This window comes from Triticum aestivum, chromosome 2A (assembly GCF_018294505.1).
Source record: "Triticum aestivum cultivar Chinese Spring chromosome 2A, IWGSC CS RefSeq v2.1, whole genome shotgun sequence".
Taxonomy (NCBI): domain Eukaryota; kingdom Viridiplantae; phylum Streptophyta; class Magnoliopsida; order Poales; family Poaceae; genus Triticum; species Triticum aestivum.
Window position 1 is genome coordinate 461,830,531 of NC_057797.1, and position 72,089 is coordinate 461,902,619.

At 46.2% G+C, this 72,089-nt stretch overlaps 2 protein-coding genes across 2 annotated transcripts; one reads left to right on the top strand and one right to left on the bottom strand.

Moving 5' to 3' along the window:
* The first annotated feature begins 10,133 nt into the window (after positions 1 to 10,133).
* Positions 10,134 to 45,160, top strand: LOC123188997 (phospholipid-transporting ATPase 2). The gene is made up of 25 exons (XM_044601309.1): positions 10,134 to 10,453; positions 10,929 to 11,103; positions 11,325 to 11,538; positions 12,490 to 12,606; positions 21,706 to 21,798; positions 21,874 to 22,048; positions 22,166 to 22,332; positions 24,009 to 24,113; positions 24,896 to 24,993; positions 25,086 to 25,228; positions 26,286 to 26,382; positions 26,475 to 26,587; positions 26,692 to 26,856; positions 27,715 to 27,869; positions 27,965 to 28,045; positions 28,144 to 28,264; positions 29,048 to 29,151; positions 42,079 to 42,210; positions 42,606 to 42,759; positions 43,240 to 43,357; positions 43,454 to 43,627; positions 43,744 to 43,795; positions 44,166 to 44,293; positions 44,371 to 44,521; positions 44,610 to 45,160. Exons 2-25 carry the CDS (start codon positions 10,982 to 10,984, stop codon positions 44,844 to 44,846), a joined length of 3,216 nt encoding a protein of 1,071 aa, XP_044457244.1. The 5' UTR covers positions 10,134 to 10,453; positions 10,929 to 10,981; the 3' UTR covers positions 44,847 to 45,160.
* Positions 45,161 to 51,544: 6,384 nt separating this feature from the next.
* Positions 51,545 to 54,491, bottom strand: LOC123188998 (pentatricopeptide repeat-containing protein At5g50280, chloroplastic). The gene is made up of 2 exons (XM_044601310.1): positions 53,527 to 54,491; positions 51,545 to 53,016 (listed from the first exon to the last, which is right to left on the bottom strand). The coding sequence occupies exons 1-2, from the start codon at positions 54,381 to 54,383 to the stop codon at positions 51,699 to 51,701; spliced, it is 2,175 nt and encodes a 724-aa protein (XP_044457245.1). The 5' UTR covers positions 54,384 to 54,491; the 3' UTR covers positions 51,545 to 51,698.
* Positions 54,492 to 72,089: the final 17,598 nt, after the last annotated feature.

Here is a 72,089-nt window from a genome sequence, read left to right on the forward strand (position 1 = left end):
ATCATGAGGCTCATTGAGAGGGCCTGGGCACAGACTTATCCCAGAGTGTTGCTAGAGACTGGAGACTTGGTGTCTCATGAGATCAAGCGTCTGAGGAAGAAGGACAACTGGACAGCGCCTCACACAGGAGGTCCATCTGCTACTGCTGCCACAGGGGGTCCGTCTGCTGATGCTGCTGCTGCTGCCATGGGGACCGAGGGTGAGGCTGCTACTGATGATCATGAGGAGAACTTTGGCCCCTCTAGTGCAGAACCGTCGTGGGCACAGAAGCTTAAGCGCAATATGAAGAAGCTTTTCTGCATGGAGTCTCATGGTCAGTACATGACTCATGTGGCGGAGAAGCATGCCAGGACGCGCCACAAGGAGCTCATGCGTCAGATGGGAGCAACAGTTGCCAGTGGGTCTGAGGGTCAGATCACTGAAGAGGAGGACTGGATTCATCAGAATTGCCACTGGACCGACTCCGGTGCCGAGCAGTTTTCGACCCACGATGAAGATGCAGAGATGTGATGTTCGAGCTCTTCCACCTCCCATCACCTGGAGTCGTAGTGTCACTCTATGCCCTTTTTGGTGTCTCGCTGCCAAAGGGGGAGAGAGTGTAGGGATTTGCTTCTTGTGTCGTGTTTTGAGTCGTCTTGTGGTTTCTTGTGTGTTCTCTTGGTGTCCTTCTTTGGTTTGGTTTGGTGTGAGACCTAAGCTCTAGACATATGGTGTGAGACATATGCTCCCTATCGCTACCTTATTACTTATGTCATGTCTGAGTACTGTAGTTTATTGTGAGATGCATGCTTGTCCTGTTTATTCAATTCTCTCATATATCTTGTGCTTAGTATTGTTGGACTATAAAATATAGGGGGAGTGTTGATCCGAATGTGTGGGTCGTGCCATCTCTTGGTGCACACATTCTGGGGGAGCCCGTCTATATTTTGTAGTTCTTAGCTTTCTTCGTTTTATTTCTTTTCCTTGCGCAAATCCCTAGTTGTCATCAATCCACCAAAAAGGGGGAGATTGTTACGGCATATCTCTCTCAAGGTAGTTTTGGTGATTGATGACAACATGTTTGCGGACTAATCTTGTGCTTTGAATAATTCACAGATTCTCCCCTGGCACGAGACGCCTTCTTCCCCTCGGAGTGTATTTCAAGACGGTGTAGCTCTTTCGTTTCTTTCTCGGTGGACTAGTTGCGTAGAGGGCACCGTACTATCAAGAGGGGGTCCGCTGGGGTTTTGCATGGGTGGAATCATCACGTACACATCAGCTTCTCACCCTCCGAGCATTTCCTTTCCATTGAAGAGATCTCTCCTCTCTTCCTTGTCCTGTCTGGGTCTAAGCGGTAGTACCGCGCACCCAGCGGTAGTACCGCTGAGGAGCCAAGCGGCAGTACCGCTCCGCAGCGGTAGTACCGCCCTTGGCTCCATAGCAGTAGTACCGCTGGGGGCCTGGCACCTCCGCCTGTCCTCAGCATATTTGAGAGACCCTTTCTCTCTCTCACGCGCCCCAGCGGTAGTACCGCACTGCCTGCGGTACTACGGCCGAAGGGTCACAAGCGGCAGTACCGCTCCACAGCGGTACTACCGCCCTTGACCCCACTGCCGTAGTACCGCTGGGTAGTCTGGCTCCTACCGCCTCGATTCGAGAGGTCTTTTTCTCGTGTCGGGTTTTGCGGCACTAGTCACGGTTGTAGTGGCGGTAGTACCGTTCCAGGAGCGGTAGTACCGCCCTACCACCGCGGTAGTACCGCATTTGGGTCCGTTCCCTACTAAGTCTCCTCAGCGCGGCAGTACCGCTGGTGGCGCGGCAGTACCTGTCGCCTGGCGGTAGTACCGCCCCCTCTCAGCGGTAGTACCGCCCTGTGCGGGGCTGGTTGGTGGGGGGCAACGGGATTGTTGCCCCCACTATAAAAGGGAGTCCCCTTCCTCCTTCTCACCTACCTCTTCCTCCCCCAAGCTCCATTTATTGCTCAAGCTCCATTAAATACTCCAAGCTTCATTTCGCCCGATCTATCTCTCTAGCCAATCAAACTTGTTGATTTGCTCGGGAGTGGTTGAGAAGGCTCCGATCTACACTTCCACCAAGGGATTTTCGATTCCCCCACTCATCCCTAGCGGATCTTGTTACTCTTGGGTGTTTGAGCACCCTAGACGGTTGAGGTCACCTCGGAGCCATATTCCATTGTGGTGAAGCTTCGTGGTCTTGTTGGGAGCCTCCGATTAAGTTGTGGAGATTGCCCCAACCTTGTTTGTAAAGGTTCGGTCGCCGCCTTCAAGGGCACCAATAGTGGAATCACGGCATCTCGCATTGTGTGAGGGCGTGAGGAGAATACGGTGGCCCTAGTGGCTTCTTGGGGAGCATTGTGCCTCCACACCGCTCCAACGGAGACGTACTTCCCCTCAAAAGGAAGGAACTTCGGTAACACATCCTCGTCTTCACCGGATCCACTCTTGGTTATCTCTTACCTTTACTTGTGCAAGCTCTTTAGTGTTTCTACCCTTTCTTGCTTGTATGCGTGTTGTTATTGCATTATATAGGTTGCTCACCTAGTTGCACATCTAGACAACCTACTTTGATGCAAAGTTTAATTTGGTAAAGAAAAGCTAAAAATTGATAGTTGCCTATTCACCCCCCCTCTAGTCAACCATATCGATCCTTTCAGCCGCATTAACAGGGACAATACCGAGGATACTACAGTCAATGCCGGATTCAAAGGCTCTAAACCCGGTCAGCGGAAAAAGCCATTCAAAAGAAGCACTCCGGGCCCGTCCAGTTTGGACCGTATACTCGATCGCTCGTGTCAAATACATGGCACCCCCGACAAGTCATCCAACCACATCAACATGGATTGTTGGGTGTTCAAGCAGGCCGGCAAGTTAAATGCCGAAAACAAAGATAAGGGATTGCATAACGACGACGAGGAGGAGCCCCGACAGTCGAACACCGGAGGACAGAAGAGATTCCCCTCACAAGTGCGGACGATGAACATGATATACGCAACCCACATTCCCAAGAGGGACGGAAGCGTGCACTAAGGGACGCATATGCGTTGGAGCCAGTCGCCCCAAAGTTCAACCCATGGTCCTCTTGTCCGATCACCTTCGATCGCAGGGACCACCCCACTAGTATCCGTCATGGCGGATTCGCTGCACTGGTCCTAGACCCAATCATTGACGGATTTCACCTCACTCGAGTCCTTATGGATGGCGGCAGTAGTCTGAACCTGCTTTATCGGGACACAGACCCCTCAAGGATCAAACCCACAAAAACGATCTTCAAAGGCGTCATACCAGGTGTAGAGGCCCATTGCATAGGCTCAGTCATACTGGAAGTGGTCTTCAGATCCCCGGATAACTTCCAAAGCGAGGAGTTAATCTTCGATATAGTCCCGTTCCGCAGCGGCTATCATGCACTGCTCGGGCAAACCGCATTTGCGAGATTCAATGCGGTACCGCATTATGCATATCTCAAGCTCAAGATGCTAGGACCTCGGGGGGTCATCACATTCAATGGAAACACATAGCGCTCTCTCCGTACGGAGGAGCACACTGCGGCCCTCGCAGCAGAAGCGCAAAGCAGCCTCTTAAGGCAATCCACTAGTTCGGCGATTCAAGACCCGTACACCTTCAAGCGCGCCCGGAGTAATCGGCAACAAGACCGCCTGGCACAATCCGAGCTCGCATAGCAATGCGGCCCCCACCCCAGTACCAGCCAAACAGCAAAATCCGTGCCACGTGTACATAATTACGCATTAAAAATACCATGGGCACAGGTGGGGAGGAGGTACGACTACGGCACGCCCCAAGACGCGGCTCAACCACACTAGGGGCTTCCCGCTTTGTTTTTTTTCTCTCTTTCAGGACTTTAATCCTTGGAAACCCCGTCCGGCAGCATGGTTGCTGGACACATGATGCAATAACCAAGGAGGCAGAAAGCTACGTCGCACCACTGAACTCCCATGTGGTCTCTGACAACGAGTGAAATATCTGCTTTAAATGCCATTCCTCAGCTTGCCCTTGGAGGGGACATGTTAAATAGTCCTACTTTTTGCTTATCGCACTACTTGTATCATTCTGCTTTAATGCACCTTTTTGAATAAACAATGCATATCGCTAGACTATTATCGCTTTCTCTATTCTTCTTCTTATATATATATAGGGAAAATCCATCCTACCACCTGGGGTAGTTACCTCACATGTCTCACATACTACCATGTGGTACTATATATACTATTTTATTATTTTAAATATGTTCATATACTATATCTAAGATATTTCAAAGCAAGTTACATGAGAAAATTGCATATGAGCCCATAGTTTTTGTTATATTTGTGAAATACGTACATATTTGTATGTAAAAAAGAGCATACTTAAAACAAGGTATATACTACCTAAAAATTAGTATATATAGTACCTAATCATTGTTATATACTACATACTACATGTACATACTCTCGGTTTTGTCAGATACTACATACAACATACAAAATGCAAGTGGTGGTAACTACCACTGCTTGTAGAAAACATTTGTCCTATATATATATGTGTGTATATATATGTATGTATGTTCATTCATGACATTCAGCACCCGTACACTCTGGTACGACCAATACGCTAGGGGCTTAAGCATACCCCATAATACGACGTGAGAAGTCCGAACACTTTCGACAGTGCGGCACCCCGAACTTATAGCATTATATGCATCAGCTCCGAATTATGTCTTGGGTCAATAGTTGGGTTTGCCCGGCTCCCATGTTTTGGTACCTTACGTTCCGCTATATCAACTAAGGTAGCACTGGGAGAACTACTGCGATTGTGCCCCGGTTCAGCTGGGCTAAGTACCTCATTAGAGAAAGCTAAAACTGACTGTCATGATAAGGCAAGAGCCGGTCGCTGTTCGAGAGGTTTCGAGTCCCTAAAGACTTATACCGCTTAAAGCGAGGAGTCGACTTTGTCCGGCTTAAGGCGTGTATAGCGCCCCGAATTCGGCCTTCCGAATACTAGGGGCTTCGCCAAAATTTAAAATTGTAGAATTCTATGGCTAAGTGAGAGTGATAAAGCATTATAGTCCGGTTGCCTTGTTTGTTGTGTTGAGCACCTCCCTCGAAGGACCCAACAATGGGAAAAGAGTGCTCAGGTTTATCCCGAACACCCCAGCACTCATGGCATGGGGGCAGAAGCCGACGACTGGCCATCTCTCAGATTTGATAAACAGCCGCATAGAAGGTAATATTTTAAATTCAAACAAGCGTTGCACAACGCATATGAACAAGTTTTCATAAATACAGGATCACACGAGCAAGTTCATTCAAAAATTACATCTTTTGCACACTCGTCCGCCATAAGATGGGCACCCTTCAGGACACCCTCATAATATATTTCAGGGTGGCGATGCTCCTTGCCTTGCGGCGGCCCCTCCTTCACCAGCTTCTCAGCGTCCATCTTGGCCCAGTGCACCTTCGCACGGGCAAAGGCCTGGCGTGCACCCTCGATACACACGGACCGCTTTATGGCCTCCAGCCGTGGGCAGGCATCCATAAGCCGCCTCACCAGCCCAAAGTAGCTGTTGGGAAGGGAGTCGCCAGGCCACATCCGGACTATAAGGCCCCTCATGGCCTGTTCGACCACCTTGTGCAGCTCGACCAGTTGCTTCAGCTGGTCGCTCATAGGCATCAGGTGTTCGGTCCCAGTATACTGAGACCAAAACAGCTTCTCCGTCGAGCTTCCCTCCTCGGCCTGGTAAAACTTCGCGGCATCTGACACGCTGCGGGGCAAATATGCGAATACTCCTGAAGAGCTCCGGACTCGGGTAAGTAACAAATAATTTACTTTCACATGCTTGCTTTGCATATTGAATGCCTTACCCGCCGCTATCTTCCTCATCGCCTCAATCTCCTGGAGGGCCTTTTGGGCTTCAGCCTTGGCATTCTTTGCGCTCTCGAGAGCCGCGGCAAGCTCAGACTCTCGCGTCTTCGAGTCAAGCTCCAACGCCTCGTGCTTCGTCACGAGAGCTTGGAGCTCTTGCTGCACCTCGCCCACCCGTGCCTCTTGCTTTTCCCGCTCGGTGTGCTCCTTGGCCGCTTTGTCTTCGGCCTCGGACAATGCTTGCTTTAGGGTCGCCACTTCGGTCGTGGCCCCTGGCACATTCATGATGATCCTATCATTTCGCAACCACATTTTCTTTTATATATATAGACAAGGTATTACTTACCTTTGTTCTCCTCGAGCTGCCTCTTGGCAAGGCTGAGCTCTTTCTCGGACCCCTCGAGGTCCTGCTTCAGTGCGGCGACCTCCGCAGTCAGTGCGGCAGAGGTCAGCAGCGAAGCCTGCATACGCATACAAACATACTTATATTAGACTCATGCATATATTATTTGATCCTCTATTCAGCTTTTCTTTGTGAACACCAAACAGAGCATCAGGGGCTACTGTCTATGCGGTAATATTTTTCCTATATTTTAAATACTTACCTCAAAGCCTGTTAGAAGGCTGGCACAGGCTCCAGTCAGTCCGCTCTTGGTGGACTGAACCTTCTTGATCACCACACTCATAATAGTGCGGTGCTCTTCGTCGATGGAAGTGTCGCGAAGCGCTCCCAGCAGGTTGTCCGGTGCCTCTGGATGGACAGAGGTCGCCGGCACGGACGTCTTGCCCCTTTTGGAAGGGGGCCGCCTGCCCGAGTCCGGAACCACTGGAGGTTCCGGCGCGGTGTTCGGCTGAGAGCCGAACTTAGAGCCTCTGGGAGCCTTGCTCCCTTTGCTCCTGGAGTCCGGAAGGTCGCCTTGAGGCGCCTCCGGGACAGTGTCCCCCCGGCTCGGTGCCCCCTGAGACAGTACCTCGGCATTGTCCGTAGGGCAAGGAGAGGTGGCGGTTGGAAGTGTATCACTATTCATGTCCGACGAGTCCAAGGAACCGTCCGACGATGATACATCGATACGGGCTTGGGGCGGACTGCATAATCATATTCGACGTTAGGAGAGGCAGTGCGGCAAAGGTATGCTATGAGTTACTCTGGTATCCGAATACTTACGACTTCGCCAGGGGCTTGGCCCTGAGCAGCCACTCGTCTTCGCCGTCGGTGGCGGTGGTGGAACAGTCCGGAAGGAGAGTCCTTCCCTTCTTGGACCCTTCAGCCTCCCCGGTTGGGGCGGCCTTCCTCTTCTTGTCTCCCCCGGCTGGAGGGGGAAAGTCTTCGTCTTCCTTCTCCTTGTTTTCGTGGGAGGAGTGCGTCTCGAAGTTATTGGACGATGAGTCCGATACCACCTGGCGCCGGGAACTCTTTCGGGTTCCCTTGGCCTTTTTCTTGGTCTTATCCGGCACCTCATAAGGAGCCGGAGTCCGCATCTCCGCCAGGAGAGCGTCCGCAGGGTCTTCGGGCAGAGGGGCCGGACAGTTGATCTGCTCCGATGTCTCCACCCAGTCCTGTCAAAGGCATGAGAGCTCAGACCCCGCACATGATTAAGCTATGGGAAATAAACACCCTATCAGATGTACAAAACTTACCGGAATCGCAAAATGCTTCGCGCTTAGCCCGCGGTCCTCGGTAAGAGAAGGAGGGACCTCGGCGCCCTTGAACAGCACCCTCTAGACGTCTTTATGCGTCGTGTCGAAGAGCTCGCTTAGAGTCTTGTGCCGGGCCGAGTCGAACTCCCATAAGTTGAAATCCCGTTGTTGACACGGGAGGATCCGGCGGAAGAGCATGACCTGGACTATGTTGACAAGCTTAAGTTTCTTGCTTATGATGTTTCGGATACACTTCTAGAATCCGTCCAGCTCCACCGATGAACCCCAGGATAGGCCCTTCTCCTTCCAAGAAGTGAGCCGCGTGGGGATTTCAGATCGAAACTCGGGGGCCGCCACCCAGTTGGTGTCGCATGGCTCGGTGATGTAGAACTACCCCGATTGCCACCGCTTTATGGTCTCCACGAAGGAGCCCTCGATCCATATAACATTGGACATTTTGCCCACCATGGCTCCGCCGCATTCCGCTTGTTGGCCGCCCACCACCTTCGGCTTGATATTGAAGGTCTTCAGCCACAGGTTGAAATGGGGCCGGATGCGGAGGAAAGCCTCGCACACGACGATGAACGCCGAGATGTTGAGGATGAAATTCGGGGCCAGATCATGAAAGTCCAGCCCGTAGTAGAACATGAGGCCGCGGACGAGTGGATGGAGGGGAAACCCCAATCCACGGACAAAATGGGGGAGGAAAACCACCCTTTCGTGAGGTTCCGGGTTAGGGACGATCTGCCCCGCGGCTGGCAGCCGGTGCGCGATATCCGCGGCTAAGTATCCGGCTCCACTTAACTTTTTGATGTGCCCCTCCGTGACGGAGGAGGCCATCCACTTGCCTCCCGCTCCGGACATGTTTGGAGAGAGTTGAGGAGGAGGATGCGGACTTGGGCGCTGGAGTTCGAGTGCGCGAGAATGGATGAGCAAGCAGGAAGAAGGCGTAGGTAGAAAAAGGTGAGATCTTATCCCTTTATAAGGGCGGACTAAACTATGCGCCCCACTAGCCTGGTAAAACCCGCTTATCCCCCAAGCGCCGTAATTGATGGCGCGGTTGAGTTACCCACATCCGTATTGATGAGAATCCCGTAATAAGGGGAACACGATCTCTGCTTTGACAAGACGTGTCAAGAAACCACCTCGCGTTATGTGCGGGGCTGATTAAAGAAAAACGGTTCAAATAATTACCGGGCCGTGGCGTGATGTCATGCTGCCAAAACGTGTCAGCAGATTAGATTTGTGGTAATATTATTCTCTCTACGGTGGTATGTGGAACTTATTTTGCAGGGTCGGACACTATCCTTGTATTCAAATTCTTCCGTGGTGTATTCGGAGGAGGAACCCGCCTTGCAATGCCGAAGACAACACTGCGCGCCGGACTCATCATCATTGAAGGTTGGTTCAGGGGCTACTGAGGGAGTCCTAGATTAGGGGGTCCCCGGACAGCCGGACTATATCCTTTGGCCGGACTGTTGGATTATGAAGATACAAGATTGAAGACTTCGTCCCGTGTCCGGATGGGACTCTACTTAGCGTGGAAGGCAAGCTAGGCAATACAGATATGTATATCTCCTCCTTTGTAACCGACCTTGTGTAACCCTATCCCCTTCCGGTGTCTATATAAACCGGAGGGTTTTAGTCCGTAGGATAACATACAATCATACCATAGGCTAGCTTCTAGGGTTTAGCCTCTCCGATCTGGTAGATCAACTCTTGTACTACTCATATTATCAAGAATAAATCAAGCAGAACGTAGGGTTTTACCTCCATCAAGAGGGCCCGAACCTGAGTAAAACATCGTGTCCCCTACCTCCTGTTACCATCCGCCTTAGACGCATAGTTCGGGACCCCCTATCCGAGATCCGCCGGTTTTGACACCGACAGCGACAACCACCGCCCGCCGCCGCGATCTTCTCGGGATCGCGATCCCGCGTTCCCCCCTCGCCCACGATCATGCCCTATATAAAGCCCTGCCCCTCCTCTCTCACACCCCTAAAACCCTAACCCCAAAACCCACCACCGCCCACGCCCTCGCCAAACGCATCTCGCCTCCGCCGCTGCAGTTCATCGCCGCCGGTGAGCCACCCCTCGACCTCCAAGTTGTGCACCCGAACCCTCTCTTCGTTTCGCACCTTTTTGACATCCCCTCGATGCCCAGGAACCCCAAAGCCGTCGCCCCCGAGCTCGACTGCCGCTTGCCGGAGCTGCAGCTCACCAGGGAGCCGTCGTCGTCGCCCCGGCCGTCTCCGTCGTCCCCGACCGCAGCAGCCGCCACCCTCGACCTCGCCTCGTTCCGCCGCATCGCCTGGACGCCTCCGTCACCTTCCCCGACGACCGTAGCCGCCATTGCATGAACCTGACGTGCCAAAGAGAGCATTGTCAAATCCATGAGTTCTTCGATGCCACTGCTTCAAGCATGATAATGACTTCTTTCGCCCTAGCGATGAGTCGAACGACGAGCGATGTATATATCATATCTGCTCTAGATATAAACCGGTGATAAGAAGTACTTATCCGTCAATTCGAATGTTTGGATCAAATATAGAGCATTCAGTTGGACAACATTTTTTGTGTCCGGACGCAGCCCGCCGGGGCTTTTGGGGTCCGGTTGTAGACGCAGGGGCGGAACCGCGGAGAGACTCAACCGCGGAAGGGCATCCCTTTCGTTTTTTCTTCCTTGAGGCGCCGCCTTTCTCTAGAGACTCCGGAGTCTCGAGACTCGAGGGCACCAACGGCGTCTTCTCCGAGAGCCAAAGCTCCCGATTCCTTGACCGACCGACACCCCCTGCCACCCGCACCCGCACCCGCAACCCTCGTCTCGGCCACCCCTGACTCCTCTTCCCTAAGATTCCGCGATCCGCTAGGACGCAGGTTTGAAGAGGGAACCCCCCCCCCCGCCGCCGCCGCCGCGGCCGACGACGTTCGCGGGCACGCGAAGTGGAATGCAATGTGTGGTGAGCATATCCCGTCAATTTGATACCCATTATTCAGGATTGGGATAGTAGGATTCCATTCTTAAGAGCATCTGGGGCATCGCGTACTAATCTGTATCTGTAGCAATTTGTTTTCACCTTTTCTGCTCTTTATGAGGCTGCGCAGTTCTATAGCAAATCTCAAACCAATGTGCGTGTGTATGCATAGTTTGTTTCCATAGTAGCATCCATATATGGCTGTATGTTTTAGATTTCTTAGCAGTTGTGTGCTGCCTTCTTTAGGTAAGAAGAGTCGAGAAGCAGCACGTAGATACATGATTAGCCACTGCCACGAGGATTTGCAAGATTCATCTTCTCCTGAATTAAGCTGGATTTAAAATTTCAGGAAACACATAAAAATGCATTCTCAAACGCAAGCATATCTTACAATTTGGTACTTGTACTGTCGTTATCATATCCCTTTTTATGGTCATATTTGACTGTCTCTTTCTGTCAGAGTGATCAATGTGCAGTGCATTAAATGGCACAGAAGTGACATCTAGCTAAAAAATGCAACGTTTTGTATATATCAACGATGAGTCCTGCCGGGATTCCTACCGTGACAATCGGGTTTCCAATACCAAATACACCTTGTGGAATTTTCTCCCTAAGAATTTATTGGAACAATTCAGGTCAGGTTCTCAGTTATTTTCTACTGTTTTGGTATTTGTGCACACTCTCTACCATTCAAGTATAGTACTCTGACCTGCAACGAACATGAGACCCATCATCTTTTAGCACTTTGTTAAAAACCCGACAAAACCGTCCTGTTTCCTTTTCTAGTGAATTTATTCCGTCACTATTTCTGCATTAAATTACATTTCTTCCATGTTCACTTCTCTAAATATTTCAGGCGTTTCATGAATCAGTATTTTCTGCTAATCGCCTGCCTTCAGTTGTGGCCCACTATTACTCCTGTAAGTCCTGCAACTACATGGGGCCCGCTTGCCATAATCTTCACTGTTTCTGCTTCAAAAGAGGCTTGGGATGATTACAATAGGTATCTTTCCGACAAGAAAGTAAATGAAAGGAGAATCTGGGTGGTAAAGGATGGCATCCGTAGACAGGTTTTCCCCCCTTTCTTCACCAACATTTATTTCTCTCTCAGTGGAGAGAGAACAACATCCTCCTTAGCCTGTTAAAATGTTGTGTCAATATTTGCATTCATCATTACTTCTGTTTGTCAGCCATAATCTGATATCATTTGTTCAGTTTGGCAGTCGGTACCACAAATTGTTTCAAAGTATAAAGCCTAAAGCTTGAAGTTTCTGCACTCACTTGTAATTTGCTATTGCTTGTGCTGGAACTTGTATGCCCACCTGTGTACTGTAAAGACCTAACAGTGCATTGTTACGTGTGCCTTATGGATCATCGATATCAGTGAGAGTGAATGGATTATAGGAGTTGTCACTTGTCAGTGTATCTTTCATGTTCGGCTAAATGGATGAAGTTGTACTTCTTAGGAAAAATTAACTCTGGGACACTGCAAAAGTATGATGTTTGCTGAGGACACTGAACAATTGATAATTTTGTAATCGACATTTCAGAATCAATAATCATCGTCATTTGACAGAACATTCCATGTCCCTTGAAAAACAGATACTATTCTGAGATTTAGGAGAGAGCAGGGACGAGGAAAAATCTTATTTGTCAAATACTTTAAGCAAAGGCTTAATAGTTGATTATAGATTGTCGAATTATCAGATTTGATGGCTAATTGTTAGGAGTTCTTTCAATATTTGGATGCATCAAACTGAATAAGATCTAAGATTGACATCTTACACATCTTATCTCCACTAGATTTGGAACCAACGATATTTTACTGGGCCTTCTATAGTAAATGACCATATTTTTTGTAGAGTCTTCAGTGAATTGTTGATTTTAGATTGACGTTCAGCAACCACCACACATTCGTGTTGTCATAGAACAATTCTGCCTATTTCAAATGGTTCTACTTAGGGCTACTTGGGTTTAGATTGATGAATATTTGATTGTACAATACTAATTTGTGTTTTCAGATCAAAGCAAGGGAGATACATGTCGGAAATATAGTGTGGCTCCATGAGAATGATGAGATCCCATGTGATCTCGTTCTCATTGGAACTTCTGATCCTCAAGGCATCTGTTATGTTGAGGTAAATGGTTCTACTAACAAACATTAGATAATATGTTTATTTGCTATTCCTGCTACATGATATGTGTGATAGGACTCACTTGGGTGGCTATGGCCTTGCTTAGGTGCATATTAAATTCATCTGAAATGCCTTGACATGTCAATTCAACAGGATATGCTGGAGTTCTTATTTGTCTAATGAATGTTGATTCTGATGCTACCCTACTGATGGCCCAATTATTACATTTTAATGTTTGCGGAATCTGAAATCTGAAATCGAAATTCTCTTTTCCCAGTTTATAAAACCAAGTTCTCCTAATATGCGATGAGAAATTTTAGTGAGTGACTATACAGTAATAATATTTGGAAACAGGAAACAACCGCTGATGGTGAAAAATGCAAGCTGGTAGTAGTGAGCATTTTTATTTTTCTAGACACTCTGCTAGTACGAGTTAATTAACAAATTTATGGAGTTATATGGCATGGTTGTTTAACCTAGAAGAAATTAACCTTCAGAATCCTTTTAGTAGTTGGTTTGGCTAGAAGGTAGACCAATTACTGGGATATTGGAATTAAGCTGGGTATTGGGGACCAGGAATTGTGCCTCTCAGCAATACCTGTTGTTTGGATCATAATGAAATCGGAATTGCATTTGGGACCCACCTCCATGGATTTTGGTTGACAACTAGGAAGAACCCCTGCCCAGTACCAAGCTCAGATCCTTCGAATTGCATGGAAATGTTTGCTCTCACATTTCTCGACTCTGATGATACCAAATCGCCCCCATCAATACATCGCTTTTTGCAAGATTCCGTTGATCTGCTGTGTCGCCGTCGCTGGTGAAATCCACTTGTGTCGTTCTGTTCTGTCATGTGGCCGGATCACCTCCTGTTCTTTACCAGTGCCGGTGCCGCATCCTGTTGTTTGGCCCCATGGCAGTGCTGCCTGCTGTGTTCTGTCCCGTTGCAGGCTTCGCCTCTTATGTTCTACCCCATCTCAGGCACCACCTTCTGCCCTCCTGCGTTATACCCTGTCGCAGGCACCTCTTCCACTTATCTGTGCGGGCACAGTTTGTGCAGAGCCATGAACTGTGACCACTACAAATCCGGGCCTTGCCGAATATGTTAACTAATGATAACCACTTCTCTGGAGCCATGTAAAAAATGTTTCGTAATCATAAATATATATCTAAGTAGATTCCACACCTTGAACTCAAGCATATATCTATAGCTAAACCAGTATAAAAGGCATTAGTTGGTCTTGACACTTCTAATCTGAGCCATCCGAAATCTTTGATCCTATCTCATAATCATCCATCCAGTGGTTGTGGACAATGCCATATCTCCCTTAGCCACTCATATGCTTATAGGCTCTTCATTTTACTTATCATCTCCTAGTTAATTACTATCTAATTTCATTTGTCATGCTTACGAGTTTGTTTTTATTTTATACTTTTGTATATGAAATTCATTTATTTGCTCTCAAGATGTGCATGTTATCTGATTCTTTTTCTTGAATGTTATCTGATTCTTTTTCTTCAATGTTATCTGAAACTTCTTGAATCAATGTTTTCAAGTTAACATGGAACTCTACGATCATTTCTATATGTGGGCTTAAAATTTTCCTGTGCTTGCAATACGCTATCCTGCACGTGCAGCCTAGATCCGTCGCAGCATATAATGTAACAACTGAACTAACCACTGACAGATGGTTGAAGAATGATATAAGGCTGAAAAAACAACTATTCCAAAATTCTTGCGGATGATTATTAATTTTGTCCAAATTAGCTAAAGTGTGTTGTTGATGAAACATAGGAAAGGGTACGAGGCGGTGAAACTGGAGGGAGATAGCGAAACAGAGGCAGTGTTTGAGAAATTTTAATTTTCACAGTTAAAACAAAACAAAAATACAGAACATGAGGTTATCTGGTCATTTTGTAGTGATGATTAATGGACTAATTAACACTAGTTGCGATATAAACAACTGAAACTTACCGGCATTGCAAGAAAAGTTCCACTCATTCTGTTGATCATGTTTGATGGATTGTTAAAAGGTGATTAGTATCTCAATACAACTCATACTTATAGATAGTATAGATAATTTTTTTAAGTTTGATTTAAGATTTCAGCCTTTCTTCAAAAGCATGCAAAATTTCATGTTTTTATATCTTTCCTTTCACATTAACAAATATTAAGAGTAAGAAAACAAGTCAACATAACTGTATCTATTTGATTTATTTTTGTGTTTGAATTTGGTTACTTGAACCTGCTTTGCACGTGAAGGGCTGCTAATCGTGTGCAGCAGTCTTGTTTTATTACTCTTGAGTATATGAGAACTTGGCATAGATGAACCTGTGTGCATTTATTGCCTTATTGGTACGCAGAAGGAAATTGTGATAGAATGCTCTCTTTTATTGTGCACACCATATAGTCTTCTCAATTTTTTTTCGAGAAAACGCAAAAAGCCTTTGCGTTTCATTTCATTGAAAAGATGGAAGGCCTCCTAGGAGGTGTGTCGTTACATGTTTTTGTAATTGGTCAGTGTACATCCCAGGTTGTGGGCAGGACAACCCGAAGCCCCTGGGCGCCTGCCTTTGCCCAACATCGGGCCTCCTCTTTGATCCTATCCACTAGTGTTGCGATGGATGGTGTAGCATTGTCGAAGACGCATGCATTCCGGTGCTTCCATATCATCCATGGGACGAGCAAAGTGATAGACTTGAGGGCTTTGCGCTGCGCCGGTGGTGTTCCCTCCCTTGCGCGCCGCCACCACTCCATGACGCTGGGCTCTTGATCAGGCGGCTGGGCTGGCAATTGGAGCCAGTTGAGAATGGTGTGCCATGTCTGGCGTGCAAAAGGGCAGGCCAGGAGCAGGTGCTGTAGCGTTTCGACTGCCTGGTCGCAATGGAGACACCTGGGGTGATGATCCAGCCCATGCCTGGCGAGTCTTTCGGCCGTCCAGCAGCGATCTTGGGCTGCCAACCAGTGAAAGAACTTCACCCTTGGTGGTGCCCAGGTTTTCCATACCAGCTGCCATGAGGGGCATCGTGTAGAACCCTGGAAACTTGCCGCATAGCATGATTGCGCCGAGTAGCGGCCGTTGGCCGTCCACCTCCAGAGTAAGCGGTCCGGCTCGTTAGAAAGGGTGGTGTGGCTCACAGCATGCCAGAGGAGCAGGTATTGGCCTATCTCATGCAGCCCCAGTGTCCCCTAGATATCGCGCGCCCAGGTGTTGTTGGCTAGCCCATCGGCAACCGTCCGCGCTTTTCGTCGCTGCTTGGGGATGCATTGGTGGAGTAATGGGGCGATGTCAAGGACAGACTGCCCGTTGATCCAGCGATCCTCCCAGAACAGTGCCGTCAAACCATTGCCGATGCTCATGGTGGTTGATGTAGAGAGCATTGCTCGCTCCTCATTAGTGAATTGCATTCGAGCCCTTGCTAGGCGCGGTCAGGGTCCACGCGGGCAAGCCACATCCATCGTATGCGCAGTGCCAACCCAACGCGTTCAAGGTCGCGGACCCCGAGGCCGCCGTACTCGATGGGTCTGCATACATGGCGCCAATTGACGTGGCAGTGTCCGCCATTGGCAATGGCGCGGCCGGCCCACAGGAAACCTCTCAGGATCTTCTCCAGCTGCTTCAATGTTTTCTTAGGCGGGGCTAACGCGAGCAGCTGGTGCACGGGAATCGCGCACAGAACGGACTTGACCAGGGCGAGCCGCCCAGCCTTGTTCATGAGCCACGCTTTCCAAGTCGGGAGTCTGGCAGCCACCGAGTCGACGAGGGGCTGCAGCTGGGTGGCAGTGGGTCGACGTGTCGTCAGCGGAATGCCGAGGTAAGATATGGGGAGCTGCGCTACCGGGCATCCAAGCTGGGAGGTCGCCTCATCGGCCGTCGGGTCGCCATGCAGGGTGGTGGCCGAGCTCTTGGCGTAGTTCACCAGCAGCCCGCTCGCCTTGCCGAATAAGGTTAGGATTCCTTTGATGGCGGCAACATCCTCCGGTGTGGCGTGGCAGAATAGCATCACATCATCCGCATAGAGAGAGATCGCTGGGATGGGGCGCCTGGGATGTAGCTGCCGCAGGATGCCGGCTTCCATAGCCCGGCGCATCAGCCTGCCAAGCGTGTCCACGGCGAGCACGAAGAGCTGGGGGGACACGGGGTCGCCTTGTCTCAGGCCAGCGCGATGCCATATGGGAGGGCCTGGCTCTCCATTCAGCAGGACGCGAGTGCTCGCTGTCGAAAGCAGGATTGCGAGCCACTCCATGAATTTGTCTCTGAACCCGTATTGTCGCAGGACCTCAAATAGAGATGGCCATGATATGGTGTCGAAGGCGCGCGTTAAGTCGAGCTTCAGCATGATCCGGGGAGCCCCTAGCTGGTGTAGCATCCGTAGAGATTGCTTGACCAGGATAAAGTTATCGTGGAGGCTCCGGCCCTGGATGAATGCGTTTTGGTTCCGGCTGACTAGAACATCCAGCCTCGGGGCGAGGCGTAACGAGAGGACCTTGGCGAAGAGCTTGGCCACAAGATGTATCAAGCAAGTCGGCCGGTAGTCGCTTAGCTGTTGGGCATCGGCTCGCTTGGGGAGCAGGGTCATCAGGGCTTGGTTCAGCTTGTGGAAGCCGCGGCCTCTCATCTCGAACAGCTGCTGGAATACATCCATGAAGTCGTGTCGGACAGTTGTCCAGCAGGCCCGCAAGAATTCGGCGGTGAACCCGTCAGGTCCCAGCGCCTTGCTGGCGGGGAGGCGTTTGATCGCGTCCCAGACCTCCTCCACGGTGAATGGTGCATCCAAGCTGGAGAGGTCGCAAGGCTCGATGAGCTGGTCCAACTCCAACGTGAGCTCCCTGTCTGCAACCGAGCCCAGTATCCTGTCAAAATGCTCAAAAGCAGCTCGCGCCATCGTGTCCTGGTCTGTGAGTATGTGCCCATCCACTGCGAGGCTGTATACTCGATTCTTCTGTTGGCGAAAAGAGCATTGCCGATGGAAGAAACCTGTATTGGCGTCGCCCTCCTTGATCGTGGCAATGCGCGCGCGCTGCCTGGCAATGGTGCGCTCCAGGGACGCAAGGCCAAGGTATGTGATCTTGAGGTGCTTCCTCAGCCAGTCTTCAGGCGGTGATAGAGCGCGGTCCTCCTGGGCCTTGTCGAACCGTGATATGAGCTCGTGGGAAATGGCCATTCGGTCCCGAATGCTGCCAGTAGACTTGGCACTCCAGCTGGTGAGTCTACGGGCTGTGGCCTGAAGGCGCAACATCAAGCGGTGAAAGGGGTCCGGGTCGTAAACCGAGCCCCAGGCCGCGGCCACCGTGTCTTGAAATCCATCTAGCCTGAGCCAGAAATCCTCAAAATGGAAGCGCCTGTACGCCGTGGGCATGGGTGCGCAGTCTAACAGCAGCGGGCAATGATCCGAGACGACGAGCGCAAGGCAGCGGAGATGGTACTCGCCGTGTGCGTCTTCCTAGTCCGAGATGCAGAGCACGCGATCTAGGTGCACCAGGGTAGGCCGGGACTGCTCGTTGGACCATGTAAAGCGGCGCCCATTGAGGTAAATTTCTTTCAGGGCGAGATCATTGACAAGGCAGCGAAACCTGCCCATCATTCGCCTATTCAAGTTGCCATTGCTCTTGTCCTCGTCACGTAGGATGAGGTTGAAGTCTCCGCATAGCATCCATGGTCCGGGGCAAGCCGCACGGATGTCCCGGAGCTCTTGCAGGAACGCAATTTTTTCCGCATCATCCAGGGGTCCGTACACGACCGAAAGGCACCAGGGTATGCCCGTGGCCGTGGTCACCGTGGCGGTGAGGGTGTTCGTGGTGAACAGAGGGTGCGTGATAGATACAACCCTGCTCTTCCAAGCCAGAAGAATGCCGCCTCGCGTGCCATTCGCCGGGAGTATGTGTAATCATCAAATTCCGAGCCAAGGGTGTCGAGCACAACAGACGAGCAGAGCAATTCCATCTTTGTTTCCTGTAGGCATACAATGGAGGCAGCTGTGGTGTCCAACAGCGAGCGGGCGGCAAAGCGCCGAGCGCGTGCGTTAAGGCCACTCACATTCCACACTACAATCCTGAGGCCGTGATCCATGAATATTGGATCGACGAGCGAAACTGTGCGCCACTCCTAGGTTTCACACGCAACCTCGACCCGTGCCGGTGTGGTCGGCAGGCTGGTCAAACCCTCCGGGATCTCTCGATCGACCAGGGCAGCAATGGCCTTGAGCACCGCGAGCGGGATGGGTGTTGCGAACATGCCCTCATAGGTTTGCATCTCGGCGGATGAAATCTTTTGGTTCGTCCCAATGATCCCCAGGGTGCGCAAGATCTGGACATGCGCGCGTCTTTCGGCTGTAGGGGGCGCCGCCGTCGGGGATGAATTGGCCGCGGAGCGGCCGCGGCGTGGGGCGAAGTTCAGAGGCCTGCGCGGCCTCCTCCCGGGCGTCGGCAAGGCTGCGGCGATGTGCTTGGTTGTAGCCGCCAGGAATTCACCCAACGTCAAGGATTGCGACACGGGGGCACGGGCCCATGATCGTCTCATGGTGATCGGCGGGGAAGCGAAGCGCCCCTCAGCGGGAGTGATTGGGCCTCGGCCATTGGAGGCAGGCGTGCGGGCTTCCACTTCCGAGCTGGGCCTCGCCAGGGCCTGCTGGGCCTGGGGCCTTTGCATGATTATCACCGGGGGTGGTGGGCTGGCTGCCTCTGCAGGGGGGACCGCGCTCGTGGCGGGGCATGCATCCGCGCTCCCAGTAGTGCGCTCGTGGGTCCCGCAGGACCGGTCCGCGGGGGCAGACGTGGCCACGTCAAGTGGCGCAGCTGGCGAGCAGCCGCTTTGCCCCGACCAACTAGCCATCACGGGCTGCGAGTCTGGCACCTCGCTTAGATCGGGCAGGTCCTGACGGTCCCTCGGATCCTGCGAGCTAGTTGCGGGATCCACGCAATCTTCCACGGGGGATGGGGCGGTGTTTGAATCTCCTGATCCTTCTGGGGTGCTTGCCGCCAATGGGAGTGCCATGCTGGGCACATGGCGGGGTTCTGCGTTGGTGGGATGCGCGGACGCATCGATCTGGGGGCCACCCACTGTCCCCTCCTGCCCGTTCCTGGCGTCTCCATCAGTGGCTGCGGCAGGGCCAGTCTGGCCCGCGGCCAAAGCCTGCCTTTGCCATCCTTTCCCTTTTCCTTTTCTGGCACGTTGACATGGGTTGGAGGGGCCTTGCTGATCCGCCCGACCGTGCTGACCTGGCCATGGGCCCATGGAGCATCTCCCAACCCGTACGGACGGCGGCGCAGAGACGGTTGGCGGCACCGGCCATGCATGCGCGACGGACAGGCCATCAGCGCGCACGGAGCGGCCCCTAGCGCGTGAGCCCAAGGTGTCTACGGTCATGCCGTCCGCGCGTCCGGTAGGTGGCGCCTTCGTATGCCGGCGCTTGCGGCCGCGTGGACGCGCCCGGCCCGGGCCATTGCCTCGGGCATGGTCGTGGCCGTCTCCGGCGCCGCCTCCGGTGCCATCTCCGTCACCAGCGCCAGGACCATTGCTTCCCTGATTGCTAGGCGCAGGGGCTCCGATCCTCTCCGCCCGAGCAAGAGCGATGGAGATTGGGTAGGTGAGGGTCCTGATGGTAGGCGCTTCCGAACGTACCCTTGCTGGAATCTGCTCCACGATCTCAAGAACAGCGGCACGGCGAATGCTGGCCGGATCATGCGCGCGCCCTGCCAGCCGGAATGTGGCCATGTCCTCTCTGGAGCGCGTGTTGGGATGAAGCCGCTCGATCCAGCAGCTCTCCCCCAGGATGTGCTCAGCAGTAGATAGATGCCAGGCCTGAGCGGGGATGCCCCGAAGCTCAAGCTCGACGCGATACTCGAACTGGCCAGAGCCCGCATGCGCCAGCTTGCTCCACGGCCGGACAGAGAGGCTGAACCGCGGGGCGCGGATGAAATGGTCTCCATTGAGGCGGCGCATGGTCGTGCGCGAGCTGAACAGGATCAGGAAGTCCTCGGGGTGGTGAGCGTGTACCGTGAAATCGCCGTCTTCGAGCTCGAGGGAGGTCAGGAGCACATCAGCCACCTCGGCAGCGGACACGGTCGGCCTGTTGCCGGTGATGGAGGCTACCATTGTACGGGACAGGACCTCCTCGGCCTCCTCCATCTCCACAGAATGCGACATGATAATCCTCACCGGCTCCGGCGCGCGCGGCAAGGGCGTAGCGGCCGAGGCGGCGGGAGGAGGCGGAGGTGGCTGCGCGGCCTGGGGCGCCTGCGCCCGAGCAGCAGGGCGAGCGCGGTCAGGGTCGGCCCGGACGGCTCTCCGGCGCTGTGGGTGGCAGGAGCGCGAGTCGTGGCCGGATTCCAGGCATCGGCGGCAGCGAATGTCGTTGGTGCAGTCCCGAACACGATGACCAGGGTCGAGGCAGCGGAAGCAGAGTCCGGCGACCTCTTCCGGGGATGGGCTGCGCCGTTGGCATGGAGTCGTGTTGGGCTCGTCGTCTTGGCGGGGGCGGCGGCGACGGTTTCGGTGCTGCGGCTGCTGGAAGCCGTCGGCATCGACCTGGACGCCACCAGGGGCACGGTGCACCTCGGAGCGGGGGCCGATGCGGCTCGCAACGGGCAGTCGAGGCTGGTCGACGGCGCGTGCGGGAGCGAGGAGAGCGAGCGGCGCGGGCATAGCCGGCGGTGTGCGTGCGACGTCGCTGTACGAGCGGGCCGAGGACTCGCTCTCCGAATCGTACCAGCGGTCGCCGGAGGACACGCGGTCGTCGGAGAGGGTCGCCCGGGGCTCGACAGGGTCAGCACTTGGGGCCGCCATGGCAAGGGGAGGTGCTGGGTGGGCAGACGGCGGGGATTCGCCGGCGGCTGGGCTGGAGGGTGGGGGGGCTAGGAGGAGCGGGGAGGGAGGGGAGCCATCTCTCAGTCTTCTCAATTTCAGTAGGCTCCTTTTGTACTCTCCTTCTATATCTGGGAATAGATCTGTTTCGCTTTTGTGATTGGTTTATGATGATCTACAGAAATATTGTGCAGCTTGAAAGCCACCATGTTACCTACTGTTACAATAATCTAAATAGGAAATTTACTTTGGCTGTTGTCAGTACTGATAGTGCCAATTTTTTTCACTTTTACCTCAGACCGCAGCTTTAGATGGTGAAACTGATTTGAAAACCAGAATTATCCCTTCAATTTGTGCTGACCTGTCATCGGAGCAATTGGGGAAAATCAAGGTGAGCCTTTCTGTAATTGTACATTCTTGGCCTTTTCTCATGCCTTCTCTGATCGCCTGTCTCTGGATTGAGCAGGGTGTAGTTGAGTGCCCCAACCCAGATAATGACATAAGAAGATTTGATGCTAACATGCGCTTGTTCCCTCCTATCATTGATAATGAGAAATGTCCTTTAACTATCAACAATACACTTCTTCAGTCATGTTACTTACGGTACACGGAATGGGCATGTGGAGTTGCAATTTACACAGGTAAAGATAGCTATATCAAACTTCGTTTAGCCTGTTCTTGATTTACTACCCCAAAGATGCATGTTTGAGGCATTTGGTGTGCACTTAACTGACCAAACAAAATGTCATTTGTGTCAGGCAATGAAACCAAATCAGGAATGAGCCGAGGAACTGCGGAGTCCAAGCTTACCGCTGCTGATTCAATGATAGACAAACTCACCGTTGCAATATTTGTTTTCCAAATTGCTGTTGTTCTTTTGCTGGGTCTTGCTGGCAATATCTGGAAGGACAGCCATGGTCGTAAGGTGATATTTATCTCCGACAAAAGCAGTGTCCTTAAGTAGCAAATTCAGTAGAACTTTCATTCGATGCATGTTTTTATACTTCCTGCAGGTAAAACTACTTGGCCCCTCAACTACTGACATGGTTTGCGGGGCAACAAAGCAATTATTGCGACAGTTCAATTTGCAGCCCCAGTTTGAGTACCCTTTAGTTTGCACCTTACTCTGAATAATGGCGCAGATACCCCCCTAGCCAAATACTTGCAAATCACCTGTCCCATCTCCACCTAAAACAGAAATAAACCATCTCCCGAACATGCATCAAATGCGTATCTTTTGTATTAGGTGAAGGCACCAAGATGGCTCAAAAGTTACAGCGAAAGGAAAAAACTAAGGCAACGGCAAAAAGCAAAATAAAACCAGATGGCTGTACATCCATCCTAGGTTTACAAGTCGACAAGTCGTTCTGATGTTGAGACTCATAGACTACTCATGACTAATTGTGACAAGCTGACACTTAAGTTGCGACTCATAGACTAGTCGACACTGAAGTGTAGTCAGCCCTGGAGTTGCGACTCATAGACTAGTCGATAGACTGGTCTTGACTAGTCCTTGGATTCATAATCTACATGCTAGGGGCCCAACATTGGGAGGGCGCATGTAGAAAACTAGAAATAAACCATCATAGAATCTGTTTAACCCCACCTGTCAACCCCTTGTACCTCTTCTTCTTTGTCTTCTCTTGTCTTCCTTCCCTTCCTACTTCTATCTCCCGCCTCGCCTTCAGGTTCATGGCCAAGTTGTCCATGGCCAAGTTGTCCATGGCCATTATGTTGAGGATGCCTGAAGCGGGAACCTCACGACCTGGTTAGCTGTCGTGCTCAGCAGTTGGCACCACTGGGAATCTGCCTCATCATGAATGGGTGTCAACGTTGGAGCTGTCTAGGAGGCCAGGGCACGGTAATGTCGCTGCGATCATTTCGCTCCTTTGTTTCTACTGTTATGGACACAAGCTTGTCCAGATGTGATGAATTGGAGAAGGATGACATGGACCATGGTCATGCTCGCCTATGACTGAAGTGTCCTAGTGTGTGATGCTTCTCTATTGGTGGCGGCCAGCCAGCCACAGTCAGTTCCAGCTCCAATACCATATCCTCCATCCACACCGAAATCCTTAGGAGCGTTCGGTTATCCGGCGCTAGATCGTGCAGCTGCGGAGACCATGTGAGATCCAGATGCTACTCTCCTGCTATCAGAGCCAAAGAGTCCAGGGTCCCAAAACCCTATGTGAGACCATTTTAGGCACTAATCCAGGCAGGCAACCTCTCCTCGAGTGCTCGCCAGAGGCTGGGATTGGGTGGCTGGAGGGAGGAAAAATATAGAGAAAGGAGAAAAAGAGTCGTTTTTACAGTTTCCTTATCTCTGACATGTAGGGCCTACTGTCCAGGTAGGACTGATGATCTGACAGCCATACCATCCAAAAATGCGTATGAAATCGGTCTTGGGACCTAATTTAAATGGTTTTGGTAGGTGCAAATTATATGGTTTTAAAGTTCCGTGTGTAAATTAAACTGAACCAATAGTTGAGGGGCTAATTGTAGACTTTCTCCTACTCTTAAATCTAGATCTGCAAGGGATTGAATGAAATTCTATTTTTACTTTGATCTGATTATTAGTTTACTTTGTGTCCTTTTGTGCAGCTATGGTATCTCATGTATCCTGCTGAAAGACCATGGTATGATTTCTTGGTTATCCCGTTGCGCTTTGAACTACTGTGTTCAATAATGATTCCGATTTCCATAAAGGTATGGTTATAAGTTGATTTTTTCCCTTCTTGTTCTGTTTGTTTGAGGTACTCCAGCTTGCAAATTTGCAATGCACAAAGCTCTGATTTTGAAACTTTATTTGTAAAAGAATTTGCAAGAGGATTTTTTTTGTATTGATCCTTCACATTCATGAGTGTACAGAAAATAGTACTAAGATGTTTTTGTGCAAATGCTAGCTCACCATTCTTGATTGAATATATAGAGTTGATGGCCTTAGCCCAGCACCTGCCCTTGGATTTTCTTTCCTAGTTGCATCCTGGGCTTTGCTCATTGCCTGGAAGCCCAGTTTGCAAAACCTTAAGCCTGAACAAATTAGCCATCAACTCTAATTTTGAATGATTGAGATTGCATGACATTGGTACATGCTAGTCTGATTTTTCTTACCAATTGAACTATTCCTTTTCTTTTTGAAAGAGAAACTGTCAATTGAACTATTCTCTCTCAGCGAACAAACCTACACCGCCACCATCATGGTAACCATTGGCTTGTTCATGCTTACACAAAAATTCTCTTTAGATGTTTGATTGCAAACTTTATTGATTCTTTCTGTGAGGAAAACCTCATTTATGAGGTACTATCTTTTTTAATTCTACTTACTAGTGCATTTCATATTTTGTTCATTGATGACCTAAGTGGTTTTAATTGCCTGATCTTTCAATTGTAGAGTGTTCCACTATTAGAGTTGACTACTAACTACATTAAGGTTTCTTCTGCTTAGTGTTAAATAAAGTTCCATTGCCTAACTTTGTTAGTGTTTCTAGGTTACTCTTGATTTGGCTAAAGGTGTATACGCAAAGTTTATTGATTGTGATGATCAAATGTTTGATCCGGAAACAAATACACCTGCCCACTCAGCTAAGTATGTGATATAGTTTATTCATCTGTATAAATTAGGTGTTCATCAGACCTATGTTCTTTATATCTTAGAGCTTATATAAGTACCTCTTTCAGCACAGCTATTAGCGAAGACCTTGGGCAGGTTGAATATATATTAAGCGACAAAACTGGGACATTGACAGAGAATAGAATGATTTTCAAAAGATGTTGCATAAGTGGTGTTCTATACGGAGATAACACTGGAGATGCTTTAAAAGGCATCAACTTGTTCTCGATGTTCGTCCCATCCCGGCAGGCGTATTTTTAGCTTATCTACTAGGGCTTGATATGAAACATGGTGTTCTTTTGCATGAAGTACGAGCTGTACCTGAAGCTCTTCATTGACTGCCAAATATTTCATGCAATTGGATGCGAAGCACATGCATTTTCATTTGTTGACTAAGTACTCCCTCCATCAACGTATTTAAGGCCCTCACGCATTTTGACATCATCAGTCTAACCGGGGAAATAGCTTATATGTCATTGGTCAAATTGATGACCTCAAAATGTGTGCGGGCCTTGCAAACTTCAAAGCCAGTGTTGTCTATTCTTGAAGTTCTAAGTAATTAACTGGATGGAACTGATCGAGGGCAATATATTTCAACACTCCCTCTCAATTCTAGGCTCCATCAGTATTTAGACGCAGGATAGATGTAGACCTCAAATATTTTTATTAAATACTGTATTAGTTGCATCTAGAACTTGAGGCCTCTTGGCTCTGGTACAATATTGAATCGGATGCACCAACCAGTTCACCCAAAAGTTCGAACTGACCGTAGGACAGCGGGCCATATGTTTCAACACTAAATACCACATGACTTCTACTAACCTTCTGTTTCTTGATCACTACATACGTGTGGATGCAAAGAGTTGGTCACGGTTGCTTTGCAGAGATTGTGTTATATTGTTATATGCCAACAATGGTAATTTATACCCCTTTTTTTGTAAAGAGTAGTTGAATACCTTTATTTCAGAAACTAAGAGGTGAAATACCCACCTTATATCTATATAAGGTATGTGCACAGTTCGAGGGTGATGATGGAGCTGAATTATGTCATCTTTAGGATCAATAATCTTAAATTTCAGACTTCTCTTTGCGATTTTAATGTAGGCAAGTTGATGTGTGTGTATTAAGAACTATACTGGGCATTCTTCCCACGGGTTTGTTGAACATTCCATTTATTGTATTATCATTCATATGCCAAAAATATTATTCTGAAAACAAACTATAGCTGTCTTTTTTGTCCTGTAAGATGTATTTTCTCCTCTAATTAGATGCCAGACTTCTAAATGCTGTCTCTAGTAACGATCCGGATGTAGTCAAATTTCTGATGGTGATGGCTCTTTGCAACACAGTTGTTCCTATCAAAAGGCAAGTAAATCACTATTTTTAAGGAAAAACAATTCTGAATTGTCATGCCTATTTGAGATTTGCATTGTTCCTTATACCTTTCATAATTTTAGCAATGACGACACTATTTCATACAAAGCACAATCACAAGATGAGGAAGCTTTGGTCAATGCTGCATCAAACCTGAATATGTTGCTTACAAGTAAAGACAGCAGCGGCATTGCTGGTTAGTAAATGCTTGATAGAGTCTGTTAAGATGGTGAACTTCTTACTCTATTTAGGTTTTCTGTTACTTGTCTGCTTGATCAATTTTCATCTGATATTCTGCAGAGATTTGTTTCAATGGTTCTAAATTTTGTTATGAGGTATTGGATGTTTTGGAGTTCACTTCTGATCGCAAAAGAATGTCTATTGTGGTAAAGGAGGTCAAGAGTGGGAAGTTTCTTCTTCTCTCTAAAGGTGCTGATGAAGCTATTTTCCCACGTTCTTGTCCAGGTACATGGTTTATCAGTACGAATCTCCCAAATATTGTATTTCCTCTATTATACTTCAAATTTTCATACACTCTTGCATGCCTTCATTTAATCCCTCCCCAGACCCCACCTTGTGTGGGAGCTTCTATGCACTGGGTCTGTCCTTTTTTTTTTTTGCATGCCTTCATTTGTTTGTTTAATTGTACGAAGGCTAGCACTGAAGTTTGGGCTACTTCCAAACCTGTTTCCTGCTAGATTAAAGTGCCTCTCAGAACTTTGTTTCTTCAGAAAAAGCAAAACTTTGTGTTCTCGATGCATTGCTAGATAGAAAATTTAATACTTACAAGCGTATGACTAGTCCACTCCTGGGAAAATATGTCTATCATGTGATTGACTGGAGCACAACCTGAAGCTTCGTGTTGGTTTAGCATCCGAACATTAGGCATCTCAGCGTTGAAGACGTAAGCATTGCGGTGTTCCTGATCAACCATGTGGTGAGCATGATGATCGATGATAGCACTGTTGGGCATTTCTTTCTTCTTTTGGCACCAAGTTGTCTTCCTTGATGGATTTTTTTATTAAGTTGTGTCCAGTTTTAACTTGAAGCAGGAGGCAGAGGTTTTTGGGCTTTTCTACTCTGTGTGTTTTTTCTTCGATGAAACCGTGTGTGTCTACTCTATTTTATAATAAACATGTCAATATATGCTATGCAATCACCCATTTGGGTTCACTCCTTCAATGAACATATGGCTTGGGCACCAATTGATACCAAAAAAGTTTGCATAGCAATAAAGCATGGTATTTGAGGGAATGCATCAAATGATTAAACACCTGGCTTTTGTTATACAAGACAATCAATTTTCTAGCACATAAATGACAGGACAACAAACAAAGACCTATCTTGAGGCAGTAGAAATGTATTCTCATTTGGGTCTGCGAACATTATGTTTGGGATGCCGTGACTTAGGAGAAGATGAATATAAAGAATGGTCCAAAAAGTTTCAAGATGCTAGCTGCTCACTGGACAACAGGGAGGTAAATCACTCCCGACCTTACCAGTTCATAATGGTCCACTTAGGTTTGTAGCTTTTTATATTTTTGAGGTATATTACGAGCTTCATAATATACAGCATAAAATTGCCGAAGTCTGTAACAGCTTAGAGCAAGGTATTCACATTCTTGGTATCACCGCCATAGAGGACCGTCTCCAGGTATTATTTGTTAATTGTTTTTTCTAATAATCAGTGGAATTACTTGTGCAATTGCATGCTTGCCGTTCTCCTTCTCATAGATTGTTGTGACCTGGCAGGATGGTGTGCCTGAAACTATTAAATTGCTAAGGAAGGCTGGAATCAATGTGTGGATGCTAACTGGTGATAAGCAAACTACAGCAATCCAGATTGGACTTCTCTGTAACCTCATAACACCTGGTACTGTATTATCACTAGAAGTAGATTATCTGGCAAATGTTCTGTGACACTTGTCCTGTTGCGATGAATTGTCTTAGAGCAGGAGGAATAATCCACCAAGCCTCTTTCATCTTTTATTATTTCATTGGTGCTTTTATCGGTTGGTTACTTTTACTAGTTACTAGTATTTCACTCATCTGTTCAAGCATTGAAAGTTCTTGCGTGGTTCGCCTACCATCTTAATCTCTTTCCAGTATAAGATGTTAGTTCGTTCTTGCCAATAAGCGTGGTGTGGTTGGTTCTAAGTTACGACGATGGTTACTAGGAGTTCATGGACAGCTAACTGTCACAAAATGATCATCCTATTTGTACCACCAGACTGAGAAGTTGTATTTGTCAAAACAGAATTATGTATTAAAATGGCAACTTACTGCAGGCATCTCAGAAACAAAAACCACACATTAAAACAGATTTAGAGTAGGTGTAGGACATTTATTGCATGACTGTTCCAGAGGGCCCAAATCCTCAATAGCCTTTGCACAACCATATTGCCAGTATTACACTCATTTGTGGTATAGACAGGAATGCGTTTGTGGTATAAACAGGAAAAGCATCTCAAGAACACAATTTTGCCATTAAGCTATTTTCTTTCTTCTGCACCCTCTGGTAATCACCTAATTTATAAAATAAATTTATACTTTACCATGTGGTCAGTACTGCAGATCATTGATCATAAGACAACACTACCTTGTATCCATCAATCTGTTGCCAAAATTATCACTGCAGCTCTTGTATCTCCTGCAGAGTCCAAAGGTCAATTGTTGTCCATCAATGGAAAAACTGAAGATGACATATTACAGAGCTTAGAGAGGGCATTGATAATTATGAAGACTGCGTCGGAAAGAAAGGTATTTTTTCTGGATTCCATATTGTACCTTACACGGGTAGTATCAAATCTTATATGTGGCAAATATCTTCTGTACCCCATTTTTATAGCAGAAATGGTATACATGAGAAAATGACATTAGTCTTACGTCAAAACATTAGATGCTCAGACAATACGTTACATTAGCTGCAATGCCTTTAGGTCATACTCCCCCCCGTTCCTTTATCTGAGCTGTATTATTTTTGGCACAATGAGAACAGAATTATGGAGCATTTCAGACAAAATTACCCTCGATTAGTTTGGTGGTTAGCAGCAGGTATCTTTCCCTATAATATATATATATATATATATATTATATATATATTATATATATATATATTATATATATATTATATATATATATATAATAATAAAGCACGGATTGACTCATTGGGTTCACCGTCACAATATGCTTCTTCCCGTGAATTTACGCTTTCAGTTCGAATTTAACACATATACGTGAGGTGGTACTAAATTTTGGCTGTCTAGAGCTAGGTCACGTTGCATAATATATGTGCACACGTACGACCAAAGAAACATAAAAAGGTATATATACGTCAAAAGGATATGAGCGTGCGAGGCTATAGGAGGTTTTTTTTTTAAACAAGATTAGAGGAGTTTGATTGTAGCACGTACATGTAGATTAAAATATGGAAGGAAATAAACTTCTATACAGTTCTACAAGGAAGCGCATAGATAGACATGGCAGGAAATAAACTTCAATCTGATTCTACAAGGAAGCCACAAATAAAGCATCGGACAAGCTGCACATCTGCATCAGATTGGGAAAGAACCCGATCAGCATGCAGACAAGATGCCCCTGAGCCGGCTATGGAAGAAGGCAATCATCCTGACAAAAAAGTGTAGGATCTCCTGCCAGAGGTAGGGCGACCCTGGCGCACGTTGCTCTCAGCGATAATAACCTGTTCCAAAGGTTTACCTCGACGCCAAATCTCGCAGCTCGCTGCGGACTGCCATCCCTTGGCGAGACTATGTCTGCGCGCTCTTTGTCATCATTGTCATCGAGCAGCAAGAAGCCAAGAAGCTCCTCCGCTCCTGCTGCAGCTCCACCGGCTCCGATGAGATTGTGGGCGCCATCGGCTCAGACAACAATCTCTATCGCAAACACAACAGCTGCCACAAGGAGCATGAAAGCGTCAGAAGCACGATGGCAGCATGCAAAGAGAAAGAGGACGATGGGACACGCGTGCTCGAGGAGATCACAGGTGGGAAAAGAGGGGCCATTGGTTGTGAAGCTACTGCGGCCACCGTCGACAGGCCGCGAACCGGAGCTCGTGTGACAGTGGATGCGCCGGCATGTGGTGCAGCTAGACGAGTAGCAGGTGGCGTATGAGCACCATGAGTACCAGTGGCAGCGGCTGTCTCTCAAGTGGGAGTGGTTCTAGATCAACAAGGAGCGTGCACGTGGAGATGGAAGGCGGAAAGATCGCCCAGATGAAAAGCATGTGCCCCAGCGTCAGCAGAGCCGCCATCTCAGGTGAGATCGCGAGCGGGTTTACTGGAGGAACTGGAGCCATGACGAGGCATCACGAGTAGGAAGGAGCGATTACGTGGTATTGCTGAACGAACCATGCATGTGCGACGTTATTAACCTTTTCTTCTCACAGTATTCACAGTGATAATATGTCACACAAGTGGAAGAGCTCCCAGGTAAAAGATAGTAATAAAGTTTCAATTGTCAAATCCTTTTATTTTTTGTAGTCCTCAACACGATTTGTCTTTTGTATCCATGTAAATTTAAATACAAATTTGATGAGATTTTTGCGATATAAAAATCATGTATCATGATTACAAGGTTGTTATCTAGAGTATTTAGTTCTTCCAGAAATAAAAAAATGTCGATGGCAGCTCTGTCGGCATCGGTCGCAGGGGGGGAGGACGGGACGGGCGCCGGCTTCCGGCGACCTGGAAGGCAGCGGCTAGGCTCCCCTGCTGGCTGGCTCATGGCCAACCGAAAAAGAAAAATGGTGGAGGAAGAAGGGCGCTGGAGCTAGGTGTAGGTGGAGGCGCTCGGGAGGCTCGGTGGTGGCCTCGATCCAATCCGATCTGGAACGAGAGCCTACGGGGAAGGCCTTGAAGCAGTGGCGACCGTTGAGGCGGGACTGGGAGTGCTGCGCACGGCAGTAGTTCCCCGCTGGACAGGGAGAAGGGGAGAGAAGGAAGAGAGAATCGAGAGTGTGGGGAGAAAATGCATGGGGGAGAGACGAGGATGAGGGCGGCTAAGAAGATAGTATCGGAGGACAGACAGCGAATCGCTGTCTACAGCCAGATGCAAATGCAATGGGCACCCGAGCGGGCAGGACACGGGAGAGCACACACCGAATAGGATTATTTTTTACATCAATCACCGATCAAATAACAAAGAATTTTTCTCCAATTGATAGAGACACACTTCTTTACCCATCAAATCGCTTCATTGTACATGAACAACAGGGAGGAGAGAGAGATGAGGGAGGAGAGAGACGGGAGAAGAAGAGGACCATGGAGAGGGAGGAAGGGAAGGGAGAAGGCATAGAGAAGGGCGGTGACGCGAGGTTATAGCGGACATTTGGGCTCGCCGGCTGGAGCCGAGAGGAAGGCGGCGGAGATGGCATGCCGGGAAAGAGCTCGGCCTCTCCTCGCTTGGGCTCATTACATGCGTGCGTGCGCTAGGAGCGGCGACTGCTGGCTGCAGCGAGCACATGCTCCCTTTTTTTAGAAGGAATGTTTTTTATTTCACTTTTTTAGGGAAAGCGGCCTTTTATTTCACTGCCACAGGCTGCCTATGATTCAGCCACATCCCTTTTTTAGAAGATGATTCAGCCACATCCATTTTACTATTCTCTTTATTGGGTCATTGGCCAGCTTTCGGTACCATAAAAAAATTCTTTATTAATTAGAAGTATCATCTACTCCAAACAAAAATAGTACCACCTCACAAATTTACATATGATCCCATCAATTTATATATGTCCCCAAATAGACAATCAACAAGCCTCTTCAAAAATAAAAAGACTAAAGGTGAGGTGTAGCAATAATCTGGCATATATGCCGATATGGATACTCTCTCGACTTCACAGGGAAGCGAGGATGAGCTTAGAGGTCATGGCAGAAGAGCCAGTGCTTGAATGAACTAGACATATGCAAGTCAGTGCTTGGATTGCTAAAATCTTGAACCACGTGTCATATTTTTTTTTCCGTTGCAACGCACGAGCCCTTTTGCTAGTATCAATTAAGTGGACATCATCCAGTGATTTGAGGGCGCGTGCAGATCGCCCACTCGCCTTGCATGGCCCATGCAACGACATATCCCAAGGAATGAGCAGCGCATGCAAACCAATCGATTGGGAGTTTATTTTTCAACCAATTCATTGGGAGGTTGGCTCCTGTTAGGGAGGTTGTTTGATTTTAACATGAGGACGTGAGATTTCCATGTATGTGGTGGAGGGGTCAAAACAGGATTATGTGGGATTACAACAAATGCACCTTACATTGTGGAATTTTAGTACCCCCTCCGATCCAAAAAAGTGTCGTGGTTTTAGTTCACTTTTTTTGGATCGGAGGGAGTACGAAACTAGTTAGATGCAGATGCTACGCTACGGAACAACATGAAAGTAGAGCCAAAAATAGTTTATCCTCGTTCGGTTATTCAAAAGATCCAATCAAGATCTTCTAAAGTTACACAAGAAACAACTGGTTATTTATTTTCTTATCGTATGTATTAATGGACATTTCTGCTAATGCTACTATACATAGCATTGTTCTACTTTGCAAGGTAAGCCAAAACACTAATGATGTGTTTGCTTGTTGCATATCAGATCATCATTCTATCCATGTCCTACTTTTTGAAACACGGTCCCTTAGGGCCCGATTTATTAAAAAAGATCGAAGAGAATTGCCCAGTTAATTAGCGGAAAACCGGGCAAAAACCGTCGCATCACACCCCCAAAAACAAGGCATACAGGGCGACCTGGCAACCCACACGCCACCAAGGAGAAAAGCGCTGTCGAGGTTGCAGCCCGGCGTCGCGTCATCACTCCTCCGCGAGAGCGATTCTGACTCCGCCATCGATGACCACTAAGTAGTCCTCACCGCAATCAAGCGCCGAGGCTTGCGCCGGCCGATGCCAAACAGTCAGCTGCACGTGCCGGCCACCAGGCAGCTCCGAGGCTCGCTCGCTTGTCTGTCATCTTCGCCTCGCCCGCCGCCCGCTCCGCCCCGTCCACCGCCGGCTCCGCCCTAGGGTGCCGTCTGCCTCCCTCCAGCTCGCCCCCTCCGGCTGCTGCCTCCTGGTGTTCGTGCGCCACCTCCCATCGGCTGCCCAGCGTTCTCTTTGTTTTGCTCGTGGCTTCCAATTCGTCTCGATCTGCAAAAAAGAAGAGGTAAAAAACAATTGTCTACATTGTCGGGCATGATTTTCCTCCCTCGCTTCCTGCTGATTTTTGACACTATATTAAAAGAATATTCACACGTGTAAAATTAGGTTGTAAAAATTGCCATACCTTTGATATTTGCTCCAGTGGTTGCTTCACCCAGCACAATTTCTTCTAGCATTTCGATCTCAACCTCCCTGCTAGTGTTCCCTCCCGAAACATAGGAATCATGGCATCAATCAACGTTAAAGAAACTCCATGGTACTGCAAGGTGCCGAAGCTATTTTTACAATTATACCTCACCAAATCTATTCTGAAAACACAACTACAGCTGAGCTCATCATAGTGAACTGTAGAACTAAAACAAACTGAACTGAATCATCCCACACATGCGAACTGAGCCACAGTTAGGAACAAACAAAACAAAACCCACCTAATCTGCTTCCGATAGATGGTGTTCATCCCTACTTCTCTGATTTTCTTCAGCAACAACTGTCTCTGAACTTATTTACAACTGACATATATGGAATGAACAAATGAAAAGAGTCAAATAGAAGGAAGAAATGAACCACAGCTCACCTTACATGTGCAAAAATCAGTGAAACGACGTAAATCAGCCAGTCTCTCCTCTCAACATCTAGCATACAGCAGCAACATATAGCAGCACTGAACAAGCTGCAGCTGCCTAAAGCAGCAATATTTCTCTCCAGAAGAACTTATCTCACTTCCTCTCTTAAGCCATATAGCCTGCAGCAGCAGTTGGTGCGATAGCAAGCAGCCCGCAGCATGGCAGTTTCCTCCTCTCTATATCTCTCTTCTACAAATCTAGCAGCCTGCAACATGGCAGTTTCCTCCTCAATATATCTCTCTTCTGCAAATCGAGAGCAAGTAGTAACCCTCCACTCCCTGCATGACGCCCACTCATCTCCATTGAGCACCCCTCGGCTGCCAGCGAGCTCCTCTCTCACTGAAACCCCCCAGTGACCTTGCATTTCCGTGTGGCCTGTTGTGTCCCGGGCAGAGACTGTGGCCGATAGAGTTGGGGTAGCACCGATTGAAGAGAAGCTTGTCCAACATCGTCTGAGATGGTTTGGGTATATTCAGCGCATGCCTCCAAAAGCTCCAGTGTATAGCGGACGGCTAAAGCGTGCTGATAATGTCAAGAGAGGTCGGGGTAGACCGAACTTGACATGGGAGGAGTCCGTAAAGAGAGATCTGAAGGATTGGAGTATCACCAAAGAACTAGCCGTGGATAGGGGTGCGTGGAAGTTTGCTATCCATGTGCAAGAACCATGAGTTGGTTGCGAGATCTTATGGGTTTCACCTCTAGCCTAACCTAACTTGTTTGAGATTAAAGGCTTTGTTGTTGTTGTCAGAGATCGTGGCCCCGCCAAGGGAAACCCCAAGCGCCGGGACACCCAATTCTCATGCAGCCTACAATCCAACGATATAGTCTTCGACGTGGTCACTGTCTCGGCCGCGGAACTGAAGCTGCAGTGGATCCTCACCACGCCCACGGCCGCCGGCAAGATCGACAGGAAGGAAACCTTGGGCAGCGCCATCAGTGCGGGTGTGTTGCCAACGACCATGTTCCGGTGGTGGCTCCACGTGGACCTAAGAAGGGGCGGTAGGGGAGGCTAGCGGATTTGCAACTCCTGGCAGTGACCAGACCCTAGAGGTGCCGCGTCGGGCGACACAGCTGGCTCTAGTAACCGCCTTTGCTGGTAGGTCATCCGTGGAGGACATGGGGGAAGATGAGGTTGATGCAATCGGCGTCTGATGGTGTGGAAGAGGGTCAAAACCGTGGCTGTCGGTGCATAATACAGGCAAATCCCATGATAGGGTTGCTCATGGGGCGGAGTACGCATAGAGGATCAGAATGGATTAGAATGGGGTGCACATGAGATGAACGATTTTACCCAGGTTCAGGTCCTCGCGGTGGAGGTAATACCCTACATCCGGCATGTCTGATTGTATTGATTGGTGTCTCGTATGAGAGATCTTGGCATAGATTGGATGCCGACTTGGGAGGCCCCTACCTCCCCTTATATAGGTGAACGAGGGGTAGGGTTACATGAGCCCAAGTCGGTTTACATAGTAGAGTCCCATCAGATCTACTGATACATGTATGTTGGAGTACAAGTTAAGGTCGCCCCTGGTGGGCCAACAGTCGGCTTGGTGGGCCGGTCTTCTTGGGAGGCCTGCTGGCAGGGCGAGGTGAAGCAGCACAAAGGTTGCGGAGGAGCAACTCCACTTTGCTGCTACAATGTGTACAGCACAAGTGTTGAAGGAACAACTTCAACGTGCTGCGCTAGATATCGCTCTAGAGGCGAATGTAGGCCGATATGGCAGCAAGAGTTCAATCCAGAACTCCTAGAGCACAAGATCTACTCCAAGATCTTAGATAAGAACAACAAGTTCTATTATAGGTAGTGGGTACATATTCTCGTTTTCAAAGTAGAGGCGAGGGCCTCTATTTATAGGCTTTGCGAAGCCTTCACATACTTCTACTTATAGCTGGAATACTCTAGAAAACATTATTTAAGTTTCACCATTCTACTCATGGCTACTCACAACTAGAAGACTCTAGAAAACAGTAGGTAGGGTAGAAAAGAAAAGAAAAGAAATAGCACACTAGAGTGGAAGCATCTAGAAGTAGCAAAACAAATCGGACATACGATTTTTTTTTTCATCTAGTGTTCCTCGTCATTCTCCCCTAGTTGTTTGGAACTCGCCCTCGAGTTATCTTCATAGAGCGCTTCTTCTGGATGGTAGAGTCAAGTCCGCAACATTGAATGTGTTGGATATGCCCATGTCGCTTGGAAGATCTATCACATAAGCATTATCATTTATCTTCCTCATGATAGAGAAGGGCCCATACCTTCGCTGCCTAAGCTTCCCCTTAACACCTAAAGGCAGCCTCTCTTTTCGGATGTAGACCATCACCTATTACCAACTTGAAATGATTTTGGCCTCCTATTCCAATCAGCAAGTTGTTTATATTTCTGATTTTCTGCTTCCAAAGCACCACGAATCTCTTCAAATAGCTCAATGTAATTATCAGCAAAGGACAATGCTGATTTTGAGTTTCCCTTTGATGGTAGCTTCTCCAGGTTCACCACATGTGTTGGAACATTAGTGTAGACAATGGAAAAAGGGCTCCTTCCTGTGGATCTATGCTTGGAGTTATTGTAGGAGAACTCTGCAAGAGATAAAGCCAAATCCCATTGTCCCTTTCTTTCTCCACAAGTGCAAAGGATCAGATTACCCAAAAACTTGTTCACCACTTCCGTTTGTCCATCTGTTTGTGGATGAGCAGTGCTAGAAAACTTCAATTCAGTGTTGAATTGCTTCCACAAAGTGAGCCAAAATGCAGCAAGAAACTTGCTATCACGGTCTGAGATGATGGACCTTGGTACTCCATGAAGTCTGACCACTTCTCGAAAGAACAGATTTGCCACATGATGAGCATCCGTTGTCTTGCGGCATGGGATGAAATGAGCCATCTTAGAGATTCTATCCACGACCACAAATACAACATCACTTCCTCGTCTTGTTCTTGGCAAGCCCAAGACGAAGTCCATAGAGATGTCCTCCCATGGAGCAACACGAACAAACAAAGGCATGTATAACCTTGTGTACTGGACTTGGCCTTTGCAGGTTTGACATATAGGCATCGCTGAACAAACTTCTTAGCATCTCTCTTTAGTTATGGCCAAAAGTAGCGGGCTTCCAGGTTAGCAATAGTCTTGTCCCTTCCAACATGGCCACTAAGATCACCTGAATGGAGCTTTCTAACTAGTTTGTCACATAGAGAACTTCTTGGAATGCACAAACGATCATTTTTGAAGAGATAGCCATCTTGCATCAAATAGTCATCACCTAATGGTTGGCCCCTTGTGTGCTTCACCCAAACATGGCCAAAGTCTTCGTCATCCTTATACAACTCCTTTATTTGATCTATGCCTGGAAGTTCAGCCTCATCCTTGCTATAGATCAAGATGTCATCGAAATGAACCACAACAAAGTGGGATAAGATGGGTCGAAGGACTTGATTCATCAAGTGCATAAAGGTACTTGGTGCATTTGAAAGTCTAAATGGCATGATTAGCCATTCAAACAATCCTTCCTTTGTCTTGAAGGCGGTTTTCCATTCATCCCCGGATCTGATATGGATTTGATGATATCCACTTCTTAAATCCAGCTTTGTGAACACTCTTGCTCCACTAAGCTGATCCAACATATCATCCAGACAGGGAATAGGGAATCTATACCTTACAGTGATCTTGTTAATGGCTCTACTGTCCGTACATATGCGCCAAAATCCATCTTTCTTTGGTGCGAGCAGGGCTTGTACAACACATGGGCTAATACTTTCTCGAATGTGCCCTTTTTGCAGCAATTTCTCCACTTTCTCCTTCAATATATCATGTTCTTTTGGGTCATTCGATAGTGTGGAAGATTAGGAAAATTTGCTCCCGGAATTAAGTCAATTCTATGTTGAATTCCTCTCATCGGTGGCAGGCCTTGTGGCTATCCTAGTATGTTATAAAATTCTGCTAATAAGCCACGTACCTTTGCTGGAATTTCAATAACCGGGCGCTCTTCTCCTTTTACTATAAGTGCAGCACACAAATCTGCCTCCTTCAAGTCTTCCATAAACTCATTAGAGGTGTGGGAGATAGTTAACATACTTTCCCCCTCTTCCTTAGAGATATTACCATCAGTTTTATTTGGTAGAATAATGATCTTTCTCTTGTTCCAAATGAAAGAGTAAGAATTTTTCCTACCCTTGTGTGTAGTATCCACATCAAACTGCCAAGGTCTCCCAAGAAGAACATGGCTGGCGTCCATATCAACTACATCACACAACACATTTGAGCGATAATGCTTGCTCAAAGAAAGTGGCAGGTTGCATTGTTTGGTGATCCTCATATTCACTCCTTTCTTGATCCATCCAGTAGTGTAGGGATTTGGATGATCATGGGTTTCAAGCTTTAAATGGTTCACCAACTTCTGGGAGATAAGATTCTCGCAACTATAACTATCAATCACTAATTTGCATACCTTGTCATTCACCGTGCATTTGCTCTCAAATATTTTCTTCCGTTGTGTGCTGTCAGGTTGTGGTGTGGAACATAGGAGACACTGAATCACACATACCACCTCTTCACCTTCTTCTTGACAAACCTCTTGTCCCTCTACATCTTCAGATTCGTATTCTTCCTCGTCGCCTTCACCTTCATGGATAGTTGTGCTAACAAATTTCCTTAGTGGGCAACTGTTGGATGTGTGTCCCTCTTCACCACATTTATGGCATTTTGGGCCTTCATTGGACTTACCCTTGCCTCTAGTTTGCTTCGGGATTGGTTGTTTTGCCTTTGGTGGAGTGGTCTTTTCTTCCACTATTAGTGTGATCCCTAGACGAGCCTTCGGTATGAGGATATGGAGGATATGGAGCCTTATTTGTCTTTCTTGTCCTCACAAACCTCTCGGCCTTTAAGGCTAGAGCTTGTGCTTGATCAATGGACCAGATTTGTTGCATCATCAATCGATCTTGAATAGCATCATTGAGACCATTGATGTACCTTGCAACTTGTTGATCTTCAGTTTCAGCAAGGCTGCACCTCACTTGTAGCCTTAGAAACTCCTCCGTGTAATCTGAGACAGTCCTATTTCCTTGAGCACAATTTTGGAATTGGATAAATAGGATCTGGTCATAATCAGCGGGTAAAAATCTCCCTTTCAAAAGGCTTTTCATTTGCCGCCAAGTTCTCACACGAGGTTCTCCTCTCAGCCTGCGCTCTTCTTGAACGCGATGCCACCATGCACCGGCTCCTCCTTTCAGCTTGTATGCGACCAAAGGGACTCTCCGATCTTCCGGAACCTCCATGACCTCAAAGAAAGTCTCCACTTCATATAACTAATCTGGGCACCCTTCAATATCAACATTTCCATTAAAAGTTGGGATCTCAGCTTTCACCTTGTATGTATCCCTTGCATATGTAGGGTTGGGTACTCTTCGATATGCATAGAGATCAGCTTCTTCAAGGGCTTCATCATATTCTTCACCTTCAGAAGTTTCAACATAAATTGGCCTTATTGAAGCACGTTGAACAGCACGTTGTTGTGGCGGTCTTGCTCCAAGATTACCTCTCCTTCTTCTTTGATAAACATATTCTTCTTCTTTAGATGAATCTCCTTCATTGGTAGCAGGGGGAACACCCTTTCTTATCATCTCAACCAGCTGATCAAATCTCCGATTAAGATCTTCACGCAGCTCTTTGATTTGTTGTTCTGCAGCATCGATCCTCTTCTCCAATTGCTCCATTGCTTGCTGCAGCTTGCTCTCGAAGAGGACAACAAGAACTAGTATGGGTCAACGAGGCTCTGATGCCACCTGAAGCAGCACAAAGGTTGTGGAGGAGCAACTCCACTTTGCTGCTACAATGTGTACAGCACAAGTGTTGAAGGAACAACTTCAACGTGCTGCGCTAGATATCGCTCTAGAGGCGAATGTAGGCCGATATGGCAGCAAGAGTTCAATCCAGAACTCCTAGAGCACAAGATCTACTCCAAGATCTTAGATAAGAACAACGAGTTCTATTATAGGTAGTGGGTACATAGTCTCGGTTTCAAAGTAGAGGTGAGGACCTCTATTTATAGGCTTTGGGAAGCCTTCACATACTTCTACTTACAGCTGGAATACTCTAGAAAACATTATTTAAGTTTCACCATTCTACTCATAGCTACTCACAACTAGAAGACTCTAGAAAACAGTAGGCAGGGTAGAAAAGAAAAGAAAAGAAATAGTACACTAGAGTGGAAGCATCTGGAAGTAGCCAAACAAATCTGACATACGATTTTTATTTATTTTTCATCTAGTGTTCCTCGGCACGAGGGGCTTGGGCTATAGCTACACCCTGAGGCCGATCTTGCAACCGACTTCCTCGGAGGTTGGATACCTATGGTACTGTGTACCGTCAGTAGCCCCTGAGTCCGTCATGAGCTCGGTTGCATCAGGGTCGGTGTCGAACTGAATGTGCCGTCTTGGTATCCTTGGCGAGGTCTTGATGGAGTCCTGAGTATCCTTGGAAGGAAAAATGATCTTGCGCCGGCTCGCCTTGAAGAGGTTGGAGATGACATGACCTGTCGGGCTCGTCAGGAGGAAATCGAGGAAAACCGTGCATGGTGAGCAAGGTGTCCGACCTCCCTATCTTTGTTGTTGGAGACATCCGGTTCACAAAAACCATCTAAAAATATGTCGATATGAGCGAAGCATGAACAGGGCGGTTTTCTTGTCCTTTGTAGATATTGGGGGCACGATAGTGCACCTGGTGGGTGTAGCCCCTGACCGACTTGCGGAGTTGGGCGAAGGGTCTTCGTTAACTTCCCAAACACAAGCCATGCACCGGCTCGATCGCGGGGCGGGAAATGGCGTGATCTGTTGGGCTTGGATGCCCGAAGGGGAAACCGAAGCCATCGGGTAAGGGGTGCTTAGAGTTGCAAGTTGCAATGACCAGGTCGCACCTGATCTGGAAGCACCCGTCCTTGTTCCCACGTCCACATCGGAATCCCTGCACCGCTTCCGCCGCTCGGCTGCTGCCCCTACGCCCAAGCACTTCCTGGGCCGCGCTTGTCGTGGATGAGTGCGTCGGCCAAGGTTGAGCCGCACTGCATGGTATCCATAGAGGAACTTGCGCCGCCCTAGATGTGCAGGATCATGACAGCCCTCAGGCCGCCTCCATGCCATCTCGTGTGACTACCCGTTGAGCAGCGCATGGAGAAGGGGATCGAGAGTAATTGTTGACGAATCTGGGAGGAGGGGATGGATCAGGGGAGTCGGATGGAGCGGGTGTCGTGCCACATGTGGTGGCATGTCGGCGGTCGGCATGGTCAGCCACGGCAACGACGATGCCATCGCCATGTATGTGTTCCTGCGTGCGGCTGGGATCATACGATATGTAGCCGCACGTCTTGTGGGGTTTACCGTACATCGACGATGACAACAGATGTGCTAGGTATATCTTGGGCAACATCGCTTATCCTGTCGTTCGTGTGGTTGTATGTAGGCACAGGTGGGGTGATTGTGGCCGGGTCGGTCCCATGCAGTGATGGATTCGATACTACAGGGAGGGAATGACATACGTAAAAACCACCGTATGGGAGGGGATGATGTAGAAAAAAATAGGGAAGAAACAATCCTCCTTTCATCCTTTTAGTATTAGGTATAGATTCAGTGGGTCCCATGGGTAGGAGGAAGAGTGAATGGGTGAGTGAACTCACCACCAACTCAAATCTTTAGAAGCAGGAGAAAGCAAATACACTTAAGATAAAGGAACGGAGGGAGTATATGTTAAATCTTCAGGATTTTTTTTCGTTTTGTATATTCAGTTTGAACTATCATATCATATTTGCTATCATATTCTTTGGTGTGTTTCTCTATGCACATTTAACAAACTTAAACTCTGTTACTGAATGGGTTCATAGTTTGTTTTGGTTGACTGGAGTACTTCATGTCAAATCTGTTTATGCAGGATCTTGCATTCGTTTTGGATGGTTGGGCACTCGAAATAATTCTGAAGCGTTCGCTGGAATCTTTCACTAAGCTGGCCATGATGTCAAGAACAGCAATATGCTGTCGGATGACACCTTTGCAGAAAGCACAGGTTTCCCTTTGGCTGTTTCTACCAACAGTTTTCTTACCTTTTGACATGTAAATTGGTTTTTAAAAAACTGAATGGGATGAGCATATGTCGTCTTTGGTACCAAAGATCCTCATGTTGGGCAAGACCGTTTACAATTTTGATTTATTTTTTGTGATTCTACTAATGACATCCCATACAATTGTAATCCACCTCGATGCAAATGGAGCCGTGGCATCCAACTGGACTTACTGGACTTTATGTTAATAAATTACTTAATGAGGGACAATGTAGATCCTGATAGAGAGCAGGAGTCTGAAATATTGATGCAGTTATCGTGATGCTACTCAATAACATATCATGCGCTGCTGCTATTTAGCTGGTCACTTAAAAACTAACTTTGTTTTGCATTTGTGCAGCTTGTTGGGATCCTGAAATCCTCTGGCTCTTTAACTCTAGCAATTGGTGATGGTGGTAATGATGTAAGAATGATTCAAGAGGCTAACATTGGAGTAGGGATTAGTGGTAGGGAGGGACTGCAAGCTGCAAGAGCTGCTGATTATAGCATTGGAAGTATGCATCTTTTATTAATTTTACACAGTTTGCTGATTTTACATTTACCTTGTAATGTGTATGTCAGTGCTGCCTTTGTATTGTTGAGCTCAGAGGTGTTCTTATGCTTGCACTATTTTAAGTTGGACACAATGTTAAACATTATGTGGTCGTCTAGAACTTTTGAAGGCTGATTTAATCGTCTGTCTAGCTGAAGCCAGGTCCTAGAAACCCACTCCATGTCTGGCTCTGGTTTTGACCATCCAGTCTTCTGAACCCTGTATAGAGATTCCAAACTAGTGTAGGCAGAGATTGTAAATCTTCGACCTTTGTTTATCCATATGAACTGGTATCATTTTGTCGTCTGAAAAAGAGAATGTCCAATGGATCATGTCTTTGTACTGAGAATCCCTACCACCTTATCCTTTTGTTGAACTTTACCTCCAAGTTCCATGTACTTTTACTAAGTCTAAGTATGTATGTTTTCCAATTGTTTTGCAGAGTTCAAGTTTCTCAGAAGGTTGATACTTGTCCATGGTCGATATTCATACAATCGCACAGCATTTATTTCGCAGTACTCTTTCTACAAGTCACTGTTGATTTGCTTTATACAGATTCTGTGAGTCTAGCCTCCTAATGCTCTTTCCATTAGCAGTACCTTTGATTATACTGGGAAGCCACTACACATGGACTGCTGACCTGGGTCCTATGTTAGTTTTTCCTTTTCGTCAGGGCTTTCTGGAACTAGTATCTTCAACTCGATTAGCCTGATGGCCTACAATGTTTTCTACACAAGTCTTCCGGTTATGACAATAATTTTTGACAAGGATATCTCTGAAACAACAGTTCTGCGATATCCCCAGATTTTACTTTATTCTCAAGCTGGGAGGTACAAATAGAATTTTTTTGTTGTTCCTTCATTTTTATTTGTTGAGGCTTCTTGTAAGTGTGCTATGTAGCTGTTTTGTGGCATGACTAATATGAGTAGTTTCATTGTGTTTCCAGGCTCTTGAATCGCAGTACATTTGCTGAATGGTTTGGGCGATCGCTGTACCATGTAAAATAAACATTACTCTTTCATTCTTTTTATGTTGTACTCATCTGGGTTTCCGTATCTTGAAGAATATATTGAAGTGTAGTGGATGCATTGGTTGGGGCTCTGTTAATGCAATCTATTGTGGACCACAAACCACTTGCTGACGAGCAGCTTGTGAGATTTTTCAGTAGGCCTGAATATACAGTGAATAACACATACACCTATCAGTCAGTGTGCTAACCAAATGCCGTGTGCACTATTAGTACATGAAGTCGATGTTTTTTCTGTCTTGATTTATTTCCTGTATGCATGATCCTTTACATCCACTATGCTTTAGCTGCACATGAAAATCTAATCTCCATAACGAGATTTTAATCGTTTGTGGTTTCAGGCATTTGTTGTTTTCCTAATTACCATCAACGCATATGCTGATGAGAAAAGTGACATGGAGGAGCTCTCCATGGTCGCCCTGTCTGGATGCATTTGGTTGCAAGCTTTTGTGGTGACGCTGGATACTAAGTAAGTTCTCACGGTTGGTTGCTACAAGCACATCATAGCGTACTTCACTGATACTGTCTTCTGTCTTCTGTCTTCAGCTCATTTACTTGTCCACAAATCACCCTCATATGGGGGAACTTTGTAGCCTTCTACATGATCAACTTAATACTCAGTGCGGTACCAACCCTTCAGATGCACACTGTCATGTGGCATCTGTGTAATCAACCTTCATACTGGATCACCATGGCCGTAAGTCTACTGTTGTTGGTTATATATACTCTTTTTGTAGCTATGACTGGCCTAACCGTTATGTATGGTGAAAATATATTTTTCCCAGCTGATTGTTGCGGCAGGAATGGGCCCGGTGCTGGCTCTTAGATACTTGAGGAACGTGTACCGACCTAGTGCCATCGATGTTCTCCAGCAAATTGAGCAAACCGACGGACATGCCCAAGCCCCGGGGAATTTGGAGTCGTCGACTGGGACCTATCTCGATTATTTACTAACTGACTTGCGTAGGAACAAGAGTTCCATCCATCAACCTTTGCTTTCGGATTCTGCATCTAGCAGATGATGATGTGTTGGGTCATCAGCGGTTCAGTTCAACCTTGGCAGCTAGCGCCTACCAGCTACTGTAGCAGCGAGGCAATGACGGCCTTAAGAAATTGCACCAGCTAACAGTAATAGGATTATGATCAAATGTTTGTTCGGGTAGTTTCAGTTCACAGGAGATGCGGTTTTTTTTATTGAGTAAGCTAGACATGTGATATCAGAAAAATAGTTTTACTTAGTCGTAACAGGAGGTTCCTGTTTTCTTACTGAGAGCTGTACAGTTCTGTAGCCCTTTTGTTGTCCAAATTTAAGGGTTATTTCTGCTCCGAAAGATAAGTTGCATGATGAGCCGGGTGCATGTGACAAGAATAGCACCTTTTGGGCTGGATGTGGTGAAACGGCTAGCCTCAGAAAACCGCACTTTCTTTTGGCATTGATCTGGCAAGCCCTCATCGCGCACAGGCACATACTCCTTGCACTCGTTGATAAATGGGGTGTTGGAGATAATGTTGAGATACAATGTGTTGTTATAACATGTTCTTTTGGCTTTTCTACATGACATGGAACCATAAGAGAAGATCTGTATATCGACCATTTTACACGCCCTTGTCTATCAACTTAATTTCATTGCACATTTTAGAAGAGCGACTATGTAACCTCCGGGGGCACCTGCTGAAGATCCAACGGTTAGGGAGTAAGCTCGTGCAAATTTGCATAAAGCCCATCAGGCGTCTTCTAATTGTGTGTAGACCCTGAGATTCCGACTGTGCCAGGGTGCCTCGGGGGTACTTGAGTCACATTTTGTAGCATCGAGGAATGCCAGCGAGTGTGTGGGCACGGCGGTCAAGGCGGGAGTTAACGGGGAGAGTTGCGTAGCTGGGGAAGCAAGCATGGGCACGCGAGATGGCCGAAGTTTCACCGTGAAAACTTTCCAGTGAAGGGCGGCGTGATGCGGGCATCAAACTAGACCCACTGGGAGGCTTGGGAAGAGGGGATACCCAACAGGGGGCTTACCTAGAGCATGTAAGCCTCCTTAGATGTGATTACGATGGGTGAGCTCAAGGGTGAGGGGCTGTTCGGGTAGGACACACGGGGCTTCGGTAGGACCACATCAACCTTAGGAAAGCCGACAAGGAGATTCAGAGTTTGCTGGAGGAGGTGATCGATCATGATGTGGTGGTGGTCAGCAGAGTCGGAGAAGACGATTTGGGTGTCGGTGACTTAGGGCCTCCTGCATTGATTCCTTCTGTGTGGTTTACACGCCTGCACATGGGGATTTGGCTCGTCAAGGTTGTTGTGTGCACAAGAGACGACGGCGTGAAACAAGCATCACTCGTGTTCTCTCTATACAAGACGAGAATGTGAGAGTCTCGGGGAAGAAGAAACGCACAATGATTAGAATCGAATGTCGCAAGGAGGAGAAATTGAGGAGGGCTATGTTGGTGGCATTGGCAAGGTCCGGCGCGGCGGACGGGCCTGATGTGCTCCGAGGATGATTTCCTGCTCAGTTGCACGAGTCGTAGCGCTAGGTGCAGGGGTGGAATGGGTGGTGTCCTAGCGATCACGTTAGAGTAAGAAGAGAGGCAAAAGATCTACCGGGGAGTCAAGCATGAGGTGACACGTCGCTGTGCTCGACAACTAGCTGATGAAGTTGGAGCAGGCTAGAAAAGAAAGGTGAGATGGACGATGATGTGGCGATGTATAGTCAAAATCATGTCAGCACTTCAGCAAAAACAAAAAAAATTCATGTCATGAAAGCATCCAGATTTACTCGAGTGATGAAAAAATTCGGTATCAATAATTGAGGGACTAAGGTTTGTGGGTTTTAAAGTTGAGAGACCATTTACGTGGGATCGAGGACGAAAATTATACTCTTTATTTCTTGAGAGAAGAAGTTACGCCCGCACGGCTAACTCGACACCACGCAGCGCCCTCCAAGCCTTAGCGAGACTACCGCATGCTCTCGAGGTCCAGACCTTTCGCCTTGTGCAGACCAAGACCGCCGGCTACCCCCGCAAGCAGGCTGTCACCGCGGCACTCGTCGACCCAGCCTGACGAAGATGCGTCCGTCACCACGCAGAACATGCGGCTCACTGCTCTGCTCAGTAGCGGCGACACCGCGGCCGCGCGCAGGCTGTTCGACGGAATGCCGCGCCGGACTGTGGTCACCTGGAACGCCATGGTCGCAGGCCACGCGCGGCGCGGGAGCGTACTGGATGCGCTCGACGCCGCCACGCGCATGCACCGCTCGGGGGTAAGCCCCAGCGAGGCCACCTTCGCGTCGGTGCTTGGCGCCTGTGCCCGCGGCCGCCTCCTTCGGGTAGGGGCACAGGTGCACTGCCAGGTGGTCAAGTCCGGGTCTGAGAGCTTCGAGGTCGTGGGGCCTTCTCTGCTCGACTTCTACTCCTCGTGCTTTGATCTGCGCGCATCTCACACGCTCTTCGAGTCCCTTCATCCGAGGAATGAGCGAATGTGGAGCCCGATGGTCGTCGCGCTTGTGAGGTTCAACCTGCCGGATGACGCCCTGGGTCTTCTCGAGAGGATGCCTGCGCCTCGTGACGTGTTTGCGTGGACCGCTGTTATATCGGGCCATGCACGAGGAGCGGGCGAGTGCTGTCGCAGAGCGATTTGGTTATTTGTTCAGATGTTAGCTGATGATGGAGTGAGGCCGAATGAATTCACTTTCGACAGTGTTTTGAGGGCCTGCGTAAAGATGGGAGCGTTGGATTTTGGGAGATCCGTTCATAGCTGTTTGGTTCGAAGCGGGTTTGATACCGACAAGTTAATCACCAGTGCTCTTGTGGATCTTTACTGCACTTCTGATGCTGTTGGTGATGCCTTGCTGGTTTACAGCGACCTGGAAAAGCCGTCCTTGATCACATCCAATGCATTGATTGGGGGGCTTATATCAATGCATAGGACGGAGGAAGCAAAGATAGTTTTCCAGAAGATGCCAGAGCATGATTCGGGTTCCTACAATCTGATGATTAAACTGTATGGTATTGAAGGGAGACTAGATGATTGTCAGAGGATGTTTGAAAAGATGCCTCGGAGAAATATCGTGACCTTAAACTCCATGATGTCAGTTCTTTTACAGAATGGGAAGTTGGAGGATGGACTGAAGCTATTTGAGCAAATTAAGGATGAAGGAAACACGATAACATGGAATTCTATGATTTCTGGTTACGTTCAGAATGATCATCCTTCAGAAGCTCTAAAACTATTTGTGGCCATGTGTCGATTGCCAATTGTATGCAGCCCGTCAACATTCCCTGCTCTATTGCACGCCTGTGCTGCTGTTGGAACTATTGAGCAAGGCAAAATGGTTCATGCTCACCTCTGCAAGACTCCATTCGAGTCCAATAGTTATGTCGGGACAGCCCTTGTGGATATGTACTTGAAATGTGGGTGTGTCAGTGATGCACGTAGCGCATTTTGTTGCATTGCATCACCAAATGTCGCTTCTTGGACATCACTCATCAATGGGCTTGCGCAGAATGGTCAATGGCTGGAAGCTATAGTAGAATTCGGGAGGATGTTGAAGCATCATATCAATCCCAATGAGATCACTTTTTTGGGCCTCCTTATGGCTAGTGCTCGTGCTGGTTTAGTTAACAAGGGGATGAGGTTCTTCCACTCTATGGAAAGCTATGGACTAGTACCAACTGTGGAGCATTATACCTGTGCTGTCGATCTTCTCGGTCGGACTGGACGTATCAGAGAAGCTGAGAAGTTCATCTCTGAAATGCCTGTGCCAGCAGATAGAGTGGTATGGGGAGCCTTACTCACTGCCTGCTGGTATTCGATGGACTTGGAGATGGGTGAGAAAGTTGCTGAGAAGTTGCTTTGCATGGGCACAGAGCATATATCTGCCTATGTTGCCATGTCTAATATCTATGCTAAATTGGGGAAGTGGGAAGATGTTGTGAAGGTAAGAACAAGATTGAGAAGTCTCGATGTGAAAAAGGAACCAGGGTGCAGTTGGATTGAACTGAAAGATATAGTTCATGTATTCCTCGTGGAAGACCGGAATCATCCAGAGAGAGATGAAATATACGTGATGCTAGAGGATTTAGTTTATAATATATCGTTGCATTCTGAACCTGATGAAGATTTATATTGGTTATCTGGAGCCTGAATTACTAAACTCCCCTTCGCCTCATGAAATACTCAGCGATAGGTTAGAGGACTGTGTTCCTACATTTGTGTGCACCAATTTGATGGCCAAGTACCTTGAATGCTCATATCTGACAACATTGCTAGTGATTTTAAAGACTCCTGAATGTATGTATCTTATCTGCTAATGAAGAATTTAAAACACTTATTTTATGTAGCAATATTAAACAATTGACTTGTATGCTTAAACCTTTCTAATTTGGTCATACTTCAATCACATTTTCTTTTGAAGCAATTACCTATTAGTAATACCATATCATATACTGCATCCTATCGGTTGGACTCAGATCAAATTGTGTTTCGATGTAAAAAAATTCTTACGATACCCTATAAAACCAGATTCAGAAACAATTTCGATCGGAAACTATCCTAACCACTTTAACCATTGGAGGCAACAATGAGATCTGAGCACACTCCGCAGTCTTCATGTTAGCCGTTATGCCCCTCACCCCTCCCCCGAGACGATTTTTGCGCCAGATGAATAGTTGCCGGCGCTAATTTTGCTGGGTGGGTGTGTGTGGGGGGGGGGGGGGGGAGGGGGTAGTTTCCCAGTAGTTGAGCCCCCCAGACGTTCTGCACGGGCGTGGGAGTTGGTGGGCAAGAGAAGGAGAAGACTTCATGTTAGAGCATCTCCAGCTGTTATGCCCCTCACCCCCCCCCCCCTCTCATCCGAGACGATTTTTGCGCCAGATGAGGATTTGTCGGCGCTAATTTTGCTGGGTGGGTGAGGGGGTGGGTGGGGCGGGGAGTTTCCCAGTAGTTGAGCCCCCAGGCGTTCTGCACAGGCGTGGGAGTTGGTGGGCAAGAGAAGGAGAAGACTTCATGTTAGAGCATCTCCAGCCGTTATGCCCCTCACCCCCCTCCCCTGAGACGATTTTTGCGCCAGATGAAGATTTGCCGGCGCTAATTTTGCTGGGTGGGTGGGGGGTGGGGGCAGTTTGGGAGTTGGTGCGTGGGTGGGCCCCGGAGGAAAAGTGAGGAGAGAGAGAGTGGGAGGCTGACGGTCGGTCAAATGACATGCAAAACCGTCTCTCTCCTTCCCAGCTCCCCAGGATCCTGGGTTTGGGGTGGGTTCACGGCCAAAATTTAGCCAAATCCGGCGCTAGTCGAGCTCGTGAGGACGTGAGTGGGACTTTTTTCGTCCACCCGCGCCCAAAAAGTGCTCCTTGGGGCTTCCTGGGGGACGGACGGAGATGTTCTTACACACCAGAAGCAGAAGCAAGTGGAACTGCAGCTGAGGCTACTCCTAGCACCCCGTCAACCCCAACGGTGCCACAACCTGGCATAATGGGTGGGTATGACGTGAGCCCAGAGAGTTCAGTGCTGGACCACAAGGTTACCGTAACATTCAGGAATGAGCTCTGCAGACGATTTTTTGGACGACAAGCCTACCAAGCCGTCCATGCATGGCACCAAAACAGCTGCGCACCGCAGGATGGGGCATCGTGCAATGGTCGTGCATATCATTCATAGTGTGCAGAGCAGTTCCGTTCAGGAATTTGCTGGATAGCACGTCTCCCTCTGAGCTAGACCTCGAATATGACAATTTGTGTATGTTGGGAATAGAGGAGCCTACAACTCTAGATGAAACAAAGAAAGAAGCATTTTGGCAAAGAGCCATGGATGCAGAGATGTTGGTCTCAAATCGATCATGGTTGACCCTCCAGCAGATTAGAAGGCTCTTGGTCTCAAATGGGAATTGAAAGTAAAGAAATAGATGGGTTTGGTGAAATGAGTAGCACAAAAAAGGAGTACCCTGAAGATTACATCAACGAAAACTGCCTTATTGCTGGACTTTCCACCATGACTGCAAGAAATCAATGGCAACAGGAAAGCAATCCCTGGAACCATATGGATTCAAATGAGGCCGATGTGCACTGTGTAATACTCCCTTCGTTCATATTTTTCTGAATCAAATGTATATAGACACGTTTTAATGTGTTTGTTCACTCATTTTAGTCCGTATGTAATCCATATTGAAATATGTAGAACATCTTATATTTGTGAACAGAGGGAATAGTAGAGTGAAAACAATCTCAATGTGTACTGTGCAACAATACAGTAGCTGGTGTTCTTGTAGGAGAAATGACATTCTCACGTCTTTGTTTACAATAGTGAAAAAAAGAATATAAACCCCCGGTGGGGACCTCTGTTAAGTGTTCTATAAAAAAGCTGGCCTTTGCCTTTTCTCAAAAGAAAAAGAAAAAGATTACAAATTCTCCTGTCTAATTAGGAAATAGGGAATGTGCAGATTGAAACCAAAATTATCTTCCTCTATACGACGAAGCTGCAAAAATAAAACTGGATGGAACTGGGGATTTTCCCTTTGATTCAAAAAGAAAACATAATCTGTTCATAAGATCCAAATGGCATCTTTTCATTGTATCATATTCTAGTTTGAACATCAGAAAGCCTAAAAGAGCAGTTTAGAAGTCCTCTCATGATAAAAATAACAAACATCTGAAGTTCATTTAACTGGATATTATTCAAGCTCAAGCAATTTAAAAAGCAAAATCAAGTGTATTCAGATCATGAAACAAGTCAGACAGTCAAAGTGAATTTTTATGGAATTAATAACACGCTTCATAGTTTCTGACCTAAAATCCTGAACAATTCAAGAGAATTAAAGCGTGGAGACCATGGTATAACATAAGGTATGAGTACTGTAAAGACAATGAAACTTGCACTTAGTAAAACATCACAAAAATCTTTTTCTCTGGTATCCATTAACTTGGGTCATAGACCTCCTTTTACTGTTCTTCCAAAATTCATCCTTCTTTTCCTTCCTATGCTTTAAGCTAGATTTTCCTTTTACAACTCCTGCAATGGCACTCTTATCCTTTATGTTTTCCCTTGCAGATTTCACATCCAAGGTATTCAACAGCTTTCTGTATGACTTAGCATCAGGCAGTTGTCCATTTCGAACCATCTGTTTGTGGTAATAGAATGCTCTCGAAAAGTCGCGGACGCGAGCATATGCGTATATCATTGTAGAATATGTAACTGAATCTGGTTTTAGTTCCAGAGTAGACATCTCTTTCAGGAGTTGGGGCAATTTGTAATGCTGTCCTCCCTTTGCATAAGCATTCATCAATATGTTGTAGGTCATCGCCGTAGGAGGTAAACCTATGTTTCCAAACTCACATATTACATCTCTTGCCTGAACATACAACCCATGTTTCGCCAAACCATCAAGTACCATGTGAAATGTGACTCTAGTGCATCCAACCTTTTCATCGGTCATTGATTTCCATGTCTCCATTAACTTCTCTATGTTACCAGCCCTCCTAAATATGTCAAGCAAAGCTGTATATGTTTCTAAGGAAGGTTTAAGTCCTTCTCTTTTCATATCTAAATATGCAGTGTGAGCTTTTTCATACTGTCCACTCACTGCATATGCACAAATCAGTAATGTGTACGAGGAAGATGTTGCCTTGATGTCACCTTTCTTCATCCTCAGGAAAGCATCTTCAGCCTTTTCGATCATTTTTTTCTGCCGCCCATAGGCACTTATGAGGCAGTTGTATGACCTAGCATTTGGCTGAAATCCCAAATCGTGCATCTCCAGAAGTAACGATTCAACAACTTCTGGCTGCAATCTTCTACTGTAAGCATCCATAAGGATATTATAAGTCACCCTTGTTGGTTTTAAGCCTCTCTCTTTCATCTCAGCAAAGAGCCCCTCAGCTTCTTCAATTTGACTGCATTTGCAATATACATTCATTATTGCGTTATAAATGCTCGTGTTTGACGGAATTCCTCTCTTCTCCATTTCTGATTGGAAGATAAGAGCTTCTTTCTTCAGCCCCTCATCACAAAATATCTTAATTAGAGAAGCAGAGACACCCAAGCTCCACTTGACACCTTTTCTGTTCATTCGTTGGAAGAACTCCCATGAATCCTTGGCTGATGCCTTGCGCCTCTTCATTACCATTAACACGATCGAGGATGTTATGTGGTCAGGTTGGACATTGTTCTTCTCCATACTCTCGAATATTTTCCAGGCATCATCATATCTGGAGCGAGTAGAAAAATGTTCATCACACCAAATAATACATAGCTTACCACAGAAGAAATGTAGCATGTTAGAATCTCCATTGGTGTTCATGCTTAGTTAGGACAGAGCAAAAACCATAAAGACTTGAAACTATGCAAACCTATCAATGAACAATTCTCATGCTAGCACATCTATTATAAATATGTTGCTCGTAGTTTTCTTAATTTGCATCCCAAGATAACGATGAAGTTCATACCAAAGAATTTACAGATAGCGGAGCAAATCAAACTGACTTGGATCCTCTGTTGATCAATAACTAACAATATGCTTAATCCTTTTTCTTTTGTAATGTAGGAAAAGGTTAATGGAAATGCCATTTAGAAATAGGGAAGTAGATAAAAGTCACTTCGATCTAAGTCGGTCAATAAGTAACTACTAACTCCTAAGTAATCTTGCAAAAGTGATAGCATGAATGAAACTAATATGATCACTCATCACTCTCTGTCACACCAATCAAGACAGTGCTCACCTTCCACAGTAGGCAACACCAGACATTGCAGCATTGTACAGAACCGCCTCACGAAATCCCCTCTCCGGCGGCAAACTTCCCAGAATCTCCAAGATTTCATCGGCCATCCGTGCCCGTCCAAGCACCACGAGAGCCACCAACCATGCCTGCGGCGACAACGAAATCGGCCGCTCCTCGGGCGCCCGCATCCACGGGAACAAGTGGAGGCACCCCAACGCCAGGCGCTCCTCACCCATCCTCCTCATCAACTCCACGCACTCGTCCTCGTCGAGTGCACCGCGGCTGTAACCAGCCAAGAACCCAGCGAGCCCAGGGCCGTCCGCCGCCACTGGGCTCTTCGCAAAGGCGAGAATTTCTTCCATTTCTGCAGTGGTGTTGGTGCTTGCCCCTTCTTGGCTTCGCAAGAAGTAGCTCGCGTCCAGCCACGGGCAGTCCCCGCCGTCTTCATCTTCTTCCTCCTCCTCCTCCTCCTCTTGTCGAAGCTGTTCCTGGGCCTGCGCTCGTGACGGGCTGGCAGGTGGATCCCACTCACCCACCTCGTATTCTTGGAGCTGCTCTCCCTCCTCTGCGCCGTCGCCATTGGGTGGATCCCATCCGTGGCCGCCCTTTTCGTCATTCAGGGTATCGACGAGGTGGGCTCCGGAGGGGCTGGTAGCCGGGCTCCACATATCCTCTTCCCCGTCATGCTCGTCGTCGTCTGGCTGGCGGGCGGCTGGTTGGTTACGTCGCCGCGGGGAATGGAGGAAGCATTTGGAGGTGGAGGATTTCAGAGGGCGGCGAAGGAGTCGAAGGATTGGTTGGTTCGGGGAGGCGACGGAGAAGGAGCAAGAGAGCAGCGGATGAGATGCCACAGCCATATGCGACGCCGTGTCTCACCAGGAGCCAAAATCCTTCCTCAGCCGACGAACAGAGGACGCCGTTTCTCACTCTCAAATCACCAAATTCCTTCCCAATCTCCAATTTCTCAAATCACCAATTCCCAAGTTGGTTGAGGTAATCTTCTCCGATTCCCCTTTTCTTATTCTTATTGTTTTGGTTGCATTTTTAGCTTAAGTTTTCTCTCTAAAGTATTCTTTAAAAATTCTGTTTTTATCATTTACCTACTCAAGGACGAGCAAGAATTAAGCTTGGGGATGCTTGATACGTCTGTATCTATAATTATTGATTGTTCCATGCTATATTATCTACTGTTTTGGACATTATTGGGCTTTATTATCCACTTTTATATTATTTTTGGTACTAACCTATTAACCGGAGGCCCAGCCCAGAATTACTGTTTTTTTGCCTGTTTTAGGGTTTCGAAGAAAAGGAATATCAAACGGAGTCCAAACGGAATGAAACCTTTGGGAACGTGATTTTCTCAACGAACAAGACCCAGGAGACTTGGACCCTACGTCATGACACAAAAGAGGAGGCCACGAGGTAGGGGGGCACGCCTACCCCCCCAGGCGCGCCCTCCACCCTCGTGGCCCCCCTGTTGCTCCACCGACGTACTCCTTCCTCCTATATATACCTGCGTACCCCCAAACGATCAGATACGGGAGCCAAAAACCTAATTCCACTGCCGCAACTTTCTGTATCCACGAGATCCCATCTTGGAGCCTGTTTCGGAGCTCCATCGGAGGGGGCATCGATCACGGAGGGCTTCTACATCAACACCATAGCCCCTTCGATGAAGTGTAGTAGTTTACCTCAGACCTACGGGTCCATAGTTATTAGCTGATGACTTCTTCTCTCTTTTTGGATCTCAATACAATGTTCTCCCCCTCTCTTGTGGAGAACTATTCGATGTAATCTTCTTTTTACGGTGTGTTTGTTGAGACCGATGAATTGTGGGTTTATGATCAAGTCTATCTATGAACAATATTTGAATCTTCTTTGAATTCTTTTGTGTATGATTGGTTATATTTGCAAGTCTGTTCGAATTATCAGTTTGGTTTGGCCTACTAGATTGATCTTTCTTGCAATGGGAGAAGTGCTTAGCTTTGGGTTCAATCTTGCGGTGTCCTTTTTCAGTGACAGTAGGGGCAGCAAGGCACGTATTGTATTGTTGCCATCGAGGATAACAAGATGGGGTTTTCATCATATTGCATGAGTCTATCCCTCTACATCATGTCATCTTGCTTAAGGCGTTACTCTGTTTTTAACTTAATACTCTAGATGCATGCTGGATAGCGGTCGATGAGTGGAGTAATAGTAGTAGATGCAGGCAGGAGTCGGTCTACTTGTCTCAGACGTGATTCCTATATACATGACCATACCTAGATATTCTCATAACTATGCTCAATTCTGTTAATTTCTCAACAGTAATTTGTTCATCCACCGTAGAATACTTATGCTCTCGAGAGAAGCCACTAGTGAAACCTATGGCCCCCGGGTCTATCTTTATCATATTAATCTCCTACTACTTAGTTATTTCCTTTGCTTTTTTACTTTGCATATTTATTACAAAAATACCAAAAAAAATTATCTTATCATATCTATCAGATCTCACTCTCGTAAGTGGCTGTGTAGGTATTGACAACCCCTATTCGCGTTGGTTGCGAGGATTTATTTGTTTTATGCAGGTACGAGGGACCCGCGTGTAGCCTCCTACTGGATTGATACCTTAGTTCTCAAAAACTGAGGGAAATACTTACACTACTTTGCTGCATCATCCCTTCCTCACCGGGGAAAACCAACGCAGTGCTCAAGAGGTAGCGCCCCGCTACCACGGGAGGGTAGGACAAAAGATATCATGCAAGTTCTTTTACATAAGCACGTATGACTATATTTGGAATACATGCCTACATTACATTGATGAATTGGAGCTAGTTTTGTGTCACCCTATGTTATGACTGTTACATGATGAACCGCATCCGGCATAATTCTCCATCATCGATCCAATGCCTACGAGCTTTTTACATATTGTTCTCCGTTTATTTACTTTTCTATTGCTACTATTACAATCACTACAAAACACCAAAAATATTACTTTTGCTACCGTTACTTTTGTTATCGTTACCGTTACTTCCATATTACTTTGCTACTAAATACTTTGCTGCAGATACTAAGTTATCCAGGTGTGGTTGAATTGACAACTCAACTGCTAATACTTGAGAATATTCTTTGGCTCCCCTTGTGTAGAATCAATAAATTTGGGTTGAATACTCTACCCTCGAAAACTGTTGCGATCCCCTATACTTGTGGGTTATCAAGACTATTTTCTGGCGCCGTTGCCAGGAAGCATAGCTCTATTCTTTGAGTCACTTGGGACTTATATCTGCTGGTCACTATGAAGAACTTGAAAGACGAGAAAACAAAAAGATATCCCTCAACTACGAGGGGAGGTAAGGAACTGCCATCTAGGTCTGCACTTGATTCACCTTCTATTTTGAGTAAGCTTGCGACACCTAGACCTGCTTCTGCTATTCGTTCTGATATGTCGCATGTTATTGATGATGCCACTTCTGCTATGCATAATACTTATGATGAAACTACTTCTATGATTGGTACTACTGTGCCACTTGGTGAATTTCTTGATGAACAACTTGCTAGGGTTAGAGAGAATGAAATTACTGAAACTGATAACATTGATGAAAGTGATGATGAAGACTCCCCCCTGATAAATATGAATCGCCTGTTATTCCTGAGGGTTATGTTTTGGAAAAAGAAGCTGCTCTAGCTATTTTAGCTTCCAAAGATAGATATGAGCTCAAGAAGTTATTAGCTAAATGGAAGCAACAATCTCTTAATGCTAGAATGAAACCTGACCCTGCTTTTGCTACTTCACCTATCTATGTTACTAATAAGGATTATGAATTCTCTGTTGATCCTGATATAATTACTTTGGTTGAATCTGATCCTTTTCATGTCTATGAATCTGAAATTGTTGTGGCACATCTTACTAAATTAAATGATATAGCCACCCTGTCACTAATGATGAGAAATCTCGCTACCTTTATATCCTTAAAATATTTTCGTTCTTATTAAAGGGTGATGCTAAGATATGGTTCAATTCTCTGGATCCTGGTTGTGTGTGTAGTCCCCACGATATGATTTATTACTTCTCTGCTAAATATTTCCCTGCTCATAAGAAACAAGTTGCTTTGAGGGATATATATAATTTTGTGCAAATTAAAGAAGAAAGTCTCCCACAATCTTGGGGGAGGCTTCTCAAGTTACTTAATGCTTTGCCTGATCATCCTCTTAAGAAAAATGAAATACTTGATATCTTTTATAATGGACTAACCGATGCTTCCAGAGATTACCTGGATAGTTGTGCTGGTTCTGTTTTTAGGGAAAGAACACCGGATGAAGCTGAAATTCTATTCAATAATATGTTGACAAATGAAAATAATTGGACACTTCCTGAGCCAGCTCCTGAGCCTATTCCTAAACCAACTCTGAATAAAAGAGGTGTTCTATTTCTCAGTCCTGAAGATATGCAAGAGGCAAAGAAATCTATGAAAGAAAAAGGTATTAAAGCTGAAGATGTTTAGAATTTACCTCCTATTGAAGAAATACATGGTCTAAATTTACCGCCCGTTGAAGAAACATATGATCTTAATCCATTACCTATTGAAGAAATACATGGTCTTGATAACCCGACACAGGTAGTAAAGGTAAATTCTCTCTATAGATATGATAAAGCTGAAATCCCTCTTACTAAGTTTGCTAGCCAATGCTTAGATGAGTTTGATAATGTTATGGTGAAGCAACAAGATTTTAATGCTTATTTTGGTAGACAATTGAAATACAATTCAAATATGCTTGAACACTTGGGTGATTATATGGCTAATGTCAAAGGTGAACTTAAACTTATTAGTAAACATGCTTCTATGGTTACCACTCAAGTAGAACAAGTACTTAAGGCTCAAAATGATTTGCTCAATGAATTGAATAGTAAGAATAATGATTATGTTGTTAGAGTGGCTAATAGAACTGGTAGAATGACTCAGGAACCTCTGTATCTTGATGAACAACTTGCTAGGGCTAGAGAGATTGAAAATATTGAATCTGATAATACTGATGAAAGTGATGATGAAGAATCACTTGTTATTCCTGAGGGTTATGTTTTTGACGAAGAAGCTTCTTTAGCTATTTTAGCTTGCAAAGATAGATATGAACTTAAGAGGTTATTAGCTAAATGGAACAAGCAATCTCTAAATGCTAGAATGAAACCTGACCCTGCTTTTGCTACTTCACCTATCTGTGTTACCGATAAGGATTATGAATTCTCTGTTGATCCTGATATAATTACTTTGGTTGAATCTGATCCTTTTCATGGCTATGAATCTAAAACCGTTGTGGCACATCTTACTAAATTGAATGATATAGCCACCCTATTCACGACTGATGAGAGAACTCATTACTTTTATATCCTTCAAATATTTCCGTTCTCATTAAAGGGTGATGCTAAGATATGGTTTAATTCTCTTGATCCTGGTTGTGTGCGTAGTCCCCGGGATATAATTTATTACTTCTCTGCTAAATATTTCCCTGCTCATAAGAAACAGGCTGCTTTAAGGGATATATATAATTTTGCGCAAATTGAAGAAGAGAGTCTCCCACAAGTTTGGGGGAGGCTTCTCCAATTACTTAATGCTTTGCCTAATCATCCTCTTAAGAAAAATGAAATACTTGATATCTTTTATAATGGACTAACCGATGCCTCCAGAGATTACCTGGATAGTTGTGTCGGTTCTGTTTTCAGGGAAAGGACACCGGATGAAGCTAAAATTCTATTGAATAATATGTTGACAAATGAAAATAATTGGACACCTTCGGAGCCAATTCCTGAGCCTATTCCCAAACCAATTCCGAAGAAGAGGGGTATTCTATTTCTCAGTCCTGAAGATATGCAAGAGGCAAAGAAATCTATGAAAGAAAAAGGTATTAAAGCTGAAGATGTTAAGAATTTACCTCCTATTGAAGAAATACATGGTCTTAATTTACCGCCTGTTGAAGAAACATATGATCTTAATCCATTACCTATTGAAGAAATACATGGTCTTGATAACCCGACACAGGTAGTAAAGGTAAATTCTCTCTATAGATATGATAAAGTTGAAATCCCTCTTACTAAGTTTGCTAGCCAATGCTTAGATGAGTTTGATAATTTTATGGTGAAGCAAGAATATTTTAATGCTTATTTTGGTAGACAATTGAAATACAATTCAAATATGCTTGAACACTTAGGTGATTATATGGCTAATGTCAAAGGTGAACTTAAACTTATTAGTAAACATGCTTCTATGGTTACCACTCAAGTAGAACAAGTACTTAAGGCTCAAAATGATTTGCTCAATGAATTGAATAGTAAGAATAATGATTATGCTGTTAGAGTGGCTACTAGAACTGGTAGAATGACTCAGGAACCTCTGTATCCTGAAGGCCACCCTAAGAGAATTGAGCAAGATTCTCACAGAAATAATATAGATGCACCTAGTCCTTCTAAAAGGAAGAAAAAGAAAAATGATAGGACTTTGCATGCTTCTAGTGAACCTATTGCTGAAACACCTGAGAATCCAAATGATATTTCTATTTCTGATGCTGAAACACAATCTGGTAATGAACCTGAAACTAGTGATAATGTCAATGATAATGTTCATGTTGATGCCCAACCTAGCAATGATAATGATATAGAAATTGAACCTGCTGTTGATCTTGATAACCCACAATCAAAGAATCAACGTTATGATAAGAAAGACTTTGTTGCTAGGAAACACGATAAGGAAAGAGAGCCTTGGATTCAGAAACCCATGCTTTTTCCTCCCAAACCATACAAGAAAAATGATGATGAGGATTTTGAGCGTTTTTCTGAAATAATTAGACCTATCTTTTTGCGTATGCGATTAACTGAAGAAATTGTTACTAATAAAAGAAAGATACCGAAAGCTGAAATTTCCACCATGATTGCTAATTATACTTTTAAAGGTGGAATACCAAAGAAACTTGGAGATCCAGGAATACCCACTATACCATGCTCCATTAAAAGGAATTATGTTAAAACTGCTTTATGTGATCTTGGAGCCGGCGTTAGTGTTATGCCTCTCTCTTTATATCGTGGACTTGATTTGAATAAGTTGACACCTACTGAAATATCTTTGCAAATGGCTGATAAATCAATTGCTATACCTGTTGGTATTTGTGAAGATGTGCCTGTTGTAGTTGCAAACGTTACTATTTTAACGTACTTTGTTATTCTTGATATTTCCGAGGATGATAGTATGTCTATTATTCTTGGAAGACCCTTTTTGAATACTGTAGGGGCTGTTATTGATTGCAACAAAGGCAATGTCACTTTTCATGTCAATGGTAATGAGCATACGGTACACTTTCCGAGGAAACAATCTCAAGTTCATAGTATCAACTCTATTGGAAAAATTACATCGATTATTATTGGACGTTTTGAATTTCCTCTACCTACTGTCAAAAAGAGATATGATATTCTTATTATTGGGGATGTGCATATCCCCATTGAGGTAACATATGTTGGGGAACGTAGCAGAAATTTAAAAAATTTCCTACGTAACACCAAGATCTATCTATGGAGAGACCAGCAACGAGTAGAAAGGAGAGTGCATCTACATACCCTTGTAGATCGCTAAGCGGAAGCGTTCAAGTGAACGGGGTTGATGGAGTCATACTCGTCGTGATTCAGATCACCGATGATCTAGTGCCGAACGGACAGCACCTCCGCGTTCAACACACGTACAGCTCGACGATGTCTCCCACGCCTTGATCCAGCAAGGAGAGAGGGAGAGGTTGAGGAAGACTCCATCCAGCAGCAGCACAACGGCGTGGTGGTGATGGAGGAGCGTGGCAATCCTGCAGGGCTTCGCCAAGCACCTACGGGAGAGGAGGAGGTGTCACGGGAGGGAGGGAGGCGCCAAGGGCTCAGGTGTGGATGCCCTCCCTCCCCTCCACTATATATAGGGGCAGGGGAGAGGGGGGAGGCGCAGCCTTGCCCCTTCCTCCAAGGAAGGGGTGCGGCTAAGAGGGGGGGAGGAGTCCATCCTCCCCAAGGCACCTCGGAGGTGCCTTCCCCCTTTAGGACTCTCCCCTTTTTCCTATATCTTGGCGCATGGGCCTCTAGGGGCTGGTGCCCTTGGCCCATGTAGGACAAGGCGCACCCCCTACAGCCCATGTGGCCCCCCGGAGCAGGTGGCCCCACCCGGTGGGCCCCCGAGACCCTTCCGGTGGTCCCGGTACAATACCGATGACCCCGAAACTTGTCCCGATGGCCGAAACAGGACTTCCTATATATAAATCTTTACCTCCGGACCATTCCGGAACTCCTCGTGACGTCCGGGATCTCATACGGGACTCCGAACAACATTCGGTAACCACATACATGCTTCCTTTATAACCCTAGCGTCATCGAACCTTAAGTGTGTAGACCCTACGGGTTCGGGAGACATGCAGACATGACCGAGATGTTCTCTGGTCAATAACCAACAGCGGGATCTGGATACCCATGTTGGCTCCCACATGTTCCACGATGATCTCATCGGATGAACCACGATGTCAAGGACTCAATCGATCCCGTATACAATTCCCTTTGTCTAGCGGTATGGTACTTGCCCGAGATTCGATCGTCGGTATACCGATACCTTGTTCAATCTCGTTACCGGCAAGTCTCTTTACTCGTTCCGTAACACATCATCCCGTGATCAACCCCTTGGTCACATTGTGCACATTATGATGATGTCCTACCGAGTGGGCCCAGAGATACCTCTCCGTTTACACGGAGTGACAAAATCCCAATCTCGATTCGTGCCAACCCAACAGACACTTTCAGAGATACCCGTAGTGTACCTTTATAGCCACCCAGTTACGTTGTGACGTTTGGCACACCCAAAGCACTCCTACGGTATCCGGGAGTTGCACAATCTCATGGTCTAAGGAAATGATACTTGACATTAGAAAAGCTTTAGCATACGAACTACATGATCTTGTGCTAGGCTTAGGATTGGGTCTTGTCCATCACATCATTCTCCTAATGATGTGATCCCGTTATCAACGACATCCAATGTCCATGGTCAGGAAACCGTAACCATCTATTGATTAACGAGCTAGTCAACTAGAGGCTTACTAGGGACATGGTGTTGTCTATGTATCCACACATGTATCTGAGTTTCCTATCAATACAATTCTAGCATGGATAATAAACGATTATCATGAACAAGGAAATATAATAATAATCAATTTATTATTGCCTCTAGGGCATATTTCCAACAGTCTCCCACTTGCACTAGAGTCAATAATCTAGTTCACATCGATATGTGATTAACACTCAAGGTCACATCCCCATGTGACTAACACCCAAAGAGTTTACTAGAGTCAATAATCTAGTTCACATTTACCATGTGATTAACACTCGATGAGTTCTGGGTTTGATCATGTTATGCTTGTGAGAGAGGTTATAGTCAACGGGTCTGAACCTTTTAGATCCGTGTGTGCTTTACAAATCTCTATGTCATCTCCTAGATGTAGCTACCACGTTCTATTTGGAGCTATTCCAAATAACTGTTCTACTTGGAGCTATTCTAAATTGTTGCTCCATTATACGTATCCGGTATCTCTACTCAGAGCTATCCGGATAGGTGTTAAGCTTGCATCGACGTAACCCTTTACGACGAACTCTTTTACCACCTCCATAATTGAGAAAATTCCTTAGTCCACTAGTTACTAAGGAAAACTTTGACCGCTGTCCTGTGATCCATTCTTGGATCACTCTTGTACCCCTTGACTGACTCATGGTAAAGCACACTTCAGGTGCGGTACACATCATAGCATACTGTAGAGCCTATGTCTTAAGCATAGGGGACGACCTTCGTTCCTTTCTCTCTATTCTGCCATGGTCGAGCTTTAAGTCTTAACTTCATACCTTACAACTCAGGCAAGAACTCCTTCTTTGACTGATCCATCTTGAACACCTTCAAGATCACGTCAAGGCATGTGCTCATTTGAAAGTACTATTAAGCGTTTTGATCTATCCTTATAGATCTTGATGCTCAATGTTCAAGTAGCTTAATCCAGGTTTTCCATTGAAAACACTTTCCAAATAACCCTATATGCTTTCCAGAAATTCTACGTCATTTCTGATCATTAATATGTCAACAACATATACTCATCAGAAATTCTATAGTGCTCCCACTCACTTCTTTGGAAATACAAGTTTCTCATAAACTTTGTATACACCCAAAATCTTTGATCATCATCAAAGCATACATTCCAACTCCGAGATGCTCACTCCAGTCCTCAGAAGGATTGCTGGAGCTTTGCATACTTATTAGCATATTTCAGGATAGACAAAACCTTCCGGTTGTATCACATACAACCTTTCCTCAAGAATCATCGAGGAAACAATGTTTTGACATCCTATCTGCAAGATTTCATAAATAATGCAGTAATTGCTAATATAATTCCAACAGACTCTTAGCATCGCTACGAGTGAGAAAGTCTCATCGTAGTCAACTCCTTGAACTTGTTGAAAAACATCTTAACGACAAGTCGAGCTTTCTCAATGGTGACACTTACCATCATTGTCTGTCTTCCTTTCAAAATCCATATGTACCTAACAGCCTTACGACCATCAAGTAGTTCTTCCAAAGTCTACACTTTGTTTTCATACATGGATCCTCTCTCGGATTTTTTATGGCCTTGAGCCATTTATCGGAATCCGGGCCCACCATCGCTTCTCCATAGCTCGTAGGTTCATCGTTGTCTAGCAACATGACTTCCAAGACAGGGTTACGTACCACTTTGAAGTAGTATGCATCCTTGTCCTCCCACGAGGTTTGGTAGTGACTTGATCTGAAGTTTCATGATCACTATCATAAGCTTCCACTTCAATTGGTGTAGGTGCCACAGGAACAACTCCCTGTGCCCTGTCACACACTAGTTGAAGAGACGGTTCAATAACCTCATCAAGTCTCCACCATCCTCCCACTCAATTCTTTCAAGAGAAACTTTTCCTCGTGAAAGGACCCGATTCTAGAAACAATCCCTTATTGCTTTCGGATCTAAGACAGGAGGTATACCCAACTGTTTTGGGTGTCCTATGAAGATGCATTTTATCCGCTTTGGGTTCGAGCTTATCAGCCTGAAACTTTTTCACATAAGCAGCCCCAAACTTTTAAGAAATGACAGCTTAGGTTTCTCTAAACCATAATTCATACGGTGTCATCTCATCGGAATTATGTGGTGCCCTATTTAAAGTGAATGTGGTTGTCTTTAATGCCTAACCCATAAACTATCATGGTAATTCGATAAGAGACATCATGGTATGCATCATATCCAATAGGGTGCAGTTATGATGTTCGGACACACCATCACACTATGGTGTTCCAGGCTGTATTAGTTGTGAAACAATTTCCACAATGTCTTAATTCTGTGCCAAACTCGTGATTCAGATATTCATCTCTATGATCATATCATAGATCTTTTATCCTCTTGTCACGACGATCTTTCAACTTCACACTGAAATTACTTGAACCTTTCAATAATTCAGACTCGTGATTCATCAAGTAAATATACTCAACATCTACTCGAATCATCTGTGAAGTAAGAACATAACGATATTCACTGCATGCCTCAGCACTCATTGGACTGCACACATCAAAATGTGTTACTTCCAACAAGTTGCTATCTTGTTCCATCTTACTGAAAACGAGGCTTTTCAGTCATCTTGCCCATGTGGTATGATTTGCATGTCCCAAGTGATTCAAAATCAAGTGAGTCAAAACGGTCCATTTGCATGGAGTTTCTTCATGCATATACACCAATACACATGGTTCGCATGTCTCAAACTTTTCAAAAACAAGTGAGCCCAAAGATCCATCAATATGGAGCTTCTTCATGCGTTTTAAACCAATATGACTTACATGGCAGTGCCACCAGTAAGTGGTACTATCATTACTATCTTTTGGCATGAAAATGTGTATCACTACGATCGAGATTCAATCAACCATTCAGGTTTAATGATAATCTTGATGGTAGAGGGAGCGTGCGATGTTTGATCATATCAAGCTTGGAAAAACTTCCAACACATATCGTCAGCTCACCTTTAGCTAGTCTCCGTTTATTCCGTAGCCTTTTGTTTCGAGTTACTAACAATTAGCAACCGAACCGGTATCTAATACCCTGGTGCTACTAGGAGTACTAGTAAAGTACACATTAACATAATGTATATCCAATATACTTCTATCGACCTTGCCAGCCTTCTCATCTACCAAGTATCTAGGGTAATTCTGCTCTAGTGGTTGTTCCCCTTATTACAGAAGCACTTAGTCTCGGGTTTGGGTTTTACCTTGGGTTTCTTCACTAGAGCAGCAGCTGATTTGCCGTTTCATGAAGTATCCCTTCTTGCCCTTGCCCTTCTTGAAACTAGTGGTTTCACCAACCATCAACAATTGATGCTCCTTCTTGATTTCTACTTTCGCGGTGTCAAACATCGCGAATACCTCAAGGATCATCATATCTATCCCTGATATGTTATAGTTCATCACGAAGCTCTAACAGCTTGGTGGCAATGACTTTGGAGAACCATCACTGTCTTATCTGGAAGATCAACTCCCACTCGATTCAAATGATTGTTGTACTCAGACAATCTGAGCACAAGCTCAACAATTGAGCTTTTCTCCTTAGTTTGCAGGTTAAGAAAGTCATCGGAGGTCTTATACCTCTTGACATGGGCACGAGCCTGAAATCCCAATTTCAGCCCTCAAAACATCTCATATGTTTCGCGATGTTTCAAAAACGTCTTTGGTGCCTCAACTCTAAACCGTTTAACTGAACTATCACGTAGTTATCAAAACGTGTATGTCAGATGTTCGCAACAACCACAGACAACGTTCGAGGTTCAGCACACTGAGCGGTGCATTAAGGACATAAGCCTTCTATGAAGCAATGAGGACAATCCTCAGTTTACGGACCTAGTCCGCATAATTGCTACTATCAACTTTCAACTAATTTTTCTCTAGGAACATATCTAAACAGTAGAACTATAGCGCGAGCTACGACATAATTTGCAAAAACCTTTTGACTATGTTCAGGATAATTAAGTTCATCTTATGAACTCCCACTCAGATAGACATCCCTCTAGTCATCTAAGTGATTACATGATCCGAGTCAAACTAGGCCGTGTCCGATCATCACGTGAGACGGACTAGTCATCATCGGTGAACATCTTCATGTTGATCGTATCTTCTATACGACTCATGTTCGACCTTTCGGTCTCCGTGTTCCGAGGCCATGTCTGTACATGCTAGGCTCGTCAAGTTAACCCTAAGTGTTTGCATGTGTTCCGAGGCCATGTCTGTACATGCTAGGCTCGTCAACACCCGTTGTATTTGAACGTTAGAATCTAACACCCGATCATCACGTGGTGCTTCGAAACACGAACTGTCGCAACGGTGCACAGTTAGGGGAGAACACTTCTTGAAATTGTTGTAAGGGATCATCTTATTTACTACCGTCGTTCTAAGCAAATAAGATGTATAAACATGATAAACATCACATGCAATCAAATAGTGACATGATATGGCCATCATCACTTTGCTCCTTTTGATCTCCATCTTCGGGGCTCCATGATCATCATCGTCACCGGCATGACACCATGATCTCCATCATCATGATCTCCATCATCGTGTCTTCATGAAGTTGCCTCGCCAACTATTACTTCTACTACTATGGCTAACGGTTAGCAATAAAGTAAAGTAATTACATGACGTTTAAGTTGACACGCAGGTCACAAATAAATAAAGACAACTCCTATGGCTCCTGCCGGTTGTCATACTCATCGACATGCAAGTCGTGATTCCTATTACAAGAACATGATCAATCTCATACATCACATATATCATTCATCACATCCTTTTGGCCATATCACATCACATAGCATACCCTGCAAAAACAAGTTAGACGTCCTCTAATTGTTGTTTGCATGTTTTACGTGGCTGCTATGGGTTTCTAGCAAGAACGTTTCTTACCTACGCATGAACCACAACGTGATATGCCAATTGCTATTTACCCTTCATAAGGACCCTTTTCATCGAATCCGATCCGACTAAAGTGGGAGAGACAGACACCCGCCAGCCACCTTATGCAACTAGTGCATGTTTGTCGGTGGAACCGGTCTCACGTAAGCGTACGTGTAAGGTTGGTCCGGGCCGCTTCATCCCACGATGCCGCCGAATCAAGATAAGACTAGTAACGGCAAGCATATTGAACAATATCGACGCCCACAACTACTTTGTGTTCTACTCGTGCAAAGAATCTACGCAATAGACCTAGCTCATGATGCCACTGTTGGGGAACGTAGCAGAAATTCAAAAATTTTCCTACGTAACACCAAGATCTATCTATGGAGAGACCAGCAACGAGTAGAAAGGAGAGTGCATCTACATACCCTTGTAGATCGCTAAGCGGAAGCGTTCAAGTGAACGGGGTTGATGGAGTCGTACTCGTCGTGATTCAGATCACCGATGATCCTAGTGCCGAACGGACGGCACCTCCGCGTTCAACACACGTACAGCTCGACGATGTCTCCCACGCCTTGATCCAGCAAGGAGAGAGGGAGAGGTTGAGGAAGACTCCATCCAGCAGCAGCACAACGGCGTGGTGGTGATGGAGGAGCGTGGCAATCCTGCAGGGCTTCGCCAAGCACCTACGGGAGAGGAGGAGGTGTCACGGGAGGGAGGGAGGCGCCAAGGGCTCAGGTATGGATGCCCTCCCTCCCCTCCACTATATATAGGGGCAGGGGAGAGGGGGGAGGCGCAGCCTTGCCCCTTCCTCCAAGGAAGGGGTGCGGCTAAGAGGGGGGGAGGAGTCCATCCTCCCCAAGGCACCTCGGAGGTGCCTTCCCCCTTTAGGACTCTCCCCTTTTTCCTATATCTTGGCGCATGGGCCTCTAGGGGCTGGTGCCCTTGGCCCATGTAGGCCAAGGCGCACCCCCTACAGCCCATGTGCCCCCCCGGGGCAGGTGGCCCCACCCGGTGGGCCCCCGGGACCCTTCCGGTGGTCCCGGTACAATACCGATGACCCCGAAACTTGTCCCGATGGCCGAAACAGGACTTCCTATATATAAATCTTTACCTCCGGACCATTCCGGAACTCCTCGTGACGTCCGGGATCTCATCCGGGACTCCGAACAACATTCGGTAACCACATACAAGCTTCCTTTATAACCCTAGCGTCATCGAACCTTAAGTGTGTAGACCCTACGGGTTCGGGAGACATGCAGACATGACCGAGATGTTCTCCGGTCAATAACCAACAGCGGGATCTGGATACCCATGTTGGCTCCCACATGTTCCACGATGATCTCATCGGATGAACCACGATGTCAAGGACTCAATCGATCCCGTATACAATTCCCTTTGTCTAGCGGTATGGTACTTGCCCGAGATTCGATCGTCGGTATACCGATACCTTGTTCAATCTCGTTACCGGCAAGTCTCTTTACTCGTTCCGTAACACATCATCCCGTGATCAACCCCTTGGTCACATTGTGCACATTATGATGATGTCCTACCGAGTGGGCCCAGAGATACCTCTCCGTTTACACGGAGTGACAAAATCCCAATCTCGATTCGTGCCAACCCAACAGACACTTTCAGAGATACCCGTAGTGTACCTTTATAGCCACCCAGTTACGTTGTGACGTTTGGCACACCCAAAGCACTCCTACGGTATCCGGGAGTTGCACAATCTCATGGTCTAAGGAAATGATACTTGACATTAGAAAAGCTTTAGCATACGAACTACATGATCTTGTGCTAGGCTTAGGATTGGGTCTTGTCCATCACATCATTCTCCTAATGATGTGATCCCGTTATCAACGACATCCAATGTCCATGGTCAGGAAACCGTAACCATCTATTGATTAACGAGCTAGTCAACTAGAGGCTTACTAGGGACATGGTGTTGTCTATGTATCCACACATGTATCTGAGTTTCCTATCAATACAATTCTAGCATGGATAATAAACGATTATCATGAACAAGGAAATATAATAATAATCAATTTATTATTGCCTCTAGGGCATATTTCCAACAACATAGTGTTATTCAAAATTTCTCCGGTTCCATGTTATTCGAAATGAGTTCGTTAACAAGACTTGATCAACCTTATTAGTGGATTCCTTTTGATGAGCATGATATGGATGAAACTAGAAGGCACAACCTTCTATACCCTCCTTTTACTTTCTGTTATTTATTTTAAATAAAATAAAAATAGTATTTTCTGTCTGTTATCTGAATTATCCGTGCAATATAAAAATACCCTGAAAATAAAAGTTCTCTAAATGCCCTGAAATTTAAATACGATTTTTTCTGGAATATTTGAGAATATCTGGCACTAAGAACACAGCAGGGGGAGCAAGCACCTGGCCATGAGGGTCCAGGGCGCGCCCACCCCTACAGGGCGCGCCCCCTGCCTCATGGGCCCATGGTGGCTCCCCTCCACTTATTCCTGCACCCACACACTTCTTCTTCCTCCCAAAAAAATCACCATCCAGCTCTAGCATGAGTTCTAGCTCATTTTGCTGCGATTTTCGATCTCCTTGCTCAAAGCACCTCTCACAAAACTGCTTGGGGGGATTGTTCCTTGGTATGTGACTCCTCCATTGGTCCAATTAATTTTTGTTCTAGTGCTCTATTCATTAAAAATTTGTGCTCCCTAGGCGACCATGTTCTTGAGCTTGCATGTCAAATTCATATGGTTCCAAGTAGTTCTAATGCATGATATAGTCTCTAGGCACTTGTAGGAGTTGTTGCTATCAATTTTGTTGAGCTTGGTTCACTTTTATTTGAAGTTACTAAAAATTTCAGAGGAACAAATATGTTTAGGAAAATGTACCAAGGTGATTCTTCAAGGAAGCAAGGACCCAGGCTTGCAATGCGTGATGCTGACGATGAGCCACCAAGGGACGCTCTAGTGCAGCCTTGTGAATGTCCTTCGGAAAACTTTATGGATCGAGCAGGAATTAAGGAAGAATTTAACGCATTTACGTAACACTGATCTTGTGAGCTCCGAGAAAGGAAAGTGCCGCCAATACCACTATCTCACTAGTTCCTTTGTGAGGAGGTTTGAATTTTCATCTTCACGTAATTCTCCAACTGTCCTGTTTGATCTTTATGAAAAATCTTATACTATGGACTTAGAGAATTTACCACTGCTTGCAAACTTCCACAATGGGGTAGTGCTAGTGAACCCGGTAAATCTGAATTTAGAAATATTCTTGCTAGTATAACTATGGGGGAATCTAGAGACATAGCACAAGCTACCATAGGGAGCATTCATTTTCCTGCTATACATTATTTTGCTCTCTTCATAGGTAGGTGCATAAATGGTAAAGATGAAGCATGTCATATGTGTGTCCCTGACCTTAGTATTCTTAGGAGTGCTATGTTAGGAGACAAATCTTATAATTTGGGAGCCATTGTTGCATGTAGGTTGCATCATAATAGATTTAATGAAGATTTCTTTGGAGGAATTTATGCAACCTGCTTAGCAGATTTTCTTGGTGTAACCATACATAATGATGATATTGAATTGCCTCCTGCTTACCTAGACTTTAATGCTATGGTTCACCACTAGTTTGTCGAGAGGAATGAATCACCTCTCCAGTATCTCTTAATCTTTGACAGACGTCGGGCTGTCCGTATTACTCTCCCTGCTCCTGCCTTCTTTGATTATCAGGCAAAAGGAAGACATTTTATTACCAGAGAGGAGGCAGATGAGTACGAGAGGAGGGCGGAGGCAACTCGCCGCCATGCTGCAGCTCAGGAGGCGATAGCCGCTGCATCGCAGTATGACCCCAGCTATAACTATGGATATCCGCCAGGCCATCCATGGCAATAAACCAACTTACGCCAAAAGCCTAAGTTGGGGGAGTACATATTTCTCACCGACATTACATTTATGTTCACACACTCATTGTTAGATGTCGGTGCTCATACTTTTTCACTGTACTATACATGCTAGTTTATTTTCTCTTTTTTATGCTTTCTTCTTGTGTGTTTTATAAACTTTAAGAAAAACAAAAAAAAATAGTTGTAGCTTTTAGCTAGTTTTAATTTCCATGCTTATAGTAGTAATTAAAAAAAAGAAAACCCAAAAAGATTCCCTATTCTTCTTTTGCTTGTTGGGAGATTTCCCGTGTAAATAGTTTTATTTATTTTCTTTTCTTTGGGGTCGATAGGAGAAGACCATGATTAAATTGTTGAAGTGGCACTTATATGCATTATTGTTGATTTAACCAAGAGCCCATATTGCCTTGTCTTCTCCTGTTTATTGAATGCTCGCAGATTCCAGCTTAGTTCAATGCACGTGCACTCTTAATATTATTCACATCGTTCAGTCGTGCAAGTGAAAGGCAATTATGACGATATATGATGGACTGACTGAGATGAGAAAAGCTGGTATGAACTCGACCTCTCTTGTTTTGGTAAATATGATTAGTTCATCGTTCCGGATTCAGCCTATTATGAATAAACATGTTTGCAATAACAATTAGAGATCATAGTGCTTATGCCATGCTTGATTAGCTATGAGTTATAATGGTTTAACT

Excerpts from the sequence above, each read along its gene's own strand:
- LOC123188998 (XM_044601310.1), bottom strand. The coding sequence starts at position 54,383 with ATGGCTGTGGCATCTCATCCGCTGCTCTCTTGCTCCTTCTCCGTCGCC. Across the intron at positions 53,017-53,526 it reads GGTGTTGCCTACTGTGGAAG|ATATGATGATGCCTGGAAAA; the intron begins GTGAGCACTGTC and ends TACTCGCTCCAG.
- LOC123188997 (XM_044601309.1), top strand. The coding sequence starts at position 10,982 with ATGCAACGTTTTGTATATATCAACGATGAGTCCTGCCGGGATTCCTAC. Across the intron at positions 26,383-26,474 it reads ACAGTTGTTCCTATCAAAAG|CAATGACGACACTATTTCAT; the intron begins GCAAGTAAATCA and ends TCATAATTTTAG. Across the intron at positions 28,046-28,143 it reads CCATAGAGGACCGTCTCCAG|GATGGTGTGCCTGAAACTAT; the intron begins GTATTATTTGTT and ends GTGACCTGGCAG.